General features: G+C 50.9%; 2 protein-coding genes across 10 annotated transcripts; one reads left to right on the forward strand and one right to left on the reverse strand.

Annotated features, from left to right (window-relative positions):
* The first annotated feature begins 5,845 nt into the window (after positions 1 to 5,845).
* PNCK (pregnancy up-regulated nonubiquitous CaM kinase) lies at positions 5,846 to 10,032 on the forward strand. Of its 7 annotated transcripts, none has more exons than XM_086389596.1 (12): positions 5,846 to 6,107; positions 7,146 to 7,215; positions 7,367 to 7,498; positions 7,697 to 7,771; positions 7,875 to 8,013; positions 8,139 to 8,262; positions 8,430 to 8,505; positions 8,601 to 8,713; positions 8,816 to 8,894; positions 8,973 to 9,060; positions 9,258 to 9,402; positions 9,718 to 10,032. In XM_086389596.1, the coding sequence occupies exons 2-11, from the start codon at positions 7,148 to 7,150 to the stop codon at positions 9,393 to 9,395; spliced, it is 1,032 nt and encodes a 343-aa protein (XP_086245722.1). In that variant the 5' UTR covers positions 5,846 to 6,107; positions 7,146 to 7,147; the 3' UTR covers positions 9,396 to 9,402; positions 9,718 to 10,032. The 7 variants fall into 7 exon arrangements, with proteins under 7 accessions (XP_086245722.1, XP_086245720.1, XP_086245723.1 ...); XM_086389594.1 differs by lacking the exon at positions 5,846 to 6,107 and adding an exon at positions 6,308 to 6,432; XM_086389597.1 differs by lacking the exon at positions 5,846 to 6,107 and adding an exon at positions 6,308 to 6,432 and having other exon boundaries at positions 9,722 to 10,032.
* Positions 10,033 to 26,339: 16,307 nt separating this feature from the next.
* Positions 26,340 to 35,329, reverse strand: DUSP9 (dual specificity phosphatase 9). Of its 3 annotated transcripts, none has more exons than XM_086388808.1 (4): positions 35,097 to 35,329; positions 29,654 to 30,055; positions 28,023 to 28,472; positions 26,340 to 27,864 (listed from the first exon to the last, which is right to left on the reverse strand). In XM_086388808.1, exons 2-4 carry the CDS (start codon positions 30,018 to 30,020, stop codon positions 27,539 to 27,541), a joined length of 1,143 nt encoding a protein of 380 aa, XP_086244934.1. In that variant the 5' UTR covers positions 30,021 to 30,055; positions 35,097 to 35,329; the 3' UTR covers positions 26,340 to 27,538. The 3 variants fall into 3 exon arrangements, with proteins under 3 accessions (XP_086244934.1, XP_086244935.1, XP_086244933.1); XM_086388809.1 differs by lacking the exon at positions 35,097 to 35,329 and adding an exon at positions 30,571 to 30,791 and having other exon boundaries at positions 26,340 to 27,772; XM_086388807.1 differs by lacking the exon at positions 35,097 to 35,329 and adding an exon at positions 30,571 to 30,791.
* Between the last annotated feature and the right edge of the window lie 34,409 nt (positions 35,330 to 69,738).

The raw sequence follows: 69,738 nt of genomic DNA on the forward strand, positions 1-69,738 counted from the left end.
GGAGGCTTTCTCCCCTAAGCTAAATGAGGGAAACTGAAACATGCCAACGTATAGGTGAATGGGTGTGTCAGTCCTTTAATGTCCTTGAGGTGGCCACCCAATTGTTTGATGTAAAAAACAAAACAAAACAATGATCTTCTTGTTTTGTAAATCTAGTCTTTACAGGACCGGAGGTGTGGCTCCAGAAATAATCAAATGCAGGGGACATTTGTGAGCCAGTGTGAGTTGGCTCCCTGGTCTGGGAAGATCCCACATGCTGTGGAACAACTAAGCCCATGTGCCACAACCACTGAGCCTGTGATCGCAGAACCTGTGAGCTGCAATTACCGAGCCTACGCCCCCTAGAGCCCATGCTCAGCAACAAGAGAAGCCACCGCAATGAGAAGCCTGCACACCGCAACTAGAGAGTAGCCTCCATTTACTGCAACTACAGGAAAGCCCACACAGTAATGAAGACCCCCGCACAGCCAAATAATAATAATAACAATAACATAAAACTGAAAAAAAATGCACATCTTGCAAAAGAGGGTAGGTAACTTGGACCTTAACTGGTCAAGGACAAATAGAAATTCTAAGTGGATCCTTCTAGCACCTGCCCTTGCTCGTGTGTGTCTTCCCACTGGCTCCCAGCATTTGCCTTCCATGTATTTAATTGACTAATTCCAGCAGGCAGGTAGAGAGTGCTCAGAATTATTAACCCTTACCTTCAGGAGGAGCAATGTTGGTAACTACAGCCAACGGCTTATATGTCGCCCCTTCTGCTTTTGCTTTTGACAGATGCCATTCATTTCCAAAGTGACGTAGATCAGCTCCTTTCCATCCCACCCCCTATTCAGTGACGTGGTTTTGTACATTTCTAATACGTGTCGATTCTTTTTGTCACAGTCTGCATTCCTTCTGAGGCTGAATCGAGTCTCAGAGACAGAGTTTCATGTAAAGTAGAAAGAAAGAAAGAAAGAAAAGTGAAGTCACTCAGTCGTATCTGACTCTTTGTGACCCCATGGATTGTAGCCCACCAGGCTCCTCCATCCATGGAATTTTCTAGGCAAGAGTACTGGAGTGGGTTGCCATTTCCTTCTCCAGGGGATCTTCCCGACCCAGGGATCAAACCTGGCATTGCGGGCAAATGCTTTACCCTCTGAGCCACCAGGGAATCCCAAAGTACAAAAGTAGAAAAGGATAGCTTTATTGCTTTGCCTGGCAAAGGGGGACACAGCAGGCTACTGCCCTCAAAACTGTGTGTCCCAGCTTGGAGAAGACAGTGAGGAATTTTATAGTAATTGTTCAAAGAGAGCAGGATCAGCTTGTGGACCTTCTTCTGATGGTGGTGAGGTAAGTAAGCATCAAGATTATCAACCTTCGGGTCCAATTGATCTGGGGTCTACATTTTTTGTGGGCAGTGTACCAGAGGTCATTTCCAGAATCTGCAGGACAGCTCAAATATGTTGTTCTGTATAGATAGGGAAACAGGACCTTGCCCCAAGCCTGCTCTGCACAGTTTATTTTTCCCTGGTGTGACATCCCCTCCCTCTCCTAAAGAACAACTGCTTGAATCTGCGCACTGGAACTCAGGGAAGGTCATGGAGGCTGAATGAATGCTGTTTCCTGTAATCAAAGACACAGGCGCACAGAAAGTGTTTGGGCCCCGGAGGATCACTTCCTGGGATCTCCCAACCTCCTCCCTCTTTCTGCTGTACATTTCTCTACAGGGTGTCATGTATCCACCGTGACAGCATCATCACGCAGAGTATTTTCATGGCCCTAAACACACCCTGGGCTTCCCCTAGTCAAACCCTACCCCTCTTCTCAAACCCCTAGCAATCCCTGATCTATTACCGCCTGTAGCTTTGCTTTTTCTGAAATATCATATAAAAGTAATCATACAGTATGTAGCCTTTCTCAAACTGGCTTGTTTTGCTTATCAATGTGCATTTAATATCTGTGCATTTTTTCTTCATGGCTGCATAGCTCTTTCTTCTTTATCACTGAATCATATTTCATTGACTGGATGGGCCACAGTGCGTTGATCCATTCACCTAAGAAAGTACATCTTGGCTGCTTCCAGTTTTTGCTGATTGTGAATACAGCTGATGTGAACATTTGTGTGCTGGTTTTTCTGTGCCTGGTTTGTCTCTACTCCTTTGGGTAAAATACAAAGTGGTGTGGTTACAGGATTGTATGGTACATTTAGTTTGGTAAGACACCACCAAGCTGTCCTCCAAAGTGGCTGCACCATTTTGCAATCCCTCCAGATTGCAAACTCCAGGAATCAGAGTTCCTGTTGCTCTACAGCCTCTACATGCCACTATGGGTGTTATCCATGGTTTGGATTTTGGCCGTTATCATCGGTATGTAGTGGTGTCTTATTGTTTGAATTTGCAATGCATGAATGACCTATGATGTTAAACATCTTTTCATATGCTTATTTGCCCTCTGTATTTTTTCCTTGATTAGGTATCTTTGGCCTATCTTTAAATTGGGTTGCTTGTGTTCTGTTCAATTCTCAGAGTTCCTTATCTATTTTGGTCCCTTCATGGATCACAACCTTGAGATGGCAAAGGGGCTTGCATAACTCAATGAGAAAGCAAAGGAATTCCAGAAAAACATCTACTTCTGCTTCACTGATTACAGGGAAGCCTTTGACTGTGTGGATCACAACAAACTATGGAAAATTTTTCCAGAGATGGGAAAACCAGACCACCTAACCTGTCTCTTGAGAAACCTGTATGCAAGTCAAGAAGCAATAGTTAGAACCTTACATGGAACAACAGACTGGTTCCAAATCGAGAAAGGAATATGTCAAGGCTGTATATTGTCACTCTGCTTATTTAGCTTATATGCAGAGTACATCATGTGAAATGCCTGACTGGATGAAGCACAAGCTGGAATCAAGATTGCTGGGAGAAATATCGACAGCCTCAGATATGCAGATGATACCACCCTTATGGCAGAAAGTGAAGAGGAACTAAAGAGCCTCTTGATGAAAGTGAAAGAGGAGAGTGAAAAAGCTGGCTTAAAGCTCAACATTCAAAAACGAAGATCAGGGCATCTGGTCCCATCACTTCCTGGCAAATAGATGCGGAAACAACGGAAACAGTGACAGACTTTATTTTTATTTTCTTGGGCTCCAAAATAACTGCAGATGGTGACGGCAGCCATGAAATTAAGAGACGCTCGCTCCTTGGAAGAAAAGCTACGACAAACCTAGACAGCGTATTAAAAAGCAGAGACATTACTTTGCCAACAAAGGTCCATCTAGTCAAAGCTATAGTTTTTACACTAGTCACGTATGGATGTGAGAGTTGGACTATAAGGAAAGCTGAGCGCCGAAGAATGGATGCTTTTGAACTTTGGTGTTGGAGAAGACTTTTGAGAGTCCCTTGGACTGACTGCAAGGAGATCAAACTAGTCAATCTTAAAGGAAATCAGTCCTAAATATTCATTGGAAAGACTGATGCTGAAGCTGAAACTCCAATACTTTGGCCACCTGATGTGAAGAACTGACTCATTGGAAAAGACCCTGATGCTGGGAAAGCTTCAAGGCAGGAGGAGAAGGGGACGACAGAGGATGAGAGGATGGCATCACTGACTCAATGGACATGAGTTTGAGAAAACTCCAGGAGATAGAGAAGGGTAAGGAAGCCTGATGTGCTGCAACCCATGGGGACCCAAAGAGTTGGACATGACTTAGTGACTGAACAGCAACATCTATTCTGGATACCAGTCCTATATCAGATATACCTTTTGCAAAGATTTGCCCCAGGCTGTGGCTTGTCTTCTCCCCCCTCTGTCTTTTTTTTTCTCATTGTCTTAACAGTGTTGTCTACAGAGCAAACATGTCACATTTTGATACAGTGCAATGCATCATTTTTTCTTTCATGGACCATGCTTTCCATATTGTATCCCCAAACTCATCATCAAATCCGAGGTAAGACAGATTTTTCTCCTATGTTTTCTTCTAGATGTTTGCCATTTTACATTTAGGTCTGTAATCCACTTTGAGTTCATTTTACTGTAAGGGGTCCCCTGAAAAGATTTTGAAAAGCTCTTTACTCACCACCATATAACACACACACATGTATTGTGAAGTTGACATCTACAGTATTTCAATGGATGTTTCAACAGTCATGAAGGGTATAATTTCCAGTGTACTGTAAATAGTAGATTTCAAACAAAAACTGTGAGATCACTTTTTTCCATTTCCACAGGTGATTTTCATGCCACAGGCTCTTTGGAGGTGGTTCTTTTTCTTCCTGCCTCCCCTTTCCATCCGCTGCCCCTCCTTTGCGGTCCTTCTTCACACGGGCCACCTTTTATTATTCACACACCCTCGTACTTCTCCAAAACACCAATTACATTTCTTGTTAGGACCTGTGACCATGGGGGCAGTGGATTAGACATGTGGATGTGTAATTATGAAACAAGCAAGTAAGACGTGGTTTCTGTGTCAATTAGTCCAAGTGTCCAAGAACAAATAGTACTTTCTGCCAGTATGAGATGGGGTTCACTGTTGGCTCCATTCCTCATTTTTTGCTCTTTTAGGTGGAGACTCTAGGAAACACTGTGCACAGATCAGAGCAGTTGGGAGGGGGGACCAGGCTGCCAAGTGCTGAGGCCCCTGGAGCCTTCTCAAGGGAACTGAGAGAGGCGGTTGAGAAAGTGAAACTGAGGGGGCATTCTCCAACTACCAGTTTTTAAAATGTAGTTTGAATTGGAGGATAATTGCTTTACCATGTTGTGTGGGCTTCTGCCATACATCAACATGAATCAGCCATAGATATACATATGTCCCCCTCCCTCTTGAACCTCCCTCTCACCTCCCATCCCAGCTTACCCCCTCGGTTGTCACAGAGCACCGAGACCCCACTATTTCAAACAAAGGATGTGCAAGTGTTGAGGTACACAGAGATGATTTTGATTTTTTAATTTTATCTTTTGGCCCACATGGCATGTGGGATCTTTGTCCCCTGACCAGGGATTGAATCCATGCCCCTGCACTGGAAGAGCAGAGTCTTAACCACTGGACTGCCAGGGGTCTTGAGAGAGAGTTTTAAAAACCTTTGCCTGCTCCGTGGACTTTCTTGAACACTTTGTGTCAGACTAGGGGCCTACAGACCCCCTAGAGGACAGATTCAGTGGGATACTCACAGACCCTGAGATTCCTTGAAGACCCTGCAACACTGGCCTGTGTGGGTGCCCTCCTGTCAACAGCCAGGACACATGTCATCCCCATCCTTGGTGGGACCTGGACCCCCTGGGAGGAGTACCAGAACTGAGATGAGACTGGATGGGCCGAATCTACTTATTGTCAGACGAAGGATTGAATTCAGTCACCCAGCACTTAACTTCCTAAGCGATTCTCCTGGGCCAGGTCGGCAGAGACACTCTCTGGGAATGGGTGCTTTGCTGAGACATATGTTCTTCAGACAAGGCAGGCAAGGTGACGTTCTATAGAACGTGTTGGAGGGGGACAGCTGAGGCCTGTCAGAGGAGGCAACATTCTAGTTGAGACCTGATGGAATGAGGTAGCCAGCCAAGCAGATACCTGAGTGAAGAGTATTCCAGGCACGAGGCTGGCAAGGGCCAGTGCAGAAGCCCTAGGGCATGTGCCTGGGTGGCATGTTTGAGCACCAGTTAAGAACCTGGTGTGGCTGAAGCTGGCTGCAGCTGCTAGAGCAAGGGGCAGAGTGTGTAGAGCATGGCCAGAGCATTGATGGGGGAGAGGGACCCATCCTGCAAAACCCTGGGGCCCCTAAGGATTCCTGCTTTGGTTTGCAGTGACACAGAGTGCCACGGCAGGGTTTGGAATTCAGGGTTGGCCAGATCTCAAGGAAAGGCATGCTCCAGAGGCTCGGGGTGGAGGGGAAGAAGGGGCCAGTCGGAGAGGGTAAGGGTGTAATCAGAGGGCAGGGGAGCCCAGCGAGGAGGCTGGGGCTGTCCCCACCTGAATGCCCAGGTGGGCTCAGGCCAGGGCTGCCAGAAGCGGCAGTAGCAAGGCTGGGGCGAGAGCGGGAAGCTGTTTTTGGCTAAGCGGCCTGGACGGCCTGTCGGCGGAGAGGACGGTAGAGCGGGAGACCTGAAGGCAGGCGGAGAGCCAAAGGCAACATGTGGGTGAAGAAACTTCTGCATGGCTGCCGCCGGTGGTGGTGCAAAGGCCCTGGGGTCGACCCCGTCTGGTTGCCGGCGGGGGTGGTGGGGTGGTGGTTGCTGGAGCCTGCAGGAACCCGCACAAATGACCAAGGAAGGAGGCGGGGGCGGCCAGCGCGGGCTGATTGCCTTACAAGGCGCCCTGCAGGGCCGCGGCCTCATGCTCCGCCGCCAGCGGGCCGCAGGGCCAGGCTTGGAGGGGGCGGGACTGCCCGGGCGCGGGCGCGGGGCTCGGCGCGGCGGCCACTGCCCAGGGGCGACTCTGCGGCTTCGCTGGGGCTCCAGGTCCGCAATGGGCACGCGCGCAGGCGGGGTCGCGCTCAGGCGAGGTGGCGCGCGCAGGCAGGGCGCGCGCAGGGGATCGGGCCGTGTCCGGCGCCGCGCACACCTGTCACGCCCAGCGCGCCCCCGGCCGGCACGCGCGCGGCCCACGCAGCTCCGGACTTGGGAGGCCCGGGCTGCCGAGTCCCTCCCGCCACGAGGCGCCACGGGGCTGGGCTGCGCTGGGCGGCCGCGTGGGTGGCCGTGGCGGGCCGCTGTGCGCGGGGGTCGCAGGTGCATCTCCGGCAGGTCGGAGCCCTCGCGGGGGAGGGGGGCCATGGGTGGCAGGGCTAGGCCTGGGGGTGAGCGGGAACGGTGGTGGGGCGGGCGGCCCAGGGGAGGGGGGGAAGGGGCACGGAGCCTTCTGGAAGGCGGCAGATCGCGGCTGACTAGGGGGTGCGGGGGCGGAGAGGGGGCGTCTGGGTGCTGATCGCTGTCGGGGGCTGGCCCTGCGCGGAAGCGGGGAGGAGGGTGGGCGTCCACCTGGGAGTGTGGACCCGGACTGTGGGGGAGGGGCGGGCCGGGTCGGGCTGGGCTGGGGGAGGGTGTGCGGGACCGGGGTTCCGGACTGAGGCTGTCTCTGAGGGCGCCCTGGGGGCACCGCTGAGTCTGGGCTTGAGGGCCGGGGCTGCCCCTCGCCCCTGGGAGCCTCTCCCCACCTCGCCCTGCACCCCCAGACATGCTGCTGCTCAAGAAACAGACGGAGGATATCAGCAGCGTCTATGAGATCCGCGAGAAGCTCGGCTCGTGAGTGTGTGTGTGTGTCTAGGAATTTGTGTGTCTTCGTGGGGGGGGGGGGGCAGGGGTGCTATGGGACCTAGAGGGCCTCCCCATCTCCTTCAGCTCAGGGGTCCTTTCCTGTCCTGTCCCTCCCTGCCTGCCTGCCTCTCTGCTGCAGGGGCGCTTTCTCTGAAGTGGTCCTGGCCCAGGAGCGTGGCTCCTCACACCTTGTCGCTCTCAAGTGCATCCCCAAGAAGGCTCTTCGAGGCAAGGAGGCCTTGGTGGAAAATGAGATCGCGGTGCTCCGCAGGTGTGTGCCCCACCAGGGCTGGGGAGTATTCTGGGCTGGAGCGCCATCCCCCCACCCCCCACCCCACCTGCCCTGGTGGCCCCAAGAAAGGCCTGGCCTGGTCTCTGCCTGGCTGGACTGGGCCAGGCTGGGAGGAAGTAAAGAGGTTGCTGGGCTTCCCAGTGGTGGCCCACAGGGGACGTCTTTGTGCCGTTTCAGGGTCAGCCACCCCAACATTGTGGCTCTGGAAGATGTCCACGAGAGCCCTTCACACCTCTATCTGGCCATGGAGCTGTGAGGACCGCAGGGTCAGGCGGGGTGGGGTGGGGGGCGCTGGGTTTGCGTGGTAAGCTGGGGCCGGTGGGGCCTGGGTCGGCTGAGTCAATGCTCTCCTCAGGGTGACAGGGGGTGAGCTGTTCGATCGAATCATGGAGCGCGGCTCCTACACAGAGAAGGATGCTAGCCACCTGGTGGCCCAGGTCCTTGGCGCTGTCTCCTACCTGCACAGCCTGGGCATCGTGCACCGAGACCTCAAGGTGCCTGCCCACCTGGGGCTTGCCTGGTGTCCCTGTGCCAGGGATCTTGGGAACCTGAGGGCACCCAGCTCCCAGAGCCACACTGGGGCTGACCTGCCGTTCTTTCTGCCATCTGTGCGTCACAGCCTGAAAACCTCCTCTACGCCACCCCCTTCGAGGACTCCAAGATCATGGTCTCTGACTTCGGCCTCTCCAAAATCCAGGCGGGCAACATGCTAGGCACCGCCTGTGGGACTCCAGGCTATGTGGGTGAGTGAGGGGGTGCCCCCAGGCTCCACGGGGAGCCGGGGGAGGGGGCAGGGGGTGCTGTGAGTGCTGTGGTGCCAGGGGCAGGGCAGGCGGTGGGTCCACTAGGCCGCACTGAAGGCACAATGTGTGTGTGCACGGGTGTGTGTCTGTCTGTCTCTGGCCTCCAGCCCCGGAGCTCTTGGAGCAGAAACCCTACGGGAAGGCCGTAGATGTGTGGGCCCTGGGTGTCATCTCCTACATCCTGTGAGTGACCGCTGGGAAGGTTCTTCTTCTGCCTGCCTGCCCCCGGCTGGGTTGGGGAGGTTTGGACAGCTGGCTGATTCATCTGTGGGTGCCAGGCTGTGTGGGTACCCCCCCTTCTACGACGAGAGCGACCCTGAACTCTTCAGCCAGATCCTGAGGGCCAACTACGAGTTTGACTCTCCCTTTTGGGATGACATCTCAGAATCAGGTGAACTTGAGGCTGATCCAGAGCTCAGGGAGGTGGGTAGGGATGAGGGCCCATGGGGACGTGAGGGGCTGACCCCGGTCTGACCTGGCTTCCCTGCTTCAGCCAAAGACTTCATCCGGCACCTTCTTGAGCGAGACCCTCAGAAGAGATTCACCTGCCAGCAGGCCTTACAGCATCTTTGGTGAGTGGGACCTCTGCTGAACTGTCCAGGGGGAACCTTCAGAACCCCCACTGCCACTGACCTCTGGCCACCCTCTAGGATCTCCGGAGATACAGCTTTTGACAAGGACATCCTGGGCTCCGTCAGTGAGCAGATCCAGAAGAATTTTGCTCGAAATCACTGGAAGGTCAGTGTGGACAGGGACCTGGGGGAATCAGCTCAAGGCTGGCTGCTCCTCCCGTCAGCCTCAGGAGGATGGTCTGGGTGGCCAGTGACCTTTGTGGGCCTCCAAGTCTTGGGCCTGCAAGTCTTGGAGGACCTCCTTATGGGCCTCCAAGTCTTGGGCCCGAGATGTGGTGGCTTGACACCCCTCTCTCCTGGCAGCGTGCATTCAATGCTACCTCCTTCCTCCGCCACATCCGCAAGCTGGGGCAGAGCCTGGAGAGTGAGGAGGCCTCTGGACGGAGGGTGATGAGCCGCAGCCACCCGGGCCTTCCGACCAGCCAGCCCCCCGAGTGGTGACAGCCAGGTGCATGCTGGGAGATGGCTCCTTGGCGAACTCCAGAAGTGGCAGGCCCCGGGTGGCCTAGAGCTCAGTGGGCTGAGGGTGGAGAGCACAGACAGGGGTAGCGGGGGAGCCGGGGTCCCCCAAGAAGGGGATGAGAGAGAGGTGCGGGGGGCAGGCCATGCTGCTGGCCTGGATTCTTGAGGGTCCCAGTGCCAGGCCCCAGTGGGCACCTCTGCTGAGAGCCTGGGCTGGGGGCCGGGGGCACAGGGCAGGCCATGGTGGGGGGGGCTCCTGAGTGTCCGTTTTCCTGTGCTTCTCTCTTTCCCTCTCCTCCAGGCAGATGCCCAGGCTGAGCGCATGGACCCTCAGAGCCCCCAGCTCCACACACCCCACCCCGCCAGCCCAGGGTGGGTCGCTGTGGGGAGAGTTCGAGTCCTGTTGGGTGGGGTGCATGGCGCTGGGGTGGGGCATTTGCAGACTTTCCCTCCCCTGTTGCCACCACACCCTGGCTACGAGCCAACAGGCCCCAGGGATGTCTGGCCCGTGCCTGTTCTGTGCTTTGCTGTGGGTGGTCCTGCTTATGTCTTGGCCCTCCAGATCCCCCCACCCACCCCAGTCTCCCCCAAATCAATAAAGACAGACAGAACAGTGGGCAGTGGTGAACTGGAAGGAGGGATGAGGGGTGGCAGGGCGAGGGTGGAAGGGGCTGGGTGTCTTCCACGGGAAGGAAATCAAGGAGGCAGGTCCACGGCCGTGAGACTTGGTCCATCATTGCCCGAACTTCCGCACACAAGCACCCGGTGGGCCAAGGACTTCCTGTCCTCACTCTCCAAAGTGCCAGCAAGAGTCAGCCCAGCAGGCCAGCAGGGCCACCACTTGGGGTCGGCCTGCATGTGGCTCTGGGGCCCTGGGAGAGAATGGGCGCATCTCCTGCTGGCAGCGGGGGTGGGAGGCGGCGAGGGCTGTCTCCAGGCCTCCAGGGCTGGGCTGGGCTGTGCTCAGGGGCAACTAGAGTCCTGGGCCGTTTTTTGCCCTCTCTCCGTTCCTTCCCTTGCTTCCTGGGGCCCTGGACGGACAGTGCACGCCCTGTGTTTGCAGGCAAAGGCTCTCCAGCCTTGGTATCCAAGGCTGAGGGAGGAGCCCCTGGCCAGTAGGGGGCGCCACTGGGGCCCGCACCGTGTGCTGGGTCGTGGCTTCGGTGCACCTGGGCTCCAGGCTCCACAGGGCCTTTGCCCTGTTTGTGCTCCTCACGGGAAGACTCTGAGGACCTTGGCCCCATCCGGGCCAGAGGGAGCACCCTGAGTTCTGGGCCAGCAGGCCACCCCTTCGCCCCACCGGCCCGTGCCAGCCTGAGTCGCCCTGAGCAGCACTAGGAAAGGCTCTGGACCTATCAAGGCCGGGCTCTGGAGCTCCGCCCCGTCCAGCCACTGCAGAACCTGATGAAGACACTTCTCCGTGTTGACATTTGGGCCCTGAACGGAGGCAGCGAGAAACCCCAGAGCAGGGCTGGCCTGGTGCTCAGGGGTGGGGCTGGAACAGGGCATGCCTGCCTGCTGCTTCCCAAACCCCAAGTGCCTTCTCTGGCTTTCTCCTCCCCCCACTCACTACCTTCCATATACATCTACCTATGGGCCCCTGAGCCCTGGGGCAAGTCCTGTGGGGGAAGGCAGCTTCATCCTCTGTCACCACGGGCACTTTTAGGCTGTCGTTTGCTCAAGGCCTCAGGGTCAAACAGTCAAGCAGTGAGGTCCCACCACACCAGCTGCCAGCAGTCCAAGGGACTGTGGCCAGGTCTCCAGAGCTTGGCCTCTTAACCTCCAGCAACCTGGCCTGCCTGCCACTTGGGGCCTTGTCAAGAACTGTCCTGCCCCCTCAGACGTCCACTTCACTGGCTCTCCTTCCCTCATTTCGGTTGTTCATACTGTCTCCCCAGTACACCCACACTGTCTCATTCTGCCGTCCAAATTGATGGGGCCTTTAGTGTGCGCCAAGCGCTGGGCCCGCGGGTCAAGGGTGCCCACTCTTACACAGAAGGCCCTGCAGCGGAGGGGCTGGGCTTCCTTAGACGCAGGAGAGAGTAGCCGCTGGCTGCTCCTGGAGGCTTGAGCCGGCATACCAGAGCCAGCCTTCCAGAAGGAATGGCACTCCTTCAGAGACACCCAGCCCAGGTTGCCCCCTGGTCCTCACTGAAGAGTCAGCCCTGGCTCTGGCCGCAGGGAAGTGAAGTCACTCAGTCATGTCCGACTCTTTGTGACCCCATGGACTATAGCTTACCAGGCTCCTCTGTCCATGGGATTTTCGAGGCAAGAATACTGGAGTGGGTTGCCATTTCCTTCTCCAGGAGATCTTCCCGATCCAGGGATTGAACCCGGGTCTCCCGGATTGTAGGCAGATGCTTTACCATCTGAGCCACCAGGGAAGTCAGGCCGCAGGGAGATACAGTGCAATTTGACTTCCGGCCAGTAGGTGGCGCCAAGGTCACGTGTTCCCCAAGAGCCCACCCCCTCCCCCCACCCCCGTTGATCCTTCAGCACCTGGGGCAGCTGCTCAGAACCACGTCTCCCCCAAATCCTGCCTTCTTCCGAGTCAGGCAGAGGTGGCATCCTTCCCTTCATCCCTCCAAGCCCTTCCCATCTGAGGGGCAGTTTGTGAAAAGAAAGCTTTGGGTCACCCAGGCCATGGGAGCATTTCCAGGCTCAGGGAACAGCAGGTGCTCAGGCACTGGGGCTGCTACTGGAGGGACCTGTCAGACTGGAGCCAGGCTGGGGAAGTCTCTGGCCAGTGATGAGCCAGCGTTGGGGTGGGAGCCAGACAGCGCCATTGTCCAGGCTGAGCAGGTGCTGAGCTTCTGTGAGTTGGGAGTCGGGATCAAAGGACTGGCCAGTCCATCCTAAAGGAAATCAGTCCTGAATATTCACTGGAAAGACTGATGCTGAAGCTAACACTGCAATACTTTGGCACTTGATGATCAAATTTGGCATTTGACTCATTGGAAAAGACCCTGATGCTGGGAAAGATTGAAGGCAGGAGGAGAAGGGGACGACACAGGACGAGATGCTTGGATGGCATCACTGACTCGATGGATGTGAGTTTGAGCAAGCCCTTGGAGTTGGTGATGGACAGGGGAGCCCCTGTGGGTGAGATGAGACGAAGCTGTCTCCCTCGTTCTGGGCCACTCAGGGTGGGTCTCATGCTCTGTCCTGGAGCAAACCCCTGGGTGTCAGGAGTTTCAGGGATGCTCAACCTAGGGGCCCTCCCTGGGTATCTGGAGACTAGGGCGGTGGTCCTGGGAGCTCTTTAGAAGTCAGTGATGGGTTGAGGGTGGGGAATGAAGGAGAGGAGGTCTGTGGTGGCCCATGGAACCATTCACCAAGAGGGGTTCAGCTGGGGTGGGTTTGGGGGAGAGACAGCGAGATTGGCTTTGAACATGGTGGTTTGGCACTGCCTGAAGGGATATAGAATTAGAACATAAGAGACACATTCCTCACCCTTCTCTAATCAGAAGAGTTAGCTCAGTGGCGAGTCTTTATTGAGCACTTACTGTGTGCCAGGCACCTGGATTAACTCCAGCCTCGACTATGAGGTAGTCATTCTCATGAGTCATCCCCTACTTTGAATACAGGTGGACCAATGCATCAGTTCAGTTCAGTCACTCAATCATGTCCGACTCTTTTCGACCCCATGGACTACAGTACGCCAGGCCTCCCTGTCTATCAACAACTCCTGGAGCTTGCTCAAACCCATGTCCATCGAGTCAGTGATGCCATCCAACAATCTTATCCTCTGTTGTCCCCTTCTCCTCCTGCCTTCAATCTTTCCCAGCATCAGGGTCTTTTCCAGTCAGTTCTTTGCATCAGGTGGCCAAAGTATTGGAGTGTCAGCTTAAGCATCAGTCCTTCCAATGAATATTCAGGGTTGATTTCCTCTAGGATGGACTGATTTGATCTCCTTTCAGTCCAAACGGCTCTCAAAAGCCTTCTCCAACATCACAGTTTAAAAGGATCAGTTTTTCGGTGCTCAGTCTTCTTTATGGTCCAACTCTCATATCCGTACATGGCTACTGGAAAAACCATAGCTTTGACTAGACGGACCTTTGTTGGCGAAGTTATGTCTCTGCTTTTTAATACACTATCTAGGTTGGTCATAGCTTTTCTTCCAAGGAGCAAGCATCTTTTCATTTCATGGCTGAAGTCACCATCTGCAGTGATTTTGGAGCCCCCAAAATAAAGTCTATCACTATTTCTATTGTTTTTCATCTATTTGCCATGAAGTGATGGGACCAGATGCCATGATTATCGTTTTTTGAATGTTGAGTTTTAAGCCAAATTTTTCACTCTCTTCTTTCACTCTCATCAAGAGGCTCTTTAGCTCTTTTTCGCTTTCTGCCATAAGGGTGGTGTCATCTGTGTATCTGAGGTTATTGATATTTCTACCGGCAATCTTGATTCCATCTTGTGCTTCATCCAGCCTGGCATTTCACATGATATACTCTGTATATAAGTTAAATAAGTAGGGTGACAGTATACAGCCTTGACGTACTCCTCTCCCAATTTGGACCCAGTCTGTTGTTCCATGTCCATTTCTAACTATTGCTTCTCGACTGAGGCATAGAGGCCATAAAAGTGAGCTAAGGTCACACAACCTTGTGCTTGACCTCTTGCTGGCCTCTGGGCAAGGAGGATGGCTCCCTGGGAATAGGAAGGCCATATGGGGACTGAGAAGAAGATGGTGGAGCTCTTCTCTACCTTTCCTTTGGTGAGCGCAAACTGTTGGTGTGAGGACAGAGGAAGAACACTGGGCCGGGGGGCACCCTGGATTGGAGTCTCAGCCTTGCAAGTGGTTCTCTTGCCTTTAACATCCTCTGTGCCTCTATTTCACTAATTCCTTGTGAAATAGGAACCTGGGTAGTGGGGTCAACCCCTGGGGTTCACTGTGAGGGGCTACTGGGAAGTGGGGCAGGGCTGACACTTCTGGGGGACCGTGTCAGGCAGCAAGGCAAGAAATGGAGGGAGCCTGTGTCAAGGCAATTGAAGAAGGACAGGAAAGATGGAGGTTGGCAGTGGTGGACGGAACAGGGCTCTGTGAGGGAGACTAGGAGAGAAGCAGACCAGGTGAGGAGGTGAAGGGGGCAAGCCAGGCCTTCTGTCAGGACTCGAAGCCTAGCTCTTTCCTGCCAGCCACTGGGTGGGCCCATGGCAGCCATGTTCTCTACCCAGCCCCAGCTCTGCCCAGGTATCCTTGTCTCCATCCCTGTCTCCTCAGGTGGGCAAGACATGGAGTATGGAGTGTTTCAGGAAGAAGCAAATAACCCGATTTGATTTCTTGAAGGTGGTTGTGAAAAGTGGTTCAGAGATTGGCCAGAAAAAGTGAACTTGCTCAAGAGGGCACTGTGGAGCCACTGGAGGGCTGTAGGTAGGATAGTGACAAGATTAGATTTTTGCTTGAAGAGAGTTTTCCAGTATTTTTCGACCCTATCTGATCTCTCTTGATAAATATAAAAATCTCATCTCTAGATTCCACCCCCCGACCCAGGCCCCACTGAGAGTTCTATAGTTCCCCTCATGCCAGGGAGCCAAGCCTGCCTCATGTGATGTTCCGAGTAGAGGCCCAGTTGCTTTTTCCTCAGTTGAGGCTTGTTGTTCAGTCGCTCAGTCGTGTCCAACTCTGTGACCCCATGGACTGTAGTACTGCTGTTTTCCCTATCCTTCACCATCTCCTGGAACTTGCTCGAACTCATATCCATCGAGTCAGTGATGCCATCCAACCCTCTCATCCTCTGTCGTCCCCGTCTCCTCCTGCTTTCAATCTTTCCCAGGATCAGAGTCTTTTCAAATGAGTCAGTTCTTCGCATCAGGTGGCCAAAGTATTGGAGTTTCGGCTTCAGCATCAGTTCTTCCAATGAATATTCAGGGTTGATTTCCTTTAAGATTGACTGGTTGGATCTCCTTTCAGTCCAAGGGACTCTCAAGAGTCTTCTCCAACACCACAGCTCAAAAGCATTAATTCTTCAGCATTCAGCCTTCTTTATGGTCCAGCTCTCACATCCGTACAGAACTACTGGAAAAACCATAGCTTTGACTACACAGGCCTTTCTCGGCAAAGTAACATCTCTGCTTTTTAGTATGCTGTCTAGGTTGGTCATAGCTTTTCTTCCAAAGAGCAAGCGTCTTTTAATTTCGTGGATGCAGTCACCATCTGCAGTGATTTTGGAGCCCAGAAAAATAAAGTCTGTCACTGTTTCCATTGTTTCTCCATCTATTTGCCATGAAGTGATGGGACCGGATGCCATGATCTTTGTTTTTTGAATGTTGAGTTTTAAGCCAGCTTTTTCACTCTCCTCTTTCACTTTTATCAAGAGGTTCTTTAGTTCCTCTTTGCTTTCAGACATACGGGTTGTGTCATCTGCATATCTGAGGTTATTGATATTTCTCCTGGCAATCTTGATTTCAGCTTGTGCTTCTTCCAGTCCAGCGTTTCTCATGATGTACTCTGCATATAAGTTAAATAAGCAGGGTAACAATATGCAGCCTTGACGTACTCCTTTCCCAATTTGGAACCAGTCCATTGTTCCATGTCTGATTCTAACTGTTGCTTCCTGACCTGCATACAGTTTTCTCAAGAGGCAGGTAAGGTGGTCTGGTATTCCCATCTCTTGAAGAATTTTCCACAGTTTGTTGTGATTCACACAGTCAAAGGCTTTAATGTAGTCAATGAAGCAGAAGTAGATATTTTTCTGGAATTCTCTTGCTTTTTCTATGATCCAGTGGATGTTGGCAATTTAACCTCTGGTTCTTCTGCCTTTTCTAAATCCAGCTTGAACATCTGGAAGTTCTCATTTCATGTACTGTTGAAGCCTTGCTTGGAGAATTTTGAGCATTACTTTGCTAGCGTGTGAGATGAGTTCAACTGTGAGGTAGTTTGAACATTCTTTGGCATTGCCCTTCTTTGGGATTGGACTGAAAACTGACCTTTTCCAGTCCTGTGGCCCCTGATGAGTTTCCCATATTTGCTGGCATATTGAGTGCAGCACTTTAGCAGCAGCATCTTTTAGGATTTGAAAGAGCTCAGCTGGAGGTCTATCACCTCCACTAGCTGTGTTCGTAGTGATGCTTCCTAAGGCCCACTTGACTTCACACTCCAGGATGTCTGGTTCTAGGTGAGTGATCACACCATCAGGGTTATCTGGGTCATTAAGACCTTTTTTGTATAGTTCTGTGTGTTCTTGCCACCTCTTCTTAATATTGTCTGCTTCTGTTAGGCCTATACTTTTTCTGTCCTTTATTGTGCTCATCTTTACATGAAATGTTTCCTTGGTATCTCTAATTTTCTTGGAAAGATCTCTAGTCTTTCCCATTCTATTGTTTTCCTCTATTTCTCTGCATTGTTCACTTACACATGAACAGGTATACGTATACATATAGCCACTCATTTTTAGATTTCCCTCCTGTTTAGGTCACCACAGAGCACTGAGTAGAATTCCCCGTGCTATAGCAGTCGGTTCTCATTAGTCACCTATTTTATACACAGTAGTGTATCTATGTCAACCCCAGTCTCCCGATTCATCCCACCTACGCCTTCCCCCCTTGGTGTCCATATGCTTGTTCTCTCCATCTGTGTGCTTGTGCTTTATAGTCGACTTATACAGTGATAGTAACATAGCAACTGTATCTTTCTTTTGGTGAATACTTGTCTGGCATATCTTGTTCAGTTCTTTTTCTTTCAAACTTAATTTTTTTTACTGAGATATAATTCACATACCATAAAATCCACCCTTTAAAATGTACAATTTATTGTTTTTTTTTAGTATACAGATGGTCCCTGACTTAAAATGGTTTGACTTAACGATTTTTTGACTTCTACGCTGGTGCGAAAGCAATACACATTTAGTAGAAACCATGCTTTGAATTTTCAATTTTGATGTTTTTCCAGGCTAGCAATATGTGGTGCAATCCCCTCTCATGATGCTGGGCCATGGCAGTAATCTGAAGCTCCCACTCAGCTACTTGATCATGAGGGTAAACAACTGGCAACACTCATCAAAATTCCGTACCCAGATAGCCATTCTGTTTTTCACTTTCAGTTCAGTATTCACTTATATGAGATATTCAACACTTTATTATAAAATGAGCTTTGTGTTAGATGGTTTTGTCAAATTGTAGGCTAATATTAGTGTTCTGAGCACGTCGAAGCTAAGCTATGATGGTAGGTTAGGTGTATTAAGTGCATTTTTGACTTAGGATATTTTCAGCTTATGATGAGTTTATTGGGATGTAACCCCATCGGAAATTGACGAGATCTGTATTTACAGTTTACATCATCACAATCTAATTCCAGAACATTTTCATCACCCCAGAGGAAAATGCTGTACCCGTTAGTGGTAACTCTCCACTTCCCCTTCTCCAGCCCCTGGCAAAGACTGATTTACTTTCTGTCTCTGTGGATTTGACTTTTCAGATATTTTACATAAATGGAATCCTAACATGTGGCTCTTTGTGTCTGGCTTATTTCACTAAGCATAATGATTTCAAAGTTCATCCACGTTGCAATGTGTATCAGTACTTCATTTATTTTTATAGCTGAACAATGTTCCATTGTATGGATAGATCATGTTCTATTTATCCACGGATTCACTGATGGACATTTAAGTTGTTTACACCTTTTAGCTATTGTGAATAATGCTGCTATGATCATTTCTGTGCAAGCTTTTGTGTGGACATACATTTTCAGTTGCCTTATTTGATAGAATTCACCAGTGAAGATGTCTGGAGTTGGATTTTCTTTGTGGGAAGACTTTCAATTACTATTTCAACGTATTTGCTTGTTATAAGCCTATTGAGATTTTCCATTTCATTTAAAGTCAGTTTTGATCATTTGTGTCTTTGTCCGTTTCACCCGAATTGTCTTAATTTGTTGGCATAACGTTTGCCTTATAATCGTTAACATTTTTTAGTTCAGTAGTAATGTTCCTCTTTTCATTCTAGACCTTAGTAACCTATTTTTTTTTTGCTCATTGCGTAGTCTAGGTTCCCCAACCAGGGACTGAACCTGAGCCTATGGCAGTGAAAGCACTGAGTCCGAGGTAATCTTTTTTTTTTGATCAGTCTAGGTAAGATCAACTGTGTTGGTCTTTTCAAAAAACCAACTTTTGTTTTCACTGATTTTCTGTAGTTTTCCTATTTTCTAATTCATTTCTGCACTTATCTTACCTCTGCTTGTTTCAGATTTAGTTTGCTTTTCTTTTTCTTGTTTATTAAGATTTATCATTTGGCCATTGATTTGAGACTTTTTTGTTGTTGTTGTTGGTATAGGCATTTAAAGCTCTAAATTCCTCTTGTAAACAATATATATTCAATAGTTGAATCTTGTTTTCTTGACTCTCTGATTTTTGATTGGGATGTTTAGACCATGAATATTTAATGTAGTGATTGATATGGCTGAATTTACATTCGCCATTTTGCTATTGGTTTCTCTGTATCTTCTGTCTTTTTGTTGCTCTCTTCCTCCTAGACTGCCTTCTTTTGTGTTAAATGTTTTTTAGTGTACCTTTTTTTCTTCTGTTGATTTTTAACTATATGCTTTTGAATTGAAGTTGCAGTACAATATATATCTTTTTTTTTTTACAATATATATCTTAAGTAATTATAATCTACTTCATATTAACACTCATTTAATTTGGGTAAAATGTAGAGACTTTTCTCTAACATAGCTCCATTCCTGCCTTCCTCTTTTGTGTTATTAATGTCATATATATATTACATCTATATAGATTATCATAGGAACTTAACATGACAGTGTTATAGCTATTGCTTTATATCAATACAATCTTACTTTTTTTTGAAGAAGTTAGGAGAAGAAAGTTAGGAGAGACATTTGTATTAACCCAGATTTTAATCATTTTGGCTCCTCTTCATTTCTTCTTATGAATTCAACTTACTAACTGGTGTCAGCCTGAAGGACTTTTTTTTAGTATTTCTTGTAAAGAAGTATGCTGCTAAGTCGCTTCAGTCATGTCTGACTCTGTGCGATCCCAGAGACGGCAGCCCACCAGGCTCTCCTGTCCCTGGGATTCTCCAGGCAAGAACACTGGAGTGGGTTGCCATTTCCTTCTCCAATGCATGAAAGTGAAAAGTGAAAGTGAAGTCACTCAGTTGTGTCCGACTCCTAGGGACCCCATGGACTGCAGCCTACCAGGCTCCTCTGTCCATGGGATTTTCCAGGCAAGAGTACTGGAGTGGGGTGCCATTGCCTTCTCCAAAAGAAGTATAGTAGCAATGAATTCTCCCAGTCTTTGTTTACCAGGAAATGTCCTTTTTTAACCTTCAATTTTTTGAGGTATAGTTTTGCTAGATACAGAATTTTTGATGGATACTCTTCTTTTCTTTCAACTCTTTGATTATGTCACTTCACTGTCTTTTGGCCTCCATTATTTCTGATGAGTAGTTAACTGTTAATTTTATTATGGTTTTCTTCTACATGGGTCATTTTTCTCCTATTCCTTTCAAAATTGTCTATCTTTGGCTTTCAACAGTTTGACTGTAAAGTGTCTATGACTATCTCTTTATCTTATTTGGGGTTCATTGAACTTCTTGGATCTGATTAATGTTTCTCATAAAATATTGGAAGTTTTGGTCTTGTTTCTTCAAATACTTATTCTGACCTTGTTCTTCAAAACCCCCCAATACACATATTTTAGAATGTTTCATATTGTTCCAGAGGTGTCTGAAGTGCTGTCATTTTTCTCTCCATTCTCCAGATTGTATAGTGTATATTAATATTGTTGATCTATTTTCAAGGTCAGTAGTAATTTCTTATGACATCTTGAACCTACTCTTGAATACTTCTAAAGAAGTTGTCATTTCAATTATTGCACTATTTAAAGCTATTTTCATTTAGTTATCATTTCTTAATTTGTGTATCCATATTGAGAATCTCTATTTGTTGATTTGTTGTTGTCATCATACTTTCCTTTAACTCTTTAAACATGGCTTCCTTTAGTACTTTGAACCTATTTATAATATGTGCTTTGAAGTTATCATCTGCCAATTCTAGCATTTGGAAACACTCAGAGACAGTTTCTGCTGATTTCTTTCCCTAATGTGGATCATACTTTATTGTTTCTTTGCATGTTATACAATTCTTTTGTTGAAAATTGAACTTTTAAACAAATATTTATTTCTTTGGCTGTGCTGGGTCTTAATTGTGGCATGTGGGATCTACAGTTGTGGCACGTGTGATCTAATTCTCTGACTAGGGATGGAGCCTGAGACCCCAGCATTGGGAGTGTGGAGACTTAGCCACTGGACAACAAGGAGGTCCCCCCAAATTGAACATTTTAGACAATCAGATCAGATCGGATCAGATCAGTCGCTCAGTCATGTCCGACTCTTTGCAACCCCATGAATTGCAGCACGCCAGGCCTCCCTGTCCATCACCAACTCCTGGAGTTCACTGAGACTCACGTCCATCGAGTCAGTGATGCCATCCAGCCATCTCATCCTCTGTCGTCCCCTTCTCCTCCTGCCCCCAATCCCTCCCAGCATCAGAGTCTTTTCCAATGAGTCAACTCTTCACATGAGGTGGCCAAAGTACTGGAGTTTCAGCTTTAGCTTCATTCCTTCCAAAGAAATCCCAGGGCTGATCTTCTTCAGAATGGACTGGTTGGATCTCCTTGCAGTCCAAGGGACTCTCAAGAGTCTTCTCCAACACCACAGTTCAAAAGCATCAATTCTTTGGTGCTCAGCCTTCTTCACAGTCCAACTCTCACATCCATACATGACCACAGGAAAAACACAGCCTTGAATAGACGAATCTTTATTGGCAAAGTAATGTCTCTGCTTTTGAAAATGCTATCTAGGTTGGTCATAACTTTCCTTCCAAGGAGTAAATGTCTTTTAATTTCATGGCTGCAGTTACCATCTGCAGTGATTTTGGAGCCCAGAAAAATAAAGTCTGACACTGTTTCCACTGTTTCCCCATCTATTTCCCATGAAGTGGTGGGACCGGATGCCATGATCTTTATTTTCTGAATGTTGAGCTTTAAGCCAACTTTTTCACTCTCCACTTTCACCTTCATCAAGAGGCTTTTTAGTTCCTCTTCACTTTCTGCCATAAGGGTGGTGTCATCTGCATATCTGAGGTTATTGATATTTCTCCTGGCAATCTTGATTCCACTTTGTGTTTCTTCCAGTCCAGCTTTTCTCATGATGTACTCTGCATATAAGTTAAATAAACAGGGTGACAATATACAGCCTTGACGAACTCCTTTTCCTATTTGGAACCAGTATGTTGTTCCATGTCCAGTTCTAACTGTTGCTTCCTGACCTGCATACAGATTTCTCAAGAGGCAGATCAGGTGGTCTGGTATTCCCATCTCTTTCAGAATTTTCCACAGTTTATTGTGATCCACACAGTCAAAGGCTTTGGCATAGTCAATAAAGCAGAAATAGATGTTTTTCTGGAACTCTCTTGCTTTTTCCATGATCCAGCGGATGTTGGCAATTTGATCTCTGGTTCCTCTGCCTTTTCTAAAACCAGCTTGAACATCTGGAAGCTCACAGTTCACATATTGCTGAAGCCTGGCTTGGAGAATTTTGAGCATTACTTTACTAGCGTGTGAGATGAGTGCAACTGTGCGGTAGTTTGAGCATTCTTTGGCATTGCCTTTCTTTGGGATTGGAATGAAAACTGACCTTTTCCAGTCCTGTGGCCACTGCAGAGTTTTCCAAATTTGCTGGCATATTGAGTGCAGTACTTTCACAGCATCATCTTTCAGGATTTGGAATATAGTTTCTATCAACTCTGGATTATGATATTCCCTTTACCCCTAGAAGTAGTTTTCAGTGTGTGTGTGTGTGTGTGTGTACTTGTTTCTTTGTTGTGTAACTTTTTTGCACTAAGTCTGTGAAACTGTACTGTTTCCCACCCCCAGCTGCAGTCAGTGGTGTCTCTGTTGAATTAAAAAAAAAACAGTTTAAAATGTAAGCCTGGTTTCCTAGGGGCTGCCGCATATCTGTCCAGCTTAGTGGCCAGTCAATGATTAGTCAGAAACTATGTTGAAAGATCTCAGGCCACTAAGGCTTGTGTGCTCTGATGTATCTGTGTGTGGGCAGGGGAGTTCTTTCAACGTTCAGGTTATTTTCAGGCCTTCCCAGGGTTTTCTTTCCCCTGACGCCTTTGAATCTCCTACATACATGTGTATAGCCTCAGTGTAGTCAGGAAACATGATTAGATTGGGACCTCTCCATTCTCCAACTAGTCAGGAACACGCTTGCCCCAACCACATTCACAACCTGTCTAGTAGAGCTGAGTTGTTGGCCCTTCCCTGTTGGTCTTCCCCCGAGAAGTTTATTTCCATTGACAATGTCCCTGGGTGTGGATATTCCCCACCAAATTGACTTAGCCCCCTTCAAACCTAGGCAGAGAAGCTGCTGGTTTTCTTGAGCTGCCTTGTACTGGTAGAACCTCCATGACAAACTGAGCTGGGAAGGATGGGAGCAACTCTAGGCCAGAATGCCACAGATTCCCACAGTTCAACTTCTCATTTTATTATATACCTTTGGTTAAGTTCTAGATCATAAAGGTATTTGTCAGCTTTGTCCAGCTTTATTATTTTTTTTTTTGAGGTTATTTGTTGATATCCTCATTTGGCCATAGCTAGAAGTCCTGACTTTTCAATATTTTCCTTTTCTGTCCTATCATTTAGATGTACCAGTCTTTTAATTTTTATTTTTGTGTATTCTTCTTCTTCTTCTTATTTTTTTTGGCTGGGCTGCATGGCATGGGGGATCTTAGTCCCCCATCCAGGAATTGAGCCCATTCCCCCTGCAGTGGAAGTATGGAGTCTCCACCACTGCACCACCATGGAAGTCTCTAGATGTCCCTCCTACAAACTGCTTATGGGTGGATTTTTAAAAATCTTGTCTTCAATTGAAGAATTTAGTCGATTTTGTTTAGTGATGTTTGGCCTAATTTCTAAAATTTTATTTTATGCTTTCTACTTATTCCAATGTTTCTATTTCTTTATTTTCCTCTTTTGACTTTTGAATTGAGATTTTTTTCCTTGTTATTATATGATATTTTCCTCTACTAGTTTGAAAGTAGTATACTCTATTTATATTCTTTTAGCAATTACTCTAGAAAACCTAGCATGCATTTTTGTCTTAACAAAGCTTAAAGTTAATACTGATATGGCCATGAAGGAATAACATGGTCCAGAATTTCCCTCTCTCCATACATGATTGGAAAACTTGGCAGATATATGAATCAACCGTTTTAAGGTGGTGAAGACCTGGTGGTACCAGAGAGAAAGGAAACAAATGAGGTGAACTCCACCACCAAGACTTTCTGACTGAGAGAGAAGAAGCATAAAAATGTAATCTGTAATGATAAAGAATCAGCCAATCAAAACAGACCCAGGGAATTTCCAGTCTATTATCTGGCACGTGAGGAGCCTGGGAGTCATCACTTGATGCCAACAACAAGAAAATGTTGAACAAACTGAAAAACCAACAACTGTTTTTAGATCCATTAGAGAACAGAGGTCAAATGGCAAAGTATTGCTCACAAAACTGAAGAAACAGACAGGTGGATACAGAAAACCACAATTTACCAGAGCAGAAACTTGTGAGTGGGTACAGTGTTGGGGTAGGAAAACCTGAGCTTTAACTAATGATTTGCTGGAGGCTAGTGTGGAGAAGTATGAGAGTTAAAAACTGCAAGGAGCCTAATCTTAGGGAGGCTCTCACCTCCTACACTTCTGTGAGTTTTACCTCTAGGAGCCCCATCAGATTCTCAGAGTGAATACTGGAGAACAATCTCCTCATGTTTCCAGTTGGGGGAGAGGGGAAAGTTGATACTTTGAAATACACCAGAGCATTCTGTTCTTAACAAAGCCTGCTCTGAAGACAAACCATTATACCAGAGTCTGACCTATTGGGGTTTTATTAGAGTCTAAGGGACTTGGGGGAAGGGAAATATCCAACTTCAGCCCCCTGTAGCCATCCTAGCCCACCTTGGAGAGGGGGCACTGATAAGCACTTTCGAAGATCACAACCCAGAAGCACAGGCTCACCAAAACACTGAGAGCTAACCATTGGACTGCAGAACACTTCCCCTTCCACCACTAGTAAGTAAAGACCTCCTTCCTGCAGCTCCTTTATCCAGGACATCGTGCCTGACTTTCAACCAAAAAATTGCAAGGCACACTAACGGGCAAAACCCTCCACAGTTTGAAGAGACAGAGCAAGCATCAGAACCAGACTCAGCTATGGCAGGGATGTTGGAATTACCAGACCAGTCATTTCAAATACTATGATAAATACGCTAAGGGTTCTGATGGAGAAGCAGATATCATGGAAGAACTTGGCCATAATTAGCTACAAGGCAGGATGGGAAATCAAGTTTCTGGTTGGGAACCAAGATTCCCCATGAACCTTTGGAGATTTTACTTCTAAAAGGGTCAGAAATCCAACACAGATTTAATTGAGCTAAAATTGAGGTGTGGGCAGAGCTGCATTCCTTGAAGAGTCTCAAGGAAAGAATCAGTTGTCTTGCCTTTTCCACCTTCTAGAGAGCACCCACATTCCTTGGCTGGGTCCCCTTCATCTTTCTTCAAAGCCAGCAGTGTTGTATCTTGGAATCTCTCTGACTCTGACCTCTTTTCTATCATTGCATCTCATCTCACTCTCCTGTGGCCCTCTTTCCCTTATAAAGATGCATTTAGGGCCCACCTGGGTAACCCAGGACAATCTCCCCATCTCAAGATCCGTGACTTAATCACATCTGCAGAGTCCCTTTTTGCCATATGCATAGGATTCCAGGATTCCCATGAGGCCATCTTGGGGTGGGGGGCAGGATACTGTGCTGAAGACACCTGTTGAGAGCACAGCACCGCCCTTCAAAAGTCCTGGCTTTATGTGTGGGCCCAGGCGGTATCTCCCATCCCATGATTGGTGTCTGGAAAGCCATGGAAAGCTGTCTCAGGAGAAAGGATGGGCTCTGGCTCCTGGGTGTAGATGCCCCTGGGTCAGGTGCTGGCCCCAGAGCTGACTTACTTCTCTGGACTCAAGTATCATTCCTGATCTTGGAGGCTTTCACTTGTTTCCCTACCAGCTCAGCCATTCATGCAAACAGGTTTTTAGGTTCATTCTCCATTTTAAAGGTTCTGGACCAGGAGGGTGGCTCTAGACATGTGGGCCACATTGCCCATAAAGTCTCCAGTGACTTCTCACACCGTGCTTGTTTCTGCCCACCCTCCAGCTCCCTTCCACTTCCAGCTGTGTCTCTGTCACCGGGAATTGTGACTTTAGAATGGCTGCTCCAGCTCCAGTGTGCAGAAGGCCCTGGAAGAGGCCAGAGAGGAACAAGGCCCTGCTGTCGCTTCAGGTGACCCAGTGGCCTCCGCATGCTCCCCCAGCCCCCAGCCCAGCCTCTGGAGTCCCAACTCCACCCTGTGTCAGCCAGAGGGCCGCACGCTGGGACGAGCAGTCTTCCCACATCCCTCACCAGCTTGGGTCTTCCTGTGGCTCCATCTCCTTGTCCTGGGGCTTGGGTTTGGCTCTGCACTGAGTCTCGGGGCTCAAGTGCCCACCCCTCACGGTCACACCCGAGCCCTTGCTCCCCTCGTCTGTTTGCCACCCTGGGGACCTGACGTCATTTGCTGCATCACCAGATCTCAGTGCCTCCCTCCCACTCTGGGAAGCTGACCATGAGCAGGAGGCCTCTGACTTGCAGCTGCATGCTAGTCTGCAGCCTGCGCCCTAGTCCCAAGCCATGGGGCACGGAGTTGGAGTTCAGTGGCTTGTGAGTACAGGAGGGGTTCAGCCAGAGGCTGGGCAGTGTGGATGCTGGATGGCACATGACAGTGGTGACGGGGTGTGGTGTGCGAATCCCCCATGCACCCCCTTCCCCAGGCCTCCCTCCCCACCTTCCCCTCCAGACTCTCCAAGGTGCTCAGGATCTCAACAGAAACCATTTATTGAGGAACAATTAAAGAAAGCAACCACGCTGTGGATTCCCCAGGGTGAGATGGCCTGGCCACAGGGACTGCTGGTCCCGGGCTGGGTTCGTAAGCCAAGAGGGTGTGTGTGTGCAAGTGCTGATACGTGGACACACAGACATACATGCACACAGGCTGCTCATCAGGGAGATGTACTGCAGTGAATGACCGTGTGTGTGTGTGTGTGTGACGCTTGGCCCTTTCCCCACCCCCCAATCCAACCAGGGCTGCGTGGGACCCACAGCAGCAAATTCCAGGCTGTCTTCTCCCCCTCCCCACCCAGCTCTTGCTTAGACCCCCATCTCCTCCGGCGGCAGTCTGACCACCCTCAGTCACAAAGAGCCCCAGTGATCCTGTCAAGACATCTGGGGGAAGAGGAAAAAAAAAAAAAGCATCTTTTCAAATGTCAAGTGGATAAACAGTCAGGGCGCCAGATGTGAGGCCAGGAACCTGCCCAGCGGCTCCTGGTGAAGAGCGCACCCAGACACGGATGGTCCCTGTGGCTGCGGGGTGGCTGCTGAGTCTCCAGGTCATGTCCCCTGGGAGTCCCCCCACCCCACCCCCCCCATCCCAGGAGACCTCAGGCCCCTGTGGAGGAGCAGCAGGTGACTATGCTGGTGGTGGTGGTGGTCTAGCCATGGGGCAACAGGAATGGGGCTGGGAGCAGGTCCCTGTGGCCATAAGAGGCCCATGTGCTTCCTGAATGGGAGACCCCGGGGAGGCTCGGGAGTTGGCCAAGCACACATCTCCTGGGCCCTGGGAACCGGCAGCCACCTGGAATCGTCCCTCGGAATGGGAATCCACCCCCCACCTCCAACCACCCCCCACAAAAGAAAAGTAACAGTCGTAGAACAGGCAGGTTCTGGAGCGGGGTTCCGCCCCAAAGTGGCGCGGGTCAGGCCGGTGGCCCCAGGCCTGGCCCGTAGGCACGTTTAATAGGATTCCCCATGGATGTTTCCAGTGGGTAGGACAGGGCTGTCCCCACCGCCACCCTGGAGGGGGTCCCCAGCCTCTGCCTCATCCCACAGCCCCGAATGAGGTATTGTGCTTTCCCCCCACCTCCCCCCACCCCGCCCCCGCTTAGGCCAAGCCCCCTCTGGCCTCCTCCCCAGCACGTGGGTGGCTGGGCTGGGCACACCCGCTGGAGGGTGCCCTGGGGCCCTATGTGGCATCCAGCTCAAAGACACCATCGCTGGTTGGGGTGGTGAAGAAAGAGGGGGGATCAGAGGCGGCTGACTCCTGCCCCCCGCTGCCCCTCTCCCGGGCACGGCGCTCTTCCAGCTGCAGGCTGCGCTCGAAGTCCAGCAGCTGCCCCATGAAGCTGAAGTTGGGCGAGATGTTGGACTTCTTCCTCTTGACCAGATCGTAGGCATCGTTGAGCGAGAGGTGCAGCTTCTGCATGAGGTAGGCCACGGTGACAGTGACGGACCGGCTGACACCCGCCAGACAGTGAACGAGCACCCCGCAGTTCTGCGACAAGGCCTCGTCTAGTGGGGGCAGATGGGGGCCCTGTGTGAGATGGCCCATCACGGGGATCACATCCTAGGAGTTGCCTGGCCCCAGCAGGGCCATCCTGGGCTGGGCCCAGGGGGAAGGCAGGCCTGGGGGGGCTGGGGAAGGAGTGGGGAGGGCGGAGTGGACTCACCAATGAACGCGATGGCCTCCGGAAAGAACTGGGACAAGTTCTGGCTCCAGTGGTCCGAGATGGGGATCTGCTTGTAGTGAAAGTCGCCATTCTTCTCGAAGAGGTTGGGGAGGTTGGGGGTGACATTGAGGATGTAGCGGATGCCCAGCTTGGCCAAGCTCTCCACGTTGGCTGAATCACGGGCACTGCCCAGGTAGAGGTTGGGCAAGATCTGGACAGGGAAGGACGGCAGCAGCCCCGCTGGGGGGGGTGTGGCGCCCTCAGAATCCAGGCCGCAGCTCATGGCATCACGGTCAGGCTCGGAATCCACATCAGAGCAGTCGGAGCCCAGGCACAGGCCCCCCAGCCCCACCACTGGGCTGGGCAGTGGGGCCATGCTCGGGCCCCCCCGGCGGTCGAGGCTGGTCTCACAGAGGTGAGGGCACTCGGCCTGGAATCTGCTGAAGCCACCTGGGAGAGGGGATGAAATGAGGGGCCCATTGAGGTAGCCTCCCGGGCAGCTAAGTGCCCTGGCTGGGGTTAGGGATGCAATCCTAGATCCTTCTGATGCCTGAAGAGGTGGGTGGGCAGATGTACCCAAGGGGCACTCAGGAGTGAGCAGCCTTGACCTACGTGGTGTCCCAAGTGGTGTCTCTGGAGCCGGTCCTCTGGACGGCAAACCAAAGAGGATCTCACATCCCTGGGGCCAAGCCAAGGCGGGCATGAGGGCTCAACACGTAGTGCCAGCCTTGGGAAGGACAGCAGGCAACAGTTAAAGACGAGGAAAGGTTCAGATGTGAGTTGTCTGCCTGAGTGATTCCCGAGATCAGGGGCCAGGGCACAGCCACGTCTGCGTGCTCTTCAGAGAGCCTGGGAGAGTGTATAGCGTGCCACCTGGATGGTCCCAAGGTGCTCAGAAGGGAACATCTCCATCTCCAAATAACTACTATTTTCCCCGGACTGGGGGGGTGGGCGGCGCTAGAAATCCAACACGTTCTATATTTCTATATCTCTGCACATTCAGAATTGAGCAAGGGAGGACAGTACAATGACCCTCCTCAATGGGGAGAGGGGTCTAGGTTCCTGGAAATCCTGTCTCTATCCTGGATCTCTGAGGCAGAGGGTGTGTTTGGCTTGGCAAGGAGCCAACACGTCTGTGTCTGTCCATCGCCTCCCCCAGCCCTGCGCTGACCATGGCAGGGGGAGGGGAAGCGGGGAAGGTCTCTGCCGTTGCAGCTTCTCTCCCTGTCGTCCACCCCCCCGCCCCCGCCCCGCCAGCCCCCGTCTTCCCCTCCCCCTTCCAGACCCTTCGGTGAGCAGGGGAGATTTGTCCTGGGGCTCCAGCCTCCTTTACCCATGGCTGAGCAGCTGGGGGAGGGGGGCGATAGGGACCCGCTGGGGTTCCCGGAGCCAGGTCAGATCAGATTCTCCCATTTTCCAGGCTCAGAAACTGGGGCTCCCAAGAGTGAAGGGCTTCCCCAAGGTCACGCTCAGAGGAGGACAGACTCTCATCTCCACTTTGGACCACAGGAGGTCGGGCTCGCCCATGATCAGATGGATTCGGATGGCCCTCCGAAGGTGGGGTCCTGTGCTCCCCGGGCAGGGGTCCTCCCCAGACGGGTGCCCACCCGCCGCCCACCACCGGTACCTACCCTGTAGGTAGTAGGCCAGGTAGCCTTCCTCCCGAAGCTTCTGCAGCAGAGTGCCCAGCACCGAGTCGGCCTCCCACTCCTCGGCCTCGGCCTCGGTGCGCCGGTGCCGGCCCCCGCCCTGGTCGTACAGGAGCACCGGGGCGGGGGGCGGGGGCTGCAGCGGCGGCCCCGGTAGTAGCGCTCGCACCGACAGGCTCCCTCGCCGCAGGCGGCGCAGCAGCAGCGCGGGCAGGGCCACGCTCAGCGCCCCGCCGATGCGCGCCGACTCGTAGAGCTCACGGCTGCGGCAGTCAAGCAGCAACAGCCGCGGGCGCGGGGGCGACAGCTCCCGGCGCAGCCACAGGCACGAGCGGCCCAGACCCTCCATGGCTTCGCGGCTCCCGGCACGTCGGGCTTCCGGAGCTGCGGAGAGAGGGAAGGCACGAGACGTGAGCCCGCGATCTGCGCGCCCAGAAACAGGGCGCCTGGGGTCTCGCGGGGGAGTCCCTCTATCGCCGGATCTTCTCCTGCCTCTCCCACGGCATGCCCAAAGGCACCCCCGTGCGCCCCAAGAAAAATGCCCCAGGCAGCCACTCGAGTGCCCCACCGGAGAAGGGAAATGCGAGAGGTGCCCCAGCCGAGCAAGGCTGAGCGTCCGACGGCCCCCTTTGAGAGCCGCTAGGGTCCCTCCTGGCCCCTCGGAGGAGTTCAGACCCCTTCCTGCGTCTCTCACGCCCGCGATCACTCCCCGCTTTTCAGCTTCCGACTGGGGGGGACCGCGTGCGCTGAGGGGCGGCGGGGAGAGGGGCTCTAGGCCGAGATTGTCCCCACGGCCCGCCGGGGCCGGGGAGATAAAGGCGGTGCCCAGGCGCTGGCCCTCGGCAGGCGGGACCTCTCGGGGCTGCCCGACTCCACCCGGAGAAAACAAAAGGAGAGACCTGGAGCGTGATCCCGCGGCGAGCGATCGCTCGCGGATGTCCTGGACACAGCCACCGCGGCTCGAGGGGCGTCGTTCCCGGGCTGGGTTGCCCCGGCCCCGGCCACTGGGAAGAGGGAAGGATGGCAGAAAGAGCGCGCCGCACGTGGAGACAAGTCCACCGCCGCCTGCGCGCACCGGCAGCTTCCTGGCACTGCGACCCAGCTTCCCACCTTGGAAGCCAGTTGCCTTTGGACGTGGAGTTGCCTTTGGAGGGGCGGGGCGGCGGGGGCGGGCTCAGGGGGGCCAGCGAGCCAACGGGTGCCCTTGAAAGCTGGTGAGTGGGCCCCGCAAGTGGCCCGCTGGGCCGGGGCTTCCACCCAAGCGGGACAGGGCCAGGGGCAGAGGCCAAGGGCAGGTCAGGGGCCCAGCAGGGGACCAACTGCAGCTCCCCTGGCCGGCGCCAGCCAGGCCCCTGGAGGCAGGGGGAGGGGTGTGGACAAGAGCCCTGTGCCCCAGCCCCAGAGGCTACCTCCAGCCAGGCTCACTTGGGGTGCCCCTGGACCATCTGGTCCTGGGACTGGACTTCAGTGGCTTCATCCATATAACAGGCTCACCACCACGGCTGCCAGGGAAATGGTGGAGGGGAAAAGAAAGCGGAACCACAAATCTACTGCTGCTTTCTGGCCAGAACTCGGCCCAGGGCTAGCTGGAAGGCTAGGCAGGCAAAGGGCAGCTTTGGGGCACCCCAGTAGCTTCACTGGCATGAGCCAGGCCAAAGACTCCAAGAGCCTGCCCTACTGATCCTGGAAGTCAGCCTGGCTTCTCGGGTTGCCTCCTCCCTAGTCAAGAGTCAAGGCGTTTCTACTGAAATGTCTCTCACTTCTGTACTGTCCCCTCTGCCCCTGTGCTGGCCCAGGTCGCCATCAGGGCTTTCAAAGCCCTCTCCCCATCTCCAGGCCTGTTTGCCTCAACTCCCCTCAGCCCTGCCCTGCAGCAAAGGCCCCACAGTGGCCTCCAGAACCTTCTGTGGACATAGGACGATGAACCGGCAGGGCACACTTGGGCCCTTGCTTGCAAGGCACTCCCAGGCCAGCAGGACAGGTCAGTAATAAACCGAGGGATGGAATGAGAGAATACCAGGTGTGATAAATTCTGAGACAATGAAATGAGGTGGCGGAGCTTCTGAAAAGTCTGGTCTATGTCCCCCCCCCCTTTTTTTTCTTAAAGCCCTAAAGCAAATAGGCCAGTTGAAGGAAAGTGTACAGCAGATAAGAGAAAGCTCATACAAATGAATCAAAAAGTTGAGACTCTTATAGCTACATGGGCAAGGAACCAGAAAAGACTGCATGAAGGAGCACATGCAACTGGTGCAAGGCATTTGGAGAAAGGTACAACTTCAGGCATGGGAAGGAAAACAAATTTAAAAGCCCAGCTAACAATGACAGAAAACAAGGTAACACTTCCAATGTTCTCAGACTGAGAAAGCCCATGTGAGATGGGCATGCTACTCTGTTGCTGATTGCTAGAGGTATGCTGGTGTGACTCTTTTGGAAATTAACTTGGTAATATACATCCAGAGCTGGGAAGAACCCCACACTGGGAATCTACCCCAAGGAACTAAGTAAACAAAGGTAAAGCTATGCACACAGGATGGGTACCATAAGAGAGGTAACTAAGGAGTGAAAGGTGCAAAACTGCTGGAAGGTCACTGATCAGAACATAAAGTAGGATAGGAAAAGGCAGGAGGTATTGCTGGGGAGAGGGCAGGTCACAGAGAGCCAGGTTGCCTCAAAGGGGCCTCCGGTTGCCCCTTCCTACCCTGCCTCCCTTCCCAGCCCAGTGGGCCACTAGTCCCATCACCTGGCTCCAGGGGCCCTGGGCAGCTTAGGCTGGGTCCCCTCGCCCCTAGCCTGGGCTGCCTCCTCTGCAGCCTGTCCTGATTCTATTCCTTCTTCACTCCCCCTCCCCCAGGTTTCTGTCTCCCTCCTCTGTGCTCCAGACCTCAGTTCCCTGAGGTTACCAGCTAGGCTGGAGCCGAGTTGGGGGGGTTGTGTGTGTGCATTTCGTTTCTCTCACATCCCAGTTCCCACAGGCAGAGGTGGGAAGCCACCAGGCCCGGGGCGGGGGGGGGGGGGTCCCTCCAGGCCTGCTGCAGCTGTGGGCAGGACCCCGGAGTGGGCTGGGGTTGAAGGCACCCAGGGGTTCCAGGATGTGCCAGCCTGGTGTGTCTGGCTTGGCCAAGTCGCCAGAGTTGGGGTGGCCGCCCTGCACGGGGAGGTAGAGAGAGAGACACACCCCCGCTCCTGCCTGGTGCTGTGGTCTCAGGGGGTTGGAGAGAGGGTCACCCTGCGGTGCCAAGGCCTGCTTTCTGCAGACGGCTCCCTGCGGGAGGGGACCAGCATCAGGCCAGGGAGGCAAATTCTGCCCCTGGGCGGGGGTCGTGCGGGTCTGCCCCTTGCCCAGATCTCTGCTGGTCAGCCGCGCGAGAGTGAGCCTTCAAGGGAAGGCGGGGGGCGTTCAATCACCAAAGTGCTCGCTGCCCAGCGCCAACAGCGCCCGCTGCGCCAGCAGCAGGAAGACATCCTGGAACCTGTTGCCACCTCCGCAGTGCAGGGCTGAGCGCCGCCAAGCCCCCCTCCCCCGACCCTCGCCGGCCCCCCCGCAGCGCCGGCTAGGGTAGGGGCGCCGACCCTGGGCCCCGCACCCACTCCCCAAGCGCGCGCGCTCCGGGCGCGCAGTGGCCTCCCCAGGCCCCCTCAAGCGGGCGGAGCTCGGCTGCGCGCTTCCTGTAGGATGGGCGCTGCGCCCGCTGCCCGCCCTCCTCTCCTGCAGGGCGCCCCTGGCCTCCGCCCAGCCCAAGCAGTGCCCCTCGGAGGCCGCGGAAACGCCGCTGCCCGTAGGCCTCTAGCGCGCTGCCCATGCGCCCCCGGGGCCCGGGAGCCTCCTGAGAGCGGCGCCCCGCCTGCCCCCCCACGCCCGCCCCCACCCCCAAACACTTGGGTCCCGCCGGCCCAGTGGCGGCAATTGGGCCGTCCAGCCCGGTTAGAACTCCCAGCCACAGCGCTCCGGGCAAATCCAGTGTCTTTTCCTCCACATCCACTTTCCGCGGTGATGGCTCTCTGCTTTGCCGGGTCGGCCTCCTGGCGGGACTGGGAGTTCCTCCAAGGCAGGAGCGGGTGTGTGCCCGGCCCCGAGCTGGCCCCAGCCCCCCAGGGAAGGGCCTGGCATGCGGTGCTCACGGAAGAAATGCTCGTGAACAAAGAAGGCATGAATGAATGAAATCAATTGTTGCACCAGGGAGCCCAGGGGGGTGGCTTTCTCCCTCAGCGGGTCACTCACCCAGACACACAGAAGCACACGTGCGCACGCGGTTCCTCCCCCCGCCGCCCCCCCACCCCCCGCCGCCCCCCCACCGCACAGGCAGGTGGACACACACACACACACACACACGGACGGGCACACACACGGGCACTCCGACTCCTGCCTCCAGGAAATCCACCTACTACGTGCGTGCCAACACCTGGGGCCCCTTTGGCCGCAGCTGGGTGGCCTCCATCTCAATTGCCTGCCTCTCCCTTGCCCTCCCCCATCTAAGTACGGTACCTTGCACCCCAGTGCCTTCCTTATCTTTTAGGGACCAGGCCAAGTCAGTCGCTGGGGAGACTCGGGGCCTGTTTAGGGAGCCACCTGAGGGGGCCTCAGGGTGGTGAACCGCTGCTGCAAAGGCAAGCCAGTGGCGCCTGGCAGAGATGCCACCAAATGCTGCAGCCTCCAGAACCGGTGTGCCAGGTGTTGGAGGGAGGGACTGAAATGTGTTAGAGGACGTGCAGGGCTATGTGCCATGGGGGCAGGCCAGGGTGCCCAAGAGTCAGAATCCCGCAGGTGTGCACATATTGGGGGTGTACGAGGTGCAGGCCTGGGGAGCCAGCTGGGCTTCAGGAGTGCGGCGACGGCCTCTGGGTGGGGGTTCCTGTTGGGGCTTCGTCCAGGGGTGGGTAGATGTCAGCATCTCTGGACTGGGAACGTGGGTGGGGTGTCTGTGATGAGCATATGGGGAGTTGGAGATGGTGCGGGCCGGCGAGGGGAGCTGTGTTAGTGCAGATATCCCAAGGATGTGTTGGGTATCTATGTGTGTGTGTGCGTGTGCGTGTGCGTGTGTGTGTGTGTGGTGTGTGAACGCGCGCGCACGCTCACGCGCGCCTGGGTGTGTACTGAGGCGTGGCAGCGTCTGGGATGGGTGCTGGCCTGAGTTGGGGACAGTAGTCGATGGTGACTTAGCGGCTGCCGGGGCGTGCACTGCAGGGCCCTGGGTCCGCGGTGCACTGTTTGTGCACGCGCGTGTGTCAGGGGGTGTGCGTGGCCATCGACACGGGAGGTGCACGGGCGGGCGCACTGAGTGGGTCTCCCAGGGGCGCGTGCGTCGGCCTGGCGGGGTGCGCGCTGGAGAGACTTTGGGGGCGCAGGGCGGAGGCGCACACACGTCGGGGGGGCGGCCAGGCTGGGTGGGGGTGGGGTGGGTGCCCGGGCGCCGCGTGCCCAGCTCACCTCCGTTCCGCTCGGCTTCCTGCGCCGGCTCCGCGCGTCGCGGCCGGGAAGTTTCCAAAAGCCGGGCCGGCGGGAAGCGCTACCGCCGCGGCCGCCGCGCGCCACCGGAGCCTCGGGCGGCGGCCTCGCCTGGAGCCGAGGGGCTGCTGCCGCCGCCGCCGCCGCCGCTGCGGAGGGAAACTCCAAATCCCGCCTCCGCCGCCGCCGCCTCCTCCCCTCCTGCCGCCGTCTTCTCCGCCCCCTGCCCAGGAGGGGCAATGTCGCCGGCGGAGGCGCGCGAGGAGGGAGCGGGGAGGGGCCGCGGCCTGCCCGGCGTCTGCTCCCACCTCCCCCGCCCGCCTGCCTCCCACCTGCCTCCGCCGCCCGCTCTGCCCCCGGCGGCCCCTCTCGGCGGGGGCGGGGGGATGCCCCAGCAGCCCCGGCTCCCAGCCGCCTCGCCGCGGGGTCTCTGAGCCTGGGCCGCCGGAGTTGGGTGGGAGGCCCTGACCTCAGTTGGGCCTGGGCTGGGCTGCCTGGAACAGTCCGCCCTGGCACTCCTGCGGCCATCGAGGACCAGACACAGCTCGGCCCCAGGGGCCACCTCCTGATGTCCCAGGGGCTAAGGTGTAAGGTCCGGGTGAGAGCATCCGAAGCGCCCAACCCGCGGTCCCCTGACTCCTGTCTTCTGCCATCCTCCCGTATCAGATTCTGGCTCCTGGAGCTTTGGGGCCTGAGTGCCTGGAAGGGGTGCGGCCAGGACGGTGGGGGTGGGTCAGGGAGGAGGTGCTGTCTGCAGGCCTGGGGTGCTTTCCTCTGGCCCTCGGGCCAGGGCCCCCCACCATCACGGGCCTCCTTTGGTTTTTACACCCATCTGGCAGTTGGAGGAGACGGGTCCCCTGCTATAGCTAGGGAAACTGAAGCAGTGGTTTCCCGGGGGTCACGACGCTGTGTGGTGACAGGGCCAGAGTGGAGGGGGATGCAGGGAGGGCTGGGATGCCAGCGGTAGCCTAAATCCCCCTGAGTCATCACCCCTGGGAAAGAGAGGACAGAGGCTGCGTGTTTGGGGATGGAGCAGACCTCACCATCTCCAAGGGCCCTCACCAGCTTTGCAGCAGTCTCTCTCCAAGGTGTGGGAGCTGGGGCAGGGTCCAGATGCCACCAGCCTGGCAGGCCCAGCCCGCCCTTTGGCCTCCTTCAGCCCTCATCACGTGCCTGCCCTTGCCACCCTCCCCTCTCCAGCGCCTGGGCCTTTCGGGGCTACCGTCACTGGCAGGTGCATCTGTGGGCCGGGCTGATTGTTCACCTCCCATTCAGCAGCAAGGCCCCAGGGGCTGGCGTGGAATCAAACTGCAAGACGATGGCATGCAGGTGGGCAAACGAAACCCGTGGTGGTTTGGGTGGATCCTGCCACTCTACCCTGTGCTTCTGTGCCGTCCACGCTGCCAACTGTCCTGGAGTCAGAGGGCCCTTTGCTAAGATAGCAACCTGTGCTTAAAGGCATGCCGTTCAGCAATAGGACCATTTTGATCTGTCAAAGGGGCAAAATACATGGTAACCAGAAAAGATGGGGGCCAGCTCCCCTGGGGACCCTCCCATTTGGGGAAGACACATGGCAGCCATGCCCCTGGCTCTGGGCACTCGGCCCCCTGCAAAAGCTTAGGGAGCTGACTCACAGAGGAGTTTCTTGAAAGGTTGGAGAACTACCCCCACCCCCCGCCCAATTCTGTGCTTTAGTGACTCAGGGCTGAACGGCTGGAGGAGGAACATTTGGACTGGATGATGCCACCCTCACCCCTGCAGAGCTGCTATCCCAGCCCTCCCACAGGGCCTCTGCACTCCAGGCAACAAGACCCACCCAGCACTGGACGCGAAGAAAGCTAACCTGAACCACCGGGCCAGTCCCGGGAGCTCCGAGGACACAGACCTGGTCCGCCTGGGAAAATGGGGGCCACCTGCCTCATTCTCAGGGGCTTGGCTAGCCAGGCCTAGCCTGTGATCCTGTTGAGGGATGAGCTGGAGAACCTTCTCGAAGAGGACTTGAGTGAGAGGCCAGCCATGTCAGAACTGAGGCTGTTTTGAAGGCATAGCTGGGCCTGCCTCTGAAGCAGCCAAGCCTGCATGCTCAGGTCCTAACAGAAACCTCATGGTGGGTTCTCCTCTGTGGCCTCCCTGATTCTTCCACTGGGAACCCCCCCAAGCCCCCCACCCGCCCCAGACACGCAGCAGAAATTGCCTGTGCAGGGTGGAGGAGCAGAAAACTGGGCAGTGGCCGGGATGCGCCCCCGTGCACCGTGGCTGAAGGTGGCCGTACCTGTGAATATGCAGCTTTTCCAGGTCCTGATTCTGGGTCACTTTTCAGACAATTGAAGCTTTGAAGAAAGGCCCGTCTCACTGGGTCCTTGCATGGAGGCCCTGGCGTCCCCAGAGCACTGGCGTTTGGGTGCACGTACACGTGAGCCTTTATTTCTGGGCAACCATTGGGTCCCACCGAGCGCAATATCCTCCGCTGAAGCCATTTGCTCACATGACAACCGCCCCCCAGGCCGCCGCCGCCCCTCCACCGCTGGGGAACTGGCTTCACTGCCCCTCCCCCCTCAGAGGCGCGTTAGCCAGCATCTTCTGGATGCATCTCGCGCTACCAGTTGCCATGCCTCCGGGAGCACATCCTAGGCCCTGTTCCGGGGCACCCCACTTGCCCACCGCAGCCCCCCTGGCAGGACCACCTGCGGGCATTGGAAACCAAATAACCCAGTGATGGCTCTCAGATTGGCGCTTGAAGCCCAGGTGAAAGGGACAGAGAAGACAGGAGGGAGGCAGTGTGTGCAGCGCAGCAGCGATTGATTTCTGAGGGGCCAGGACCTCAGGAGCCATTAACATCCCCATTCTGGGAGGCCTCCCGTTCAGGTTCGATAACCTGGTTATCAACCCCCTCTGGCCAGCCGCGCGGGCTCCCGGTACTTGTCTTCCCAAGAAGCCATGCAGCACGCGTGTCGGGATGTACGTTTCAGATGATATAATTCTTTTACTGGGAGATAGCCAGACTCCCATGCCCATTGGCTGGACCAGCAAAGGGAGGCGGGAGGGAACTGGGGGCCAGTGGTGGGAGGGGATGAGACAGAGGGCTGAATAGGGCCAGGAGAGGGGAACCAGAAAGGTGGAAGGGACAGGCCAGGAGATACAGCCCCTTTCAGCCCTGTCTCTCATCCCCTGCTGTGGGACCTGTCACCAATCGCTCTGATGATGGCCTCTGTGAGTGAGGCCATCACTGGGGTCTCTGGTCACATCTCCCTGTCCTCCCTCCAGGAACATGGCTCTTGACTCAGGCCATCACCTCACAGGAAGGAATGTGTTAAACAGAACAGTGGGTTCAGGCCCCTGGCTCTGGCTCAGTTCTTTGGGGGGCCGGGAGGGGCTTCTGGGGACACTGTGGGTTTTTCTCATGTCCTCATCCTCAGGGGTCTGATTCCCTGTATCACAGATCGACCACCTTGCTTCCCAATACGGCAAGGCCAGCCTGGGTCCCGGGAGCTCCTTGCACCCAGACCAAGGCCTGCTAGCAGGATGGCTAGGTCACTGCTGTCCTGGGGTCAGGGGTGCTGAGCACAGCTCTGCACACGTCTCTTCCCGTCATGGGAGCTTTCCACCCTAGTCTGGTCTGGGAACACCTCAGCAGTGACTGGAATCAATTAAGTCAGGAGGGGGCCAGGGCCCAGGTCAGGGACCTGCCCCTTGGCTATGGCATCAATGCTTAAGCTGCCAGAGTCAAGGGGAGGGTGTTGCACAGGGCGAGCCTGGAGCCATTTCGCCCCTGGAAGGGGGACTCGGGTGGGCTTTTGCCACGTCAAGTTACACTTGCTGCCCTTTGAAGCCTTGCTGTCACCAAGTTTGGAGCCAGCCTTCCTTGCTGGCCCAGAAGGCCCCCTCGTGGGACCCTTAAATAATGAGAACAGTGGCTTTTTCTGGTCACCGTGCCAGGAACAAGGGCCACAAAGCTTCCATATGAGGAAACCAAGGCCCTGAGTGATGAGGCTGAGGATCCCAGCCTCTGATGTTGGGGCTCAGGTCCAAGCCCATCTTTCTCACAGATTTCAAGATTTCGCGATGTCAGGAGGGGACCCAGTGACACAGCCCCAGCGAGGAAGGACGGAGCTCCAGGTCACAGAGAAACCGTGGTGAGTGGTCCACACAGTCCCAAATGGCAGCACACCGCCTGTGGAGAGGCCCTGGCCTGCCTGTGAGTTCAGGCCCACCCTGGCCCAGATGAGGACTTCTGTCATTGTCCCTCTCCCTGTCCCCAAGCACCCCTCCCCACCAACCCCGCTGCCGCCCCCTCCCTACTTTCGTACTCGAGAGGCTTGCCACAAGGAAGGCCCAGGGTATCTCTACCAACTCTGTGGGGATTTTTCCCATCTAAATTTAGAGAGTGCCTATTATCTTGCCGTATCCGCTTCTCACAAAGAGGAGAGACAGAAGAAGAGCGAGGGGAAGGCCAAGGCCTGATGGCGGCAGAGCCGGGGGAGGGTCACTCTCTCCCCGCAGATGCCGCCTCAGGCCCTTGAAGCTGGCCCTCTTGGCAGGAGGCTGTGAGGAGTCGGGGGTTCCTCACAGGGGTCCTCAGAGCTGTCTCCCTCCAACACGGTGTGTTCACCCCTCCTCAGTACCTGCCACCTGCCCCCTGCCGCCCACCACCCCCACCACCATTTCACTATCACAGAGAGAAAAGCCAAGGCCTGAGATTGGTTTCCTAGCCATGGTGGCCTCTCTTCACTGCACCTCCATTTTAGGGACCCATGTTGGGGCTGGCGTGGGCAGGACCATGAGTGTAACCTAGAGCCCAATGTGTCAACCTGCAGGACTTGGCTCTTGGGACCTGTCCGGAGCCACAGGGACTGTGACTGGGACTTTGACCTCCCTATGGCATCCTTGGCCTGAGCTGCCTGTTCTCTGTGGCCCCAGAAGAGAAGAGGGAATCAATGATGGAGTCCCCACGTCTATAAACCTGAGAGGACTCTTCCTAGTCAACAGAACGAAGTCCCCGAGGTCTTGTGCTCTTGCTCTCAGTGACAGCTTGGGATGCTGTCTCTGTCTTAGCCAAGCCTTCCCTCCCCATCTCTGTGTCTTCTCCCCTCACTGCTGGCCCTGTCCTTCCAGCACCAGCCTTGCCTCCACCCAAGTCTCTAAATTGCTCTCAAAGGTCTTTCCATGATACTTAGTAATAACGTATCAGGGAAAACAATCTGAAAAAGAGTATATGTATATATATGCGTATATGTGTATATATATGTATCTGAATCACTGGGTTATATACTGAAGCTAACATAACATTGTAAATCAACTATATTTCAATAAAATAAGGAAATACCTTATGAAATTTTTTAAAAAGCTATGGCAAATAACATAAAATGTCTAAAGAAAAGCACTCCTGCATGTTCTTGCTCACTGCACTTCCCAGAGCCCAAGGCTGGTTGGCATCATCACCTTGCCTCTCAAGGTGATGGCTTCTAGATGTGACGTGTCCATCTTCCCATTGAATGCCAGGACCTTTGAAGCTCTTCTCAATCAACCCACCTCTCACTCCCTGGTTTTGGATTCACCGCTGGGGCCTTGGGTCTGGGCTCCCACCTCTGTCCTGTCCTGTCCATTTGAACCCCTGCATCTCCAGGCTTCTCCCGTAACCCTAGTCCCCTCTCCACTTGGTACCCTGTGGATCCCTTACTTGCCCCTGGCCACTTTCCTTTCCCACCATCCTCAGTGGCCAATCCAAAGCTCCATCAGTCTTCTGGAGCCCAGCTGAGGCCTGACCCTTCCAGTGGGTACCTTTGCCACCCATATGACCTGGCATCTTCAGGCCAATCAGGTGAGAGCTCCCTGGACTTCCTGCCCTTGCTGAGTCAAAGCCAGCAGCAGTTGTAGTCCCAGTCCCCTGGCATCCAGGCTCAGAAGAGCTGGGGTCCGCTGTCCCATCCCCTCAGCTACTGTCCCAGATGTCACCTTCAGAAGTGCCTTCCTATGTCCCTCCCACCCTTCTCTGCCCTCCAGGTTTGCTTCCCACCACTCTCGCCATTTCTGTCAAGTTTGTCTCGGGCTCTGAGTCCTCTTCTCCCCCTGAGTGTACCCCTGGGATGGCCTCCACTACTGTTCTGGGTGGGCTTCCCTGGTGGCTCAGACAGTAACGAATCCGCCTGCAATGCAGGAGACCCAGGTTCAATCCCTGGGTCGGGAAGATCCCCTGGAGGAGGACATGGCAACCCACTCCAGTATTCTTGCCTGGAGAATCCCATGGACAAAGGAGCCTGGTGGGCTACAGTCCATGGAGTTGCAAACAGTCGGACATGACTGAGCGACTGACACTTTCACTTCAACATGTTCACCTTTCCTGGGTGATGACTGTGTCATCATAGTCTCCATGGCTCCCTGGATCACCCATGGCCCTTCAGATGTGTTCTTTGCCACAGGGAACTCACTGTCTCCCCTCAGTTGCCCAGATCCCAGCCTCAGGGCCATCATTCAGTTCCCTTTTCTCGCCACCCCTCCCACCTCGAGTTGCCACCTCCTGCTGGGTTCTCACCTAAAGAGTGGGCACGTGCTGCCCTCCTGTCCCTGGCCAGACCCTTCCTCAGTCCTGCCCTTATCTCCACAGGGTGGACATGGTGACTCTCGTAAAGCAGAGGCTCTTACCACCTCACCCCCCAGCATTGTTCAATGTCCCTGAGTGGCCTTGTGGACTTGGGGACAAAGTCCAAGCACTTCAGCCGGCTCACATGGTCCTGTGTGACCTCTTACCTTCCAGCTCCCCTCTCTCAGGAATCTTCTGCAACCCCACTGCAGTTCCGGTGCTTGCCAGAATGTACCAGCTGTCTCGTGTCCATTGGCCTTATTCAAGATAAGCTGAGGCTCTGAGGCTCCAGGCACACACGTGTTCTGTAAGGCCACTCTTCAGCCCACTACAGCCAGCCCGCTGCCCCCAGTGCATGTCAGCCCACGTGCAAAATACATTCCCCCCACCCTGTTATCTCCTAAAGACTTCACCTGCCATACCACCACCACTTAGTGTCGCAGCTCCTTATCAGCCTGGTAAGGGCACATTGTCTTTCTTCCCTTCACTGGTACAGAACAGTTGGGGACAGAGGCCACATCGTGGTGGTGTCCCTCTCCAGCATGGAGCGCCCAGCCTGGCTCTGGGATGGGGCTCCTGTAGTGTGTGTGTACCCCAGGAGTGAATGGATTCAAGAACCTGGCTATGATTGCTAGACAACTGAACCGGGTCACCAGACTCTGCTGATTAAGAAGCAGGAAGACAAAGCCGGCCACGAAGGAAGGGGCTGGGAGACACGGGCGTCACTACCGGCCACCTCCATCCCGGCCACAGGGGACCTCAGAGCATGGGGCTCTGGTCCTCCTGGCTCCCTTTGGAGTTGCAGGTCTGAGTCCAGGCCGGCCCTGAATGCAGGACACCACCCAGCCACTGTGGGCCCTTCTTCCTGACAGGCCTGGGCAAGTCCTCTGGCCCTGGACCATGGGGCACTGGGCATCCCAGCACAGCTACATGCTGACATCCACCCTGGACCTACCGGGGTCGAGGCCAGTGGTGGTGGGCTCTGGGCCGAGCCTCTGCGAGACGACCGCTGGGCAGCTCGTGGTGGTGGGACCAGCCTGACCGTGAATGTTCAGTGCCCTCTGCAAGGACTGGCTGGGGGCTGCTGCCTGGGACCCCAGCCCTGGAGGCCTCCAGTCATGGCTGCGACTCTGGGTGGGAAGGGGGCGGTTTGGCCAGGGCCCCTGGCCTCCCTCTTCTGAGCAGGAGGCAGCACTGTCATCTCATTGCAGGGGGTGCCAGGCCTGTCCTCCCAACTCATCCCCCACCATCCACCAGCCCCTTCCTGGCTCTCGGCCTTAGTGGGCATCTGGCCAGGAGCAGGCCAGGAGGGAGCTCGGGGCACCAGGAAGGAGGAGATTTGGAACCCAGGGAAAGGCTGGTCTGTGTCCCTGATGGACTGTGTTGCAGGGCTTCCCTGTCTGTCATCTGCTCCTCTGCCCAGGCAGCTGGTGAGCCCAGCGCCCCCATTGCAGGTGCCTCTGGGCTCCACCTCACCTGGCATCGGGCCTGGGCACCACAGGCCCTCCACAGATGTCTCCTGAGTGAATGATGTATAACCCCACGTGGACCTTCCCAGCACCCCAAACCCTGGCCCACAGCTGTCTGACTATGGGGCTGGCTCCTGCAGCTGTGGCCACTTTCCAGGGCCCCTCCCTGCCCTGGGTTGTCCTCCTCCTCCAGGTGAGGACTGTGAATTCCTGGGGTTGAGCTCCGATGACTGTCTTGGCTCCCTCCTCTGTGCCCGGCTGTACCCACAGCCCGCAGGCTCGGTCACGGAGTCTGGACACTCCTGCTGGCCCAGGTGCCCCCACACTGCCAGCCATCTCTCCCAGAACCCTCCAACTGCCCACACATCCCTTTTCCAGTCCAGGCAGCTGGCCGGGGCCCCGGGGTGGCTCCTACCCACACCTGAGGGCCGAGCGTGTGGTTGCTGAGGATGGGGCCATTCACCCCCAACCTGCCTGAAGGCGCTTGCTGGGCATATAATGCAGAGGAAAGGTGGGCAGGGGCTGGAGGGAGGATGAGTTGCCATGCCATCCTGTCTGTATCCCTGGGACACCTCTGCTGCAGGTTCTGTGACCAGTCACCAGCCTTGGTTACTGCGGAAACCGGAGCCTCGTGTGAGTGCTTGTCAGCTGTGTGGAAGCGGACAGGCAGAGAGCACATCTCTCCAAGAGATGAGGGCCAGGGTGCCCACAAGACTGCATGGAACGCCACCGGGTGTCCACCAAGACCCTGGCTGGCTTTCAGGCTGACAGGGGCCCCGGAGTGGGCTAAGGGAGAAGGTTAGGGGCACCCGAGGCTTCCAGTGTCGGCGCTAAAACTTGCTCCATCAGTGGTGCTACGGTAGCACAAACCCAGAATCAGGACAGTCACGTGGTGTCCACACATGAATGTGCACAAGCCTTCACAGGGCATACATTCACCTCCCCAGGGAGCTTGCCAAGGTTGAGACACATGCACACACTTGTATATATCCAATTAAGATTTAATTGGACCACATAAGGTGTAGCCAACAAAAGGGACAGTGATGCAAAAGACCAAAATGTTCTAATAGGACATTAGTGTAGGGCTTGTTATGGGTTGAATGGTCCCCCTCCCACCACTCATATGTTGAGTCTTAACCTCCTTGTGCCTGTGAATATGACCGTCTTTGGAAACAGGGCCATCATCTATGTAATTAACATGAGGTCATACCAGAGTGGGGTGAGCCTCTAATTAAATATCAGGGGACCCCAGCCCCTAGGCCATAAACCAGGCCACACAGGAAGGAGTGATTGTCTTCCACAAAACCGGTCTCTGGTGCCAAAAAGGTCGGGGACAGCTGCACTATGACTGATATCCTTATGAAAGGGGGATATTGATTTATCTGTTGCTGCAGCATGTGGGATCTTAGTTCCTCAACCAGGGATGGAACCCATTCTCCTTGCACTGGAAGCATGGAGTCTTAACCACTGGACAGCTAGGGAAGTCCCAATAGGGGACATTTAGACACAAACACTCCCAGGGAAAATGCCATGTGGAGCTGTAAAACCTAGGGGCATCAAAGCCTGCCAGCACACCAGCAGGAGCCAGGGGCGGCCCCTGGGGCAGACCCTTCCCTACTGCCTTCAGAAGGAGCAGAACCCTACACACAACTCGATCTGAGACCTTCGGCCTCCAGAGCTGTGACACAATAAGTATCTTATTATTTTAAGCCATCTAGTTTGTGGTGCTTTGTTATGACAGGTGTAGCAGACGTGGAGAGCCTTAGAGTTCTTGAAAGGCTTTCTCATCTATTTATTGCATCATTTAAAGCTAAAAGATACCCTGTGAGGTGAGAAAGTGTTAGTCACTCAGTTGTGTCCGACTCTTTGTGATCCCATGGACTGCAGCACACCACACTTCCCTGTCCTTCACCATCTCCCGGAGTTTGCTCAAATTCATGTCCATTGAGTCGGTGATGCTAGACAGTCTGAATACATGCTAGTTGGTGATGAGGCAAATAGCCTTAGCATTTCTCAGATGAAGAGTTCAAGATTCAGCACACTTGAATGGCTTTCTCAGAGTAATTCAGTTGGAAGCAGACCTGGGGCTCAGTGCAACTCTTCTGGTTTAAAATCTAGATCCAGTGATATGTAAAAGCGCTAAAGTCTCCAAGCTTCCTGATATAGACAGATTTTAATCATTGTAAACGATTAATTTGTGAAGGTTTCGGCCTGACAGATACTGTTGATTGAATGAATCAAGGCAAATTGTCTATCCTTACTCTGTGCACTGTCCTACCTCTGATAAATTGATTCCTTTTAAGGGAGAGAAAGAATCTTTCTTCTTCTTCTTCTTTTTTTTGCTATAAATATCCCTCCTTAGCACTGCTTTAGCTGCCTCTCACAGAATTTGCTATATTGGAATTTTATTTTCTTTCATTTCAGTGTATTTAAATTTTTTTCTTTAGACTTCATCTTTGCCCCACATGGATTATTTAGATGTGTGTTTAGTTTCTTAGTGTCTGGAGATCCTTTTTTGTTATCTTTCTGTTACTGATTTCTAGTTTGATTCTATCGTGATTGGGGAATAAACTCTGCATGATCCAGTTCTTTTCAGTTTGTTGGATTGTTCTATGGCCTGGGATATGGTCTGTCTTGGTACATATTTCATGGTGTTTGTAAGGAATGGGGATCTGCTATTATTGGGTAGTGGTGGTTTGGTGGTGGTTTAGTCTCTAAGATGTGTCTGACTCTTGCAACCCCATGGACAGAGGAGCCTGGTGGGCTACAGTCCATGGGATTTTCTAGGCAAGAATACTGGACTGGATTGCCATTTTCTTCTCCAGGGGATCTTCCCGACCCAGGAATCGAACCCAGGTCTCCCGCACTGCAGGCAGTTTCTTTACCGACTGAACTATTATTGGGTAGAGTGCTCCATAAATGTCTATTACATAGGGTTTATTGGTGGTGGTGTTGAGTTCTTCTACATCCTTGTTGATTTTATCTCGTTCTTTTGCCAGTTTTTGAGAGACGAGTGTTGACCTCTCCAACTGTAACTGTGGACTTCTCTGTTCCTCTTTTTGGTTCTAACAACTTTTGCCTCACGTATTTTGCAACTCTGTGGTTTGGTGCATGCACATATAGGAATGCTATGTCTTCTTGGTGGACTGGTCTTTTATCATGATAAGTTTTTATTGTTGTTGAGATGAATTTGTTTATTTTTATGCAGATGATTTTTTTTTTTACCAGTTACAGTTTTCATGATTTAGGGGATGCAGCAGAATTAGAGGGTCTTGGAAAGCAAGGGAACTCATCTCAGGGGAGGTAGTTTTACTTTGTTTGGCCATTCTAGACTGAAATTACAGAAAAGAAAAGAAAGTCTGCACTCTTTTCTGCCCCTCCCCATGGAAAAGGGAGGTAGCCATGAGTGGACATTGTCACCTGCTTGGGAATTCCAGCATAGCAGAGGTATGGATGGGGCTGGGCATTTTGATCAGAAATCACAAAGAGGTGTTTCCTTATCTTACCTCTGAGACAGACCCAGCTTTAACAAGCAGCAGCAATCTTAGTTGACATTGAAACAAGGTTCTTAATTTATTCTTTTTTTTAAACTGTCCTGTAGCATGCAGGATCTTAGTTCCCCAACCAAGGATCGAACTTCTGCCCTCTGCTGTGGAAGTACAGAGTCTTAATCACTGGCAGGGATGTCTTTTTAGCTTATTCTTAATTAATTGTATTCCTTTAAACCTTGCTCTAAATTATAACTTTTCCCAAATATGCATCCCAACCTAGTAATTGATAATTAGTTATGTTAGCTAAGAGCTTATCTTTAAGGAGAAAGCATAATTTAGTTGGCATCTAACAAATGCCTGTGGAATACATGAATGAGCTGATTCGATTGGTTTCCAGGGATAATCTAGGTCTGGGAATAGTTACTGACACGGCAGCAGATAAACCAGGAGGAAGTGGACTGCCTTCAACAAGTGGTCAACAAAATCCGCAGGCTGGGAAAGAACAGGGAAAGCTCTGTAGAAGGTGGGCCCCAGACCCTAGTCTTGCGGTAGGAGTCTGCCGGGTGGAGCAGGGAAGAAAGTGGTACCAGGCTGGAACAGCATGGGCAAGAGCAGGGAGGGAGGAAAATGCTGAACCTCTTCAAGGACTCAGAAAAACTCCCTGTGGCACGTATGTGTGTGTGTCTACTTGGGGTAAAGATGAAGCTGGAGGCATAGAAGAACCAAATGTGCAGAGCCACACAGCTGCCACATCAGAGAAGGGGACTCTGGGGAAGGCGATGCCCAAGACTGCCCCCTCTCCTTTGTTCAAGATCCCAAGGCTGCTTCCCAGATGCCAGCTTGCCTCCTAGAGTCTCTGGGACACACACACACACACACACATTTTTGGGCCTTGATCACTCCCATCCCTCCCACACACTTCTGCCTGAAATCATGGTACACGCACCCACACGTTCACAGTGTGAGTGCGAGCTCCTGGATACTGCCTCACCTGCCCTGTACAGCTGCCTGCATGCACACGTGCATGTGTGTACACACACACACACACACACATAGAACTCTTTGCTTCTGCTGAGCAAAAAGCAGACAGACATGCCAGTCCTTGGGGCTGGACACTTTAGCTAGTGGCCTCTCGCCGAGCCTTCCCTTTGCCCTCTCTTATGCCAGCTTCTGGTTCTCTAGACCCTTCCAGAGGTGGGCAAGGGGAGCCAGGCACCATGCAGCGTGACAGATCCCTACAAGGGAGGCAAGGTGTCTTCGCATCCCCGTGAGATGGTGGGCGGGCGATTCGGTCCACGGATCAGCGGCTTGGCTGCCAGACTGGGCCAGGGACAGTGGGTCGCGGACAGGGGTGGGGAGAGCCCTGGGTGAGCCCGGCTCTCCTGTCTGACCCACCCCTGAGGCTCAAGCTCCAGTCACACATGACCTTTGTGCTGAGTTGACGCACATTCTCTCTCTTCTGGTGATTCTGCCTCCTTGTGATGCAAAACCCCAGGGCGATGGTCAGCTAGGCTGGCTCCCACCCCAGGACCCTGCTTTCCCCACATGGCCCTGGCAGCCACCTCGTGCCCTCACCAGCTCTGAGCTGGTCCCCTGGGGGACAAGGTGTTGATCTGTGAACTCAAGGCTCCTGAGTCGCCACCCAGCCCAGCTGAGGACACCCCAGTGGGCTGCCTGCAGCCCCTATCCCCAGCCACAATAAGGGCAGGACACCCCTGGCTGGTGCTGGCTGGTGCATCAGCAGAACCTCCACCCCCCTTTTTGCCACCAGCCAACATGGCACCAACATCCACTTCCTGCTCCCAGCACAATTGGCCCATGGCCTCCTTGGGCCTGGCCTCCATGGCCGGCCCATGCTCTCCTTCTTAAGGGGCTCGCCCACTTCCCACCAATGTCTTAGCTTCACCCTGGACCCTTTCTCTAGGTTCCTTCCCCTGTGGCGTCCCAAGAACCTGCTGCTGAGCTCAGTCAGTTCCCCCATTGCTCCCTCCCCGGGGCCTCAGCTCCCTTGACTGGCCATCCTGGGCTAGTCTCAGATAAGGGGAGACAGGATGGAGAGAGGGAGGCCCGGGGCAACCTCCCTCTGCCCCTCCCCTACAGCTCCTCTTCACCCCTGCTCTTTCCTGTCCCTCTGGACCACTGGCCTGTAATGGTCTTGGCCCTTTGGCCTGTGGCCTCCATGCGTCAGTTCAGTTCAGTTGCTCAGTCATGTCCAACTCTTTGCGACCCCATGGCCTGAAGCATGCCAGGTCTCCCTGTCCATCACCAACTCCCAGAGTTTACTCAAACTCATGTCCATCGAGTCGGTGATGCCATCCAACCATCTCATCCTCTATCGCCCCCTTCTCCTGCCTTCAATATTCCCCAGCATCAGGGTCTTTTCCAGTGACTCAGTTCTTCACATCAGGTGGCCAAAGTATTGGAGCTTCAGCTTCAGCATCAGTCCTTCCAATGAACATTCAGGATTGATTTCCTTTTGGAGGGACTGGTTGGATCTCCTTGCAGTCCAAAGAACTCTCGAGTCTTCTCCAACATCGCAGTTCAAAAGTATCAATTTTTTGGCACTCAGCTCTCTTTAGGGTCCAGCTCTCACATCCATACATGACTACTGGAGAAACCATAGCCTTGACTAGCCAGGCCTCCATGTCTGGTGAGCATTAACTCAGAGGCTGGTGGCCCCAGGCAGGTGGTTCGAGATTTGACTGTGGGGAGGAGACCTGGATCCACAGATGGACAGCAAGGACCCGGAAGAGGGCTTTGGTGATATGTACCCAGGGGCCAGGCTTCATGGTTTTGAACACCCTCTCCTTCCTGCTCTTGTAGGGTGTGATGGGCCTCTTCATTCATTCATTCATTCATTCAAAAAATAGTGAAGTACCTCTGGCATGTCACATACTGTGCTAGGAGCTGATAGAACAGGCAACAAAGCCAAGCAACTATTGTCGAGGTGCTGATATTCAAGCAGGGCAGGCAGATGATGACTTAGATGAAAGGCAAGTTTCCCAAAGCTCAGGGGAAACCTGAGCCCAGGGACCCTCCCAGAGCCCCTTGGAGCCAGCATGGCTGTGCCAGGTCCCCTCTAGTGACGGCTGGGCCCTGGGTGGCAGTGGCCTAGCAGCTTTGAGGCTGGGTTCAGCCTAGCACACTGTCCCTTGCAGCCCCCATCCCCATGGGGGAGCCCCTGGGGCCATCCCTTCCTTGTGCATCCAGTGTCTCTCTTGACTACATCCTTCACTCCTGCCCACAGTACCGTTTCTGCACTGTTCTCATCTTGGCATGTAAACCCAAGGAGGCCTCAGAGAACCAGCCTGCTTGGCTGCCCTGGGTCTCCACCACTCCCCTGCCCCTCATCAAGGCCAGGGAACATGGAGCTGAGGCTGCAGAGAGACAGGCAGACAGGTTGATGGGCCATCAGGCCTGTAGGGAGGAGGGTCATTGTTGAAAGAAAGGAAAGGGCAGAAGTCACCAGCTTTGGTGACATGGAGGGCCTTGGCCAGAACAGTGTCAGTAGACACTGGGTGAGTGGCCATCAAATGGGCGGAAGGCTTGGGGCTGGGGGGTGATGGCTGGAGGGGTTCCCATGTGCTGAGTCCCAGTTGCCCAACCTTCATGGTCGGGGGAATGACCTGGGCACCTTGCTGGGTCCAGCATGCTCACCAAGTGATGGCTGCCAGCCGTTGCCCATGGTCAGGAGCATCAGCCATCACTCTCCTGGTGCTTAGAGGGGCTCTTTCCCACATCCGCATCTCCCCCGGAGGAGTGTCCTGGGGCTGCCCTCAGGGTCCCACGAAGGGGTAATGACCTTCCAGAATGTTCTCATCTCCAGAGCCTAATCTCATCACATCTTTGTCCAATCGGGCCACATTCATAGGGCCAGGATGTGGACCTGTCTCTCAGGGTTGTGGGGGGGTGCACCATTCACCCCATCAGACCCACAGTGTGTTACCCTCTCCACTTCCGAAGGCAGTGACTTGCTGGAGGGTTCCTGGGTCCTCCCAGCCAGGGTGGAGGATGGGGCCTCCTGGCAGCTCTGCGGGGGGGTGGCCACCCTAGCCGCTGTCCAGCACGTAGCCAGATGGGAGTTTCGTCCCCAGAGGGGCTGCTGTGTTTGCAGCTGGGCACGTGCTCAGTGCGTGACAGAGAGCAGGCCAGCGGGGAGGGGCCCAGGGCCCCTGTGGAGGGTCTGGCCTCACAGGGGAGCAAGGACAGGCCATCTGGAGGGCTGGGGGGTGGGGAGTGAAGGGCTATGTGGGTCACGGGGATGGCCAGGGTGGGGGGAAGGAAGAAGCATTTGGGAAGCGGGCCCAACTGTACCTTGAGAACCTTCTTGAAGGCCTCCCTCCATCCTGCCCCCAAACCTTGGCTCACGAGGATCCCCTGACCCCTGCCCTTGCAGCCCCTCACCCCTCTATCCCGTGCTTCCAAGCTTCTCTGTAGGACAAGGGTTCAGCTCTCCACCCCCCACTCCGATCCCCCCAGCCTTGAAAATTATGCAGCCACGTAAATGCCATTCACCGTTAAGCCAAGCAAGCCATGGTTACTTTTCTCCTCTGCACAGCATTTTGTTTTCCCAGGAGTTAATAATTGTCCTCTGGCTGACTGTTTGCTTAGCTTCCCATGCACTTATCACTAATTCAACCCAAGACTCGTCCCGGTGTGTAAATGTTCTCTCAAGAACGTTCAAACACACCAGGCATTCAAGTGATTTCATCTTGAAGAAAACCTCTCATGGCAGAGTCCTCTGACTGGCCATCTGGCTGCCCGTGGCCTTGTCCCTGAGCACAGTGGGCACTCTGGGTCTCTCTTTGCCATCTCCCAGGGAAGCCCCCCGTGCTGCAGCCCTCAGTTTATGGTCAATTTCCCCCTCTTTTTTTTAAAAAAAAAAACAAAACAACAAGCATGTGCTTACATACTGCTTATGTAAAGTTTAAAAAATATATATTTTAAGAGAATGTTATTGGAGATCAGAAGGACTGTGATTCCATGTGGCCTTGAGAAGGCCTCCCTGGCTCTTGCTTCCATGATCTATAGAACTGCAGGTTTTGACTGTGGTTATTCATTAATCCTTCATGTATTCATTCAACAGACATTGGTTTAGCAGTGACTCTTAAGAAAACTGTTTATTGCGGAAAATATCAGCCATTAAGCAAAGGTGGAGAGAATCGTTAATGAGGCCCTGGGGACTGACCAGCCAGTGTCAACAGTTATCAACAACTGGCTTGGGTTTTTCCTTTTGACCCTTATTTTTCTTTTCCTGAGGTATTTTTTGGAATTTATTATTTCAAAATAATTAGATTCACAGGAAGTTGCAAAAAAACAGGCAGGAGGCCAAGGCCCCCCTCTCCCAAGTTCTGTGTTAATTTCTGCTGTAGAGCAAACTGACTCAGTTATAAATACACACACATATATTCTTTTTCATGCTCTTTTCCATTCTGGTTTATCACAGGATGCTGAATATAGTTCCCTGGGCTGTACAGTAGAAACTTGTTGTTTATCCACCTTAGGTGTACTAGTTTGCATCTGGTAATCCAGTACCCCATTTCATTCCTTCCCTGTTGCTCTCCCCCTTGGCAACCAAAAGTCTGTCTCTATGTCTGTGACTCTGTTTCTGTTTCATAGATAAGGTCATTTCTGTCATATTGTAGATTCCACACATAAGTGTTATCATATGGGATTTGTCTTTGTCTTTCTGACTTACTTGGTATGATCATCTCTAGTTGCATCTGTCTTACTGCAAATGACATTATCTCTTTCTTTTTTATGGCTCAGTAATGTTGCATTGGATACATGTGCCACGTCTTCCTTATGCATTCATCTGTTGATGGATATTTAGGTTGCTTTCATGTCTTGGCTATTGTGAATAGTGGTGCTATGAACATAGGGATACATATATATTTTTGAATTATGATTTTCTCTGGATATATGTGCAGGGGTGAGATTGCTGGATCATACAGCAGCTCTATTTTTAGTTTTTCAAGGAATCTCCCTACTGTTTTACATAGGGGCTACACCAACTTACATTTCTACCTACAGTGTAGGAGGGTCCTCACAAAGTGAGCTTTTGATTGTGGAATAATTTTGTTGTTGTTTAGTTGCCAAGTTGAGTCCAACTCTCTTGCAACTCCATGGACTGTAGCCCACCAATCTCCTCTGTCCATGGAATTTTCCAGGCAAGAATACTGGAGTGGGTTGCCATTTCCTTCTCCAGGGGATCTTCCAGACCCAGGGATCGAATCTGCATCTCCTGCTTGGCAGGCGGATTCTTTACCACTTAACCACCTGGGAAGCCCTGGGATAAAGATAGTACAGAAGCTCCTGGGTTCCCCTCACCTACCTAGCTTCCCCTATTGTTAACCCCTGGCCTTCCCAAGATGTTTGTCAAAACCGAGAAATGAACATTGGTACAATACCAGTAACTAAGCTCCAGACTTCATGTAGATTTCACCAGTTTTTCTACTCATGTTCTTTTCTGTTCCAAGATCTCACACGTTTCTAGTTTGGGTCATTTGAAAATAAATGGTAGACTTCACATCATTTCACACATAAAGACATATCTATGGATTTCTAACAGATCCTGGCTTCTAAAAACAGATACTGGCTTCTAAAAACAACCCCACATTCATGTTGATGTATGGCAAAACCAATACAATATTGTAAAGTAATTAGCCTCCAATTAAAATAAATAAATTTAAATTTAATAAATAAATAAATAAAATAAAAACAACCCCACAAATCATGATCACACCTAATGATCGATGTTAGAAATAGTCCTTAATGTCACTTAATATACACTTTCTTTGTCTGAAAGATGGCTTCTTATAACTGGTTTGTTTAGATATGAGCGCCAGCAAGGTGATCACCTAGCAGAGAGTTGATTTGCCTCTCATGTCTTATAAGATCTTGAAAAACCAAGTCCATCCTGGCTGATGATGGTATCCTTGTGGTGTCTACTGTGTCGTTCGTCACCTGTATTTCCTATAAACTGGTAAGTAGAGCAAGACGTGTGATCAAATTCAGGTTAAATTTTGTTGGTAAGGTGACACGTCAGGTGGGGCTGAGCACTTCACATCTTACACCAGGAGACACACCTCATCTAGCTGCCCACTTTCAAAGTCAAGATGGACTGGTAGGTGCAGGTGGGGTCAACCTGATACAGCAAATGTCCACCCAGCAGTTTCAGCAGGCATTGATGATCTCCAACTAGGGCCATTATTTTGAGTTATGAATGGTGATTTCTTGATTCTATAATTCTTCTTGCACCTCCTAGTTGGCTTTTTGGATGTAGCAATTACGGTAGAGACTGCTGGTTGCTTCTGTGGTGACCGATCTTTAGCTGGGCCCATGACTGTCTGAGGATAAGCCTACACTTCTGAGCCTCTTTTACAATTGAGTGTGGCCACATGACCAGTTCTTGGCAATGAGATTAATTAACTAATTAGCTTTGCTTCTGGGAAATTCTTTTCAGAGGTGCTGGTATTCTCCTTGTTCACCCTTTTCTCTATTTTCTTCCTTATCTCTGTCTGGTGCTATGGCTGGCACTCTGGCTGCCATTTTGGATCAAGTCAATGAAGGCCACACTTCAGGGGGTTGGAATGATCTGGAAAGATTCTTGATTGCTAGTGATTTTGTGAAATATCCATACTAGTCATGAGTGTTTTACCTCTGGACTTCATTAATGCACAAAACAAATAAATGTCTTCCTTGGTTAAGCCACAAGTAGGTTTTTTCTTGTATGTGTAACTGAACCTAAATGCTAACTGATGTGGTCTCTGTTATTACCTAGTGTGGAGACAGCCATTTTATGACATTCTTATTATCATTATTATTATTATTGCAGAACTATCTATTAAAGAAAAACACAAGGCTGTCCCTTAAGTATTCTTGCCTGGAGAATCCCATGGACAGAGGAGCCTGGCGGGCTACTGTCCATGGGGTTGCAAGAGCTGGACATGACTTAGTGACTAAACTACTACTACTACCCCTTAACAAAAAAACAAGAATGAGAGAAAGAGAAATTTATCTTAGATGAATTTATCCAGATTTTTGCAATCAGAATACCAAGAAGGAAGCCATTTTTATGACAGAGTACATGCAAGGTTTGTGATTTTTAAAAAGGTGTAAGTTGATTTCTGTTTTTTTTTTTTTTTTTTTCAGCATTATAAACTAGATGTTCTGTGTGACCTTTCTGATGAAAATAACTAAAGTCACTGAATAAAAGATCTAAAAAATCATCCTTTTAAATGAACCAGTTAGATGGTAAAAGAGTAAGGAATCCCAGAGTCCAAAAATTCAATCAAGACAGAAACTCAGAGAGGGAAACAGAATGCTGAGGCCAGTCTTGAGAATATTTGTGGATCCTGGTGACCTTGAACTTCAGTTTTCATGGCATCATGGATTGTGACTCCAGATATTTGAATGATCAAATATAAACTTGAAAATAGCTAAGCATACACTGTTCAAAGATATAATTGACAATATTGACAATTATGGCAAGGAACTGGAGCTATAAAAAGAGCTACTTAAAAATTCTAGAACTAAAAATGACAGTAACCAAAAGTAATAAACAAATGGATGGGCATAAGAGCAGACTACGTACAGCTAAAGAGAGTATCAGTGGACTGGAAGGTAAGTCAGAAGGAACTATGCAGAATAAACTAGGGAGAGACAAAGAGATGGAAACTAAAAAAAGAGGGAAAGAGAGACAGGATACAGAGCTAAACAAATGAATGATTAGAAGAGGAGAGAAGGAAGGGGACATGACCAGCATTAAAAGACCTAATGGCTGAGAACTTTCCCAAAACTGGTGGGGGGTACCTCAAACCACAAATTAAAGAGGGCTTAGAAACTACTTGCAGAATAAATGAAGAGAAATATGCACCTAGATATATCTGGGTAAAACAGCTAAAAACCAAATTACTGAATTGTGAAATGTTGAAAGCATTACATTTGAGGTCAGATACAAGATAACGCTACTGGCTAATTCCATTTGACATGGTACTTGAGTTCCTGGCCAGTGCCGTAGGGCAATCCAAATTAAAAAAGAAGATTTAGAAATTCTTTGCAGATGCTATGATAGTTTGTGTAAAAAGCTTGAAGATGCTGCAGATAAATTATTCAAATTAATAAGAAAATTTAGCACAGTTTCTGGATATAAATCAGTAAAAATAAGCAGGGACAGAATTTATAAATAAAAGAAAGATAATGTTTACAATAGCATAAAATATCTATGTAGGAGTAAATACAAAAAATGACATGTAAGACCATTATTTAGAAATTTACAATCATTTGAGAAGACATTGAAGGAAAGATAAAAGTAACAATAGAAATATATGCTATGTTCATGGATTGGAACACATACATATTTTTTTGCTTTAACTTTTTTAAACATAATTTCAAATATGTGAAAGATTACAAGAATAGTAGAAATAAACGGTGGAGGGGGGAACATCTTCAATGTGAAATAGGGCATGTAGGAAAAAACACAGCTAACATCATACTTTGGCATAGTCAATAAAGCAGAAATAGATGTTTTTCTGGAAACTCTCTTGCTTTTTCCATGATCCAGTGGATGTTGGCAATTTGATCTCTGGTTCCTCTGCCTTTTCTAAAACCAATTGGAACATCTGGAAGTTCACGGTTCACGTATTGCTGAAGCCTGGCTTGGAGAATTTTGAGCATTACTTTACTAGCGTGTGAGATGAGTGCAATTGTGCAGTAGTTTGAGCATTCTTTGGCATTGCCTTTCTTTGGGATTGGAATGAAAATGGACCTTTTCCAGTCCTGTGGCCACTGCTGAGTTTTCCAAATTTGCTGGCATATTGAGTGCAGCACTTTCACAGTATCATCTTTCACGATTTGAAATAGCTCAACTGGAATTCCATCACCTCCACTAGCTTTGTTCGTAGTGATGCTTTCTAAGGCCCACTTGACTTCACATTCCAGGATGTCTGGCTCTAGGTGAGTGATCACACCATTGTGATTATCTGGGTCATGAAGATCTTTTTTGTACAGCCTTTGACTGTGTGGATCACAATAAACTGTGGAAAATTCTGAAAGAGATGGGAATACCAGACCACCTGACCTGCCTCTTGAGAAACCTATATGCAGGTCAGGAAGCAACAGTTAGAACTGGACATGAAACAACAGACTGGTTCCAAATAGGAAAAGGAGTACGTCAAGGCTGTATATTGTCACCCTGTTTATTTAACTTCTATGCAGAGTACATCATGAGAAACGCTGGGCTGGAAGAAGCACAAGCTGGGGTCAAGATTGCCAGGAGAAATATCAATAACCTCAGATATGCAGATGACACCACGCTTATGGCAGAAAGTGAAGAGGAACTAAAGAGCCTCTTGATGAAAGTGAAAGAGGAGAGTGAAAAAGTTGGCTTAAAGCTCAACATTCAGAAAACCATCAGATCATGGCATCTGGTCCCATCACTTCATGGCAAATAGATGGGGAAACAGTGGAAACAGTGTCAGGCTCTATTTTTTTGGGCTCCAAAATCACTGCAGATGGTGATTGCAGCCATGAAATTAAAAGACGCTTACTCCTTGGAAGGAAAGTTATGACCAACCTAGATAGCATATTCAAAAGCAGAGACATTATTTTACCAACAAAGGTCCATCTAGTGAAGGCTATGGTTTTTCCAGTGGTCATGTATGGATGTGAAAGTTGGACTGTGAAGAAAGCTGAGTGCCAAAGAATTGATGCTTTTGAACTGTGGTGCTTGAGAAGACTCTTGAGAGTCCCTTGGACTGCAAGGAGATCCAACCAGTCCATTCTAAAGGAGATCAGTCCTGGGTGTTCATTGGAAGGACTGATGCTAAAGCTGAAACTCCAATACTTTGGCCACCTCATGCGAAGAGTTGACTCATTGGAAAAGACTCTGATGCTGGGAGGGATTGGGGGCAGGAGGAGAAGGGGACGACAGAGGATGAGATGGATGGGTGGCATCACCGACTCGATGGACAAGAGTTTGGGTGAACTCCAGAAGTTGATGATGGACAGGGAGGCCTGGCGTGCTGCAATTCATGGGGTTGCAAAGAGTCGGACACGACTGAGTAACTAAACTGAACTGAACTGAACATTATACTTTATGGTGAAAGACTGAAAACTTTCCCCCTAAGATCAGGAACAAGACAAAGTTGTTGGCTCTTGTCACTTTCAAGTAACATTGTGCTGGAGCTTCTAGCCAGGGCAATAGGCAAGAAAAAGAAATGCAAGGCATCCAGATTAGAAAGGAATAAGTAAAACTATCTCTAGTCACAGATGACATGATTTTGTATCCTAAGGAATCCACTAAAAAGCTATTTGAATGAATAAATGAGCTCAGCGAGTTGTAGGATACAAGATCAAGGTACTAAAATCAATTGTTTCAATATACAGCAACAAACAATCCAAATGAAATTAAGAAAACAGTTTATTTATAAATCACAAAAAGAATAAAATGCTTAGAAATAAATTTAACAAAAGAAGGGCAAGTCTTGTACAACAGTATGTTGTTAAAGGACAATAAAGAAGATCTAAATAAGTAGAAAGACATCCTATGTTCACAGATCAAAGAACTGATATTAAAGTGGTAGTACTGTGGGCTTCCCCGGTGGCTCAGAGTTTAAAGCATCTGCCTGCAGTGTGGGAGACCTGGGTTTGATCCCTGGGTCAGGAAGATCCCTTGGAGAAGGAAATGGCACCCACTCCAGTATTCTTGCCTGGAGAATTCCATGGACAGAGGAGCCTGGTGGGCTACAGTCCACGGGGTCGCAAAGAGTCGGACACGACTGAGCAACTTCACTTTCACTTTTCACTTTCACTGTCCAAACTGATCTATGGATTCAATACAATTCTTATCAAAATTCTAGCTGGTGTTTTTGCAGAAATGGACAAGCCAATTCTAAAATTCACATGGAAATGGAAGGGATTAAGAGCAGGCAAAATAATCTTAAAAAAGAAGAAAGAAGACTCACACTTCCTTATTTCAAAACTTCTAACAAAGCTTCAGGAATCAAGACTATATGGTATTGGCATAAGGATAGACTTATAAATTAATGTAGTAGAATTGAGGTCCAGAAATAAGCCCTTACATTTATGGTGAATTAAATTTTTTTGAAAAGGAAGCCAAGACAATTCAATGGAAGAAAAAATGGTCTTACAACAAATGGTGCTGGGACAACTGGATATGCACCTGCTAAAAAATAAAGTTGGATTCCTACCTCACACCATGCACAAAAAGTAACTCAAAATGGATCAGAGACCTGATTATGAGAGCCAAGACTATAAATCTCCTAGAAGAACACATAGGTGTAAATCTTCATGACCTTGTATCAGGCAATGATTTCTTATATATGATACCAAAAGCAGGAGTGACCAAAGATAAAAATAGATAAATTGCACTTCATTTAAATAGTTTTATGCTGCAAATGATACTACCAAGAAAGTGAAAGCACAACCCACAGAATGAGGGGAAATGTTTACAAATCATATATTGGATTAAAGGGGATATAGATCAGGGGCATATATTGGACAGAGGGCTTGTATCTACAGTATAAAAAGAAACCTTACAACTTCATGATAAAAAGACAAAAGATTCAAATCTAATAATGGCAAAGCATTTAAATAGATATTTCTCCAGAGATGATGTACAAGTGGCCAATGAGCACATGAAAGATGCCCAACACCATTAATTGTCAGGAAGATGCAATTTCAAAACATCATGAGATACTACTCCATACCCACTAGCATGCTTGGAATCAAAAAGATGAACGGGGACTTCCTTGGAGGTTCAGTGGTTAAGACTCCATGCTTCCACTGCAAGGGACATGGGTGTAATTGCTGGTTGGGAAACTAAGATCCCAAATGCCATTCAGTGTGGCAAAAAAGAACAAAACATGTTGATGAGAAAGTGGAGAAATTGAAACCCTCATACATCACTGATAAAAAGGTAAAGCGGTACAGCTGGTTTAGAAGTTTGATAGTTTCTCAAAATGTTGAACATAGAGTTGCCATATGATCCAGAAATTCCACTCCTAAGCATAGTCCCAATAGGTAAATTGCATGGCATATGATTTATATCTCACTATAGTTGTTAAAAAGAATAGTAGATAGATTTTTTCTATACCTTTCATAAAGACTTCCCAAATGTTGACATTTTACTCTGTTTGCTTTATTCTTGTCACTTTTATCTATATATACACACACACACACACTCATAACACATTTTCTGAATCTTTTAAATCAATTAAGACACGATGCTACTTTATCTGTAAATATTTCAGAGCGTATTTCCTAAAAACAAGAAACTTTCTCCAATCTCAGCACAGTTCAGTTCAGTTCAGTTCAGTCGCTCAGTCGTGTCCGACTCTTTGCGACCCCACAGACTGCAGCACGCAAGGCCTCCCTGTCTATCACCAACTCCTGGAATTTACTCAAATTCATGTCCATCGAGTCTGTGATGATATCCAACCATCTCATCCTCTGTCGTCCCTTTCTCCAGCTGCCTTCAATCTTTCCCAGCATCAGGGTCTTTTCCAAGGAGTCAGTTCTTCACGTCAGGTGGCCAAAGTATTGGAGCTTCAGCTTCAGCATCAGTCCTTCCAACAATTATTCAGGACTGATTTCCTTTAAGATTGACTGGTTTGATCTTGCTGTTCAAGGGACTCTCAAGAGTCTTCTCCAGCACCACAGTTCAAAAGTATTAAGTCTTTGGTGCTCAGCTTTCATTATGGTCCAACTCTCGAAACTGTACATGATGACTGGAAAAACCATAGCTTTGAGTATACAGACCTTTGTCAGTAAAGTAATGTTTCTGCTTTTTAATATGCCATCTAGGTTGATCATAGCTTTTATTCCAAGGAGCAAGTGTCTTTTACTTTCATGGCTGCAGTCATCATCTGCAGTGATTTTGGAGTCCAAGAAAATAAAGTCTGTCACTGTTTCTATTGTTTCCCCATCTATTTGGATGATGTGATGGGATCAGATGCCATGATCTTTGTATTTTGAATGCTGAGTTTTAAGCCAGTTTTTTCACTCTCCTCTTTCACTTTCATCAAGAGGCTCTTTAGTTCCTCCTCCCTTTCAGACATAAGGGTGGTGTCATCTGCATATCTGAGGCTGTTGATATTATCCCGGCAATCTTGATTCCAGCTTGTGCTTCATGCAGTCTGGCATTTCGCATGATGTACTCTGCATATAAATTAAATAAGCAGGGTGACAATATACAGCCTTGATGTACTCCGTTCCCAATTTTGAACCAGTCCATTGTTCCATGTATGGCTCTAACTGTTTATTCTTGACTTGCACACAGATTTCTAAGGAGGCAGGTAAGGTGGTCTGGTTTTCCCATTACTTTAATAATTTTCCACAATTTGTTGTGATTCACACAGTCAAAGGCTTTAGTATAGCCAATGAAGCAGAAGTAGATGTTTTTCTGGAATTCTCTTGCTTTTTATATTACCCAAAAGATTTTGGCAATTTGATCTCTGGTTCATCTGCCTTTTCTAAATCCAGCTTGGACATTTGGAAGTTCTCAGTTCATGTACTGTTGAAGCCTGGCTTGGAGAATTTTGAGCATTACTTTGCTAGTGTGTGAGATGAGTGCAATTGTGTGGTAGTCTGAACTTTCTTTGGCATTGCTTTTCTGTGGGATTGGAATGAAAACTAATCTTTTCCAGTCCTGTGGCCACTGCCAAGGGTTCCAAATTTGCTGGCATATTGAGTGCAGCACTTTAACAGCATCATCTTTTAGGATTGGAAATAAGTCAGCTGGAATTCCATCACCTCCACTAGCTTTGTTGGTAGTAATGCTTCCTCAGGCCCACTTGACTTAGCACTCTAGGATGTCTGGATCTAGGTGAGTGATCACACTTTTGTGGTTATCCGGGTCATTAAGATCTTTTTTGTATAGTTCTTCTGTGTGCTTTTGCTACCTCTTCTTAATATCTTCTGCTTCTGTTAGGTCCATACCGTTTCTCTCTTTTATTGTGCCCATCTTTGCATGAAATGTTCCCTTGGTCTCTCCAATGCTAGGTCCATGAATCAAGGTAAATTGGAATTGGTCAAATAGGAGATAGCAAGAGTGAATATTGACATTTTAGGAATCAGTGAACTAAAATGGACCACAACAGGTGAGTTTAATTCAGGTGACTGTTCTATCTACTACTGTGGACAAGAATCCCTTAGAAGAAATGGAATAGCCCTCATAGTCAACAAAAGAGTCTGAAATGCAGTACTTAGGTATAATCTCAAAAATGACAGAATTATCTCTGTTCATTTCCAAGGCAAGCCATTCAGTATCACAGTAATCCAAGTTTATTCCCCAACCACTAATGCCGAAGAAGCTGAAGTTGAATGGTTCTATGAAGACCTACAAGACCTTCTAGAACTAACACCAAAAAAAGATGTCCTTTTCATTATATGGTACTGGAATGCAAAAGTAGGAAGTTGAGAGATACCTGGGGTAACAGGCAAGTTTGGCGTTGGAGTACAAAATGAAGCAGGGCAAAGGCTAACTTAGTTTTGCCAAGAGAATGCACTGGTCATAGCAAACACCCTCTTCCAAAAACACAAGAGATGACTCTACACATGAACATCACCAGATGGTCAATACCAAAATCAGATTGATTATATTCTTTGAAGCCAAAGATGGAGAAGCTCTATACAGTCAGCAAAAACAAGACTGGGAGCTGACTGTGGCTCAGACCATGCCAAATTCAGGCTTAAGTTGAAGAAGGTAGGGAAAACCACTAGACCACTCAGGTATGACCTAAATCAAATCCCTTATGATTATACAGTGGAAGTGACAGATAGACGGAAGGGATCATATCTGATAGACAGAGTGCCTGAAGAACTATGGACAGAGGTTCATGACATTGTACAGGAGTCAGTGATCCAAACCATCCCAAGAAGAAATGCAGAAAGGCAAAATGGTTGTCTGAGGAAGCCTTACAAATAGCTGAGAAAAGAAGAGAAGCAAAAGGCAAAGGAGAAAAGGAAAGATATACCCATCTGAATGCAGAGTTCCAAAGAACAGCAAGGAGAGATAAGAAAGCCTTCCTCAGTGATCAGTACAGTACAGTTATGAAAATCACGAAAATAACACTGAAACAATATTGTGATCTTACCCTTGATCAGAGTTTGCCAATTGTCCCAATAATGCCTTTTCTAGAAAAGGAACACATTTTATCATGAATTACATTCAGTTGCCATGTCTCTTTAGTCTCGTTTAATCTGGAGCAGTTCTTGGGTCTTTGTGGTTTACAGCATTGACATTTTTCAAAGGCGTAGGCCGATTATTTGAAAGAGTATCCTTTGTTTTGGTTGGTCTGACATTTTCTCACCATTAGATTCAGGTTTTACACTTTTGGTAGACGTTTCAGAGAAGCAACGTGGTGGCACATGAGACATGGAGGCACGTAATGGCTGTTTGTCCATTACTGGTGAAGATGTAACTTTGATGGCTTAGTTAATGGGATGTCTGCCAGGTTTCTCACCTGTTGAGTTGCTATTATTTTCCATTTGTGTGTGTGGGCCACATTTTGAGACTATTTAAACGTTCAGTTCTTCGTCAAACTTTCACCCAGCAGTTTTTTCAGTCACTGATCATTTTTATTTGAGTCAGTCATTCGTATGATGGTTGCCAAATGGTGCCTTTACAGTTCTATCATTCATTCCACACTTATTCTTTGGTTTTACTGTGAAGAAGAACTTCCCTTCACCTCTCCCCATTTACCTGTTTATTTATACCAACACAGAGTCATGGATTCCTTACCTTCTGGAGGAACAGGATGTTCTAAGATTCCTCCAGACCTTCCCTGGCCCCTACTCCTAGGATCTGCCATTTATCCTAGGATCCTTAGTTCATTTTGAGTGGATAATTGTTGTAATTAGAAACCTATTGGGAAATTACACACACACCACACACATTTATGTATAACACATTCATGCATACATGTAGATGTATGTGCTTAGTCTCTCAGTCATGTCCAACTCTGTGTGAACCCATGGACTGTAGCCCACCAGGCTCTTCTGTCCATGGAATTCTCCAGGCAAGAATACTGGAGTGTGTTGCCACACCCTCCTCCAGGGGATCTTCCCAACCCAGGGATTGAACCCAGGTCTCCCACATAGCAGGCAGATTCTTTACTCTCTGAGCCACCAGAGAAGCCCATGTAGATGTATATCTTTGGATATATATGTACACTTTCACACATCTGTATTATCAATCAGTATTTAATGTCTATCTATTTCTCTATCAATGATCTATCTCTCTGTCTCTTTCTCCACGAGTTCATACTGACATCTCTGATTTCAGGTTCACTCTAGCATTCTTCCCACTTGCTTACTTGTAATTTCCTTCTCTCATTGAGAAAGCTGGCTCACATCACCCTCAATTCATGTGTGTATTTGCTCAACCCCAGAACACTCTGAAAGCAGTTTCAGAATTGTCAACTCATATCTCTGCAAATAAGAAAGCTACTCTCTGGAGTTCAATATTTGTTTGTAGTTCTTTGTCTTTAACTTAAGGGCAGCGAGGCCAAGGACTGTGTTCAAAGGTTACCTGGCTTGGTTCTTTTCTTCCCCTTTGGGGTGGTTATACATTGATATATGTGTTGCTTCATTTGTTTTTGTTTGTATTTCATTTTTTAAGAGATTTCCCCCTGTCCTTGTGATTTTATTTATTTTAGGTAATTCAAAATTTGGATGCTGTCTGTCTTCTGATTATGCTGAGGGGCATGGGTTTTGTGTGGTCATATTTGTTCTTGTTTTTCTTAACTGATTTTTGGTTTGGAAGCTGTGTTGAGAGTTTCAGATATATGGACCTTGCCACCATTATCTTGGCTACCCAGAAGTCTCCAAAAAATCAAAGTTTTGAGCATGTTTTGAACATTTCCATTTGATTTATTGATTGACTACAGTAGCAACCTAAATGCCATTTTAAAAATGGAGCTTGACAAGGTAGTTCTTAAATGTATATGGAAGAGCAAGCAAATGGTCAGGTGGATGGAGCTGCCTTAGCAGATTCTGAGGTGGATTCTAAAGGGACAACATTTAAGCAGCTGCAGTTTAGCAAAAGGAGGGACAAACAGACCAAGGTGGCAGAATAGAGACAGTGGAAGCAGATGAGCCGTGTGGAGAAATTCAATGCATGACGAAGTTGGCACTGCAGGTCAGTGGAGACAGATGTTTTTCAATGAAAAATCCTGGGACAGTTGGTAATCTGCATGGAGGATAAAGTCTGACAATATCAGGCTCTCTGGGCAAACCATGAGAAAACTCAGAGGCTGCAGGCCCACAAGCCGTGGGAAAGTGATTCATCCATCCTTAGCAGAGTGGAGGGCTCATGTGATATGTGGCCCAGGGGCCTCCCCCTGCCTGTGATCATTACAGAAACTCACCCTGAACATCAGGACACCTGTCCACGAGTGTGTCAAGCCACCCTGTTTGTAACAGTACAAAAGACAGACTCGGGCCCACTGTCCATCAAGATGACCATGGGACTCAGCGTCAGCTCTTAAGGGGGAGCATGGGTGAGTCTCAAGATTCCCATGTTCAATGAGAAGGCAGGTTCGAGAAGAATATACACAGCATGATTCCATTTATGTACACTTGGAATCTGGCGAAAGGAAATGTGTTGTTGGGGGATGGACGCATACAAAGGTGGCGAGACTATAAGGAAAAATTCAAGAAAGAGGTCCCGTCTGAAGCAGGGGGAAGTGGGGTGGGGTGGACAAGAAGGGACACCCAAGGTCCTTAAAGGCAATGTCACCTTTCTTTTTTCCAAGCTGAGCAGTGACTAAGCAGGGCCTACTGGCATTGACCTTCCTACCCACGTACATTTTGTTGGTACTCTTTTTTTTTTTTTTTCAATTTTTACTTTGAAGTCTTCATTGTTTCCTAAAGTGTTAAACATTTTAAAAGGAAAAGCAAGCTTTCAAAATTTCAGGCCCTTCATTTAAGCACCTCCGCCAAGTCCAAAAATCTTCTTTACCACCCTAGAAGCAAGACATTCTCCAAGAACCATCTTGGTACTCTTTTGTGCCTTCTCTTTATCTAGTGGGCTTTCCTGGTGGCTTAGAGGGTAAAGCGCCTGTCTGCAATATGGGAGACCTGAGTTCGATCCCTGGGTGGGGAAGATCCCCTGGAGAAGGAAATGGCAACCCACTCCAGTATTCTTGCCTGGAGAATCCCATGGACAGAGGGGCCTGGTAGGCTACAGTCCACAGGGTTGCAAAGAGTCGACTGAGAGACTTCACTTCCTTTCTTTTTTCTTTATCTAGTAGAAACAATTTTAGAGACTAAGACTTCTGCGGAATTATCTCTGGTGAGGCGCTGGGATCCTGTCCTGGCTGGAAACTTCATAAGCCGGGCTCTGGCGCCTTCCCAGGGAGGAGGGCCCAGTTTTCTGGGCCCATAGTCCTAATCACAGCAGCTGGAACCCCAGGCAGGGCGGTACCACAGTTAAAATGCTACAGGACTTCTGCACACATCAGTAAATTGCAGCTCAGATGCTCCTGGTCTGCTGTTCCCCTGCCCCCATCCTGATCCTCTAATGAGGGTTCTGTGGGGCCCATGAGAGGCCCCCTAAGACCTTCTCTTTTGCCCCCACCCCAGGCCTGGGCCCCCGGGGTTGGCAGCATGGGACATTGGAGCCACACCTCCTGGGGCCTCTGGTCTGGGAGGAGGGAAGAGTCAAGGTTATGTTCGCTCACTGGGTCCCTTCGCCTTCCCGTCCTTAACCAGTTTGCCTAACCACCAGGTCACCTCCAAGCCTGCATTTGGAATTCAAATGAAGGAGTTTATTTCCACCTTTTATTCCAACAGCGGCTCCAGCTTAATCAGTTTTCTAATGATCAATTTGCCTAATTAAAAAAATGAAGCATTTGGAAACCAATTCACTGATGGCCCTTCTGTCTCTGCAGTGTGTTTCCAAGCCTTGCTTTGTGCTGGGCTAGGGGTGACGGCTCTCCTGGGGGATCTTTTGCTTCTTCTTGCAAAAGTAGCCATGTCTAGCTGTAAAGCATCTCCTAGAGCAGCCCGCCTGGATCTACACAGAGAAGGAGCAAGTGGGGCGATGAAGTACTGCCCTCGGTACCTTCCTGTCACATCCAATCCACACAGGAAAACAGGGCTGGGAGACACAAAGCGGTGTACAAAACCCCTGAATACTTATTCCCCGAGCAAAACAACTGTAGGGGAAGATCTTTATATCAAAACACACACACACACACACACAAAAGAAAGTCCTTCAAGCACTCCAGAGATGAGCAAAGGGAAGAAAGGCTGGTTTGGACCCAACAGCTCTGCTGTCCCTGGCCGTTGACCCTGGGCAGGTCACACCAGCCTCCTCCTTTATAAAATGGGGCAAAATGGTGTGTCCTTCACATAGGTGAGGATTTAATTGGGTTAATCCATTTACTGTTTACCGTGAAGCTGGCCTAGAGATCCATTTCAATGGCTGTAGAAACACAGAATAACGCGTGCTGCCCTTGGTTAGAGGAATGCTTTTTTTTTTACATCTTAAAATGCTGACAACTTGGGAGAAAAAAATCAGGCCCCATAGCTGCAGCCCCAGCCTCACAGTACTTTCTGAAAGGACCCTCACCACCTCCCTGGGATTGTTTCTGCCTTTCCCTTTGCCTGGAGAGCTCCATGCAGGTCTCTCCATTAGCATCCTCCTGGGAAGCCTTCCCTGAGTCTCCTACCCAAGCAACCAAGCAACCAAGAGCCTTCACCATCTTTAGGGGGCAAAGCCTGTTACCCTTCTTTCTGCCCCCTTCCCTCACTCAGAAGCTGTTAATGGTGGTAGGGGGTCACCTCCCACCATCAGGCTAGTCACCCCTAGCCCGATGGAGGGGTGACTCAGAGAGTGTCACTCCCCACTCTTCCAGCTGCCTTCTGAGCCTGGAGTGAGGTGTGGGGAGAGCTGGCTCTGTGGCCTTGGGAATGAGGGTACCCACGTCTCCCCACTGGGGTCTCAGGAGGCTTACTGGAGTGCCCCTCTCGATTGGCCAGGGGGTACTGAGAATGCATGTTGAGAAGGAAAGCTTGGGACCCCTGCTCGCCTCTGCCTTGGGGGGCAGGAATCGTGGGTGGCCAGAGGGCCAGTGTCGGGAAGGGGGCACCCATCTGGAGAGGAGGCTGGGCTGTGGACATGGCAGGGGGCAAGAAGACAGGGCTGGCCAGCCACCTGAGTCCTTGGTGAGGAGGGGCTGAGCCCACCCTGGGAAAGGGGTGACCTTTCAGCAGGAGTTACAGTCAGGGATGGAATAGCCCCTCCATCCCCCGCCACCTCGACCTTGGGCTGGTGGCACCAGACAAGGCTGGCCGGCCCCAGCCTTAGGAGCGGGGCAGGGGGGTATTGGGAGGGGAAAGGAGGTCAGAGCTACTTGTCTCCATTCCGGTGCATTCCAGTCCTGGGGAGGCAGATGGGATGCTTCAAATGAGATGTGAATCTGGGCTGAATTTTAATCGCCCCCAGGGACTAGAAAAATGAATGAGTCAGGGGTGAGGGGGTAGGGACGGGGGGGGGGGCTGGTGAGCGGCATAAACAAAGCCTTTTGAGTGAGTTCCACCGGTGGGGAAAGTTCGGGAATGACCAGTAGAGACCCAGGAAGTGCCAGGGCGGCTGCAAGTCAGGTCCGGGTGTGATTCCTGTTCCAGGCTCTGAGTGCTCAGTCCCCCTGCCAGGCCTTGGGGCAGCCTCATCACCCCAGCACCCCATGGTGCCCTCCCTATCCCAGGAGACCTTTCCCAGAACTAAGGCTGTGGGGACAAGGTGAGGCCCCTGAGTTGTCTTGGAAAACTGAGTATAGAGAGGGTCCCCGAGTTGGCACAGTGGCTGCCTGCAGGTTTGGAGACTGGAGGGACTCTGATTCTTGCCTACTCTCCTGGGAGGGTGGCAGGCCACCTACAGGGCATCCTTGGGCCCGTGGAGAACAGACCGGGTCCCAAAGGGAAGCTGCAGCCCCAGGGGCCCCCAGCTCAGAGCTACCAGCAATTCCTAGGTTCCAAATGGCAGGATGCATAAGGGTGAGACCCCAGAGTCTGTTGTGCTTGCAGGCTGTGGACACCCAAGACATTCCTCCCACTCACCGTGTTCTGGCCAAAAGAGAAATGGGCTCCTCTGTGCCAAGAACTCATGCCCAGGGTCCAAACCAGCGGTGCCTTCTGCCCAAGCACGTGTTGGCTCTAGCATTTGGAATTTTTTTCTGTGTAGTCTTTTTTACAAGGCCTCTTGATCTGTGTGCTCAAGGAGTGTATAATGCCTTGATGTTTACTCTCTGGCCCTGGGGAGAGATCTCTGGGACTAGGTTCCCCCCCCCCCCACCATCTCGCTTGCTTTTGGCCACCGCAGCTGCACATCCAGCCAGCACCAGCATCCCGTTGCGGGAAATGGCTTCCACCGCGCCTGCTGCTTGGTAGCAGAGTGGAAACCATGGCAACAGGAAGCAGGGAGGATCTTCCCGTCACCCTGTAGAAAGGGCAGCCTATTTCTGGGACCTGAGCCCAGTTATTCACTAGTTCTGCATTTTGATGTGAATTTCAGTTGTTGAGATCTGGCTTGGAGGGTGGTGGACCTGAGTTTGTGAGGGCTGGTTAAGTGGCCTGCTCCCTTCTCTCTCTGAAGGAGACCCAACTCCTGGCCCCAAAGAGGGCTGTTTGTGCTGCCACAAGACTCAGTCTGTAGCACCCAGTCGGATCCCTTCTTTTGCCTGAACCGGGGAGATGGGTGCTTTGGGTGTTGACTAGGGTAACAACCGGATTGCATGAGCTCTTCCTGTTCTGAGAGCCTGTGTCCAGCAGAGAGGAGCCTTTCAGCCACCGTGGCAGCACAGAGGAGGCTCTGACATGGTTGGTGAAGAGACTCAACCCAGCAATGAGCATGCCCCCAACACGCCTGTACACACACTTAGACACACACTGCTGCACTCTCCAGCTGTGTGGCCTTTGATGTAGTCGACTCTGCCCCCTGGTGGTAGGCTGTGGCCAGCACACCGGGCTCAGGGCAGCAGGCTAGCCCCCCAACTCACTGGGATTCCTTCTAGCCTTGACCTTCGGAGATCAAGGAGATAGGAGACTGGTCTTCGGAT

Source organism: Bos grunniens, chromosome X (assembly GCF_055505025.1).
Source record: "Bos grunniens cultivar Pamir isolate PY7600 chromosome X, Bosgru_T2T1.0, whole genome shotgun sequence".
Lineage (NCBI taxonomy): Eukaryota > Metazoa > Chordata > Mammalia > Artiodactyla > Bovidae > Bos > Bos grunniens.

Excerpts from the sequence above, each read along its gene's own strand:
- PNCK (XM_086389596.1), top strand. The coding sequence starts at position 7,148 with ATGCTGCTGCTCAAGAAACAGACGGAGGATATCAGCAGCGTCTATGAG. Across the intron at positions 7,772-7,874 it reads CTCTATCTGGCCATGGAGCT|GGTGACAGGGGGTGAGCTGT; the intron begins GTGAGGACCGCA and ends TGCTCTCCTCAG. Across the intron at positions 8,895-8,972 it reads CAGGCCTTACAGCATCTTTG|GATCTCCGGAGATACAGCTT; the intron begins GTGAGTGGGACC and ends GCCACCCTCTAG.
- DUSP9 (XM_086388808.1), bottom strand. The coding sequence starts at position 30,020 with ATGGAGGGTCTGGGCCGCTCGTGCCTGTGGCTGCGCCGGGAGCTGTCG. Across the intron at positions 28,473-29,653 it reads CCTGGCCTACTACCTACAGG|GTGGCTTCAGCAGATTCCAG; the intron begins GTAGGTACCGGT and ends CCCCTCTCCCAG. Across the intron at positions 27,865-28,022 it reads GGAGGCCATCGCGTTCATTG|ACGAGGCCTTGTCGCAGAAC; the intron begins GTGAGTCCACTC and ends TGCCCCCACTAG.